Source organism: Urocitellus parryii, chromosome 1, assembly GCF_045843805.1.
Source record: "Urocitellus parryii isolate mUroPar1 chromosome 1, mUroPar1.hap1, whole genome shotgun sequence".
NCBI classification, from domain to species: domain Eukaryota; kingdom Metazoa; phylum Chordata; class Mammalia; order Rodentia; family Sciuridae; genus Urocitellus; species Urocitellus parryii.
In genome coordinates this window covers 113,448,012-113,508,959 of record NC_135531.1, presented here as the reverse complement: position 1 = coordinate 113,508,959, position 60,948 = coordinate 113,448,012, and the positions used below count along the sequence as shown (strand labels likewise).

Here is a 60,948-nt window from a genome sequence, read left to right as displayed (position 1 = left end):
TCTGATCTCATAACTACTTCAGACATGTCTTCTCTGTCCACCATGTTCACTCTACTAGATGGCACTTATTAAAAAAAAAAATCTCACCCTAGTATGTTGGGCCTAGTACTCTGTTGTTCTCTAGTTGCATTAAAAAAAAAAAAAGTGGAGGCGGGGGCTGTAGTTCAGTGGCACAGTACTTGCCTAGTATGTGTGAAACATTGGGTTTGATCCTCAGCACCACATAAAAATAAACAAAATAAGGTATGCTGTGCATCTACAACTACAAATGTTTTTTCTTTAAATGGGTCTGAGCTGGGCTCAGTGGTGCACACCTGTAATCCCAGGTGCTCTGGAGGCTGAGGCAGACGGATCATGAGTTTAAAGCCAGCCTCAGTAAAAGTGAGGCACTAAGCAACTCAGTGAGACCCCGTCTCTAAATAAAATACAAAATAGGGTTAGGGATGTGGCTCAGTGGTTGAGTGCCCCTGAGTTTAATCCCCAGTACCAAAAAAAAAAAAAAATGGGTTTGCTTCTATGAATGGGTCTAAATTACAGAATTATAGAACAGATAATACATTCAGTAGTCTAAGTATGATATCATTTTGCAGAAATTAAGTAACCGTAAGTTAGATACTGGAATGTTGTTTGTACTTTGAACATGTGTTTCTCTTCAAGGGAAACTTGTTTTGAAAGAAAGTCATTCTCCATGTTGTTTTCAGGATAAAATTAAAAGGATGTTTTCAGTAAAGACGGCCAAAATTTGGAGGGTCAACGAAGGGAAGAGGGTTATTTGTGTTTATTTTTAAACTAAACATGGTATGAATACTCAATAGTTAGCTTAGCTCTATCACACACAGGAGTTCACAGCCTTCAAATACACTACCAACAGTCAATTTAGCTCATGTCTGAAATGGGTCTGAGTTTGTTCTGAAATGTTTTAATCACAGGCACCACCTGTGATAAAAGAGAGGTTGTCAGACAGTATTAGACTTTTAGATTTGTAAGTATTATAATTACATTATACCTAGATTTACTTTCTTGAGCACTTTGATAACTACAAGGCTCCCTCCCTTAGTCTTAAGGGACTAATATCAGCTGATTAGTCCTTCCTGCTTGCTTTACTTTTCTTCTATCCTATTCACCTGACATCTATAGATTCATGTTGTTTTCAGACTCCTTCATTTAGAATGTAGGTTTTGTGAGTAGAAGGAATTTGTTTTCTTCTCTGCCATGTCCCAAATTTGAACCATATTTGGTACATAGTAGGTTAAATGTTTTCTTTTAAAAAAAATCCTATAAATACTTGAATAAATAGTCATGACCTTATACAAATGTTTTCAGTTTATCAATGAATCCAAATGGCTGAATAGTTGCAGCTCCATTTAGGAGGCTTTTAGAATAATCCATGACAGAGATGTGACTTGGACTTGGGTAAGTAGCAATGCAAATAAGAGAAAGGTGGTGAGCATGGTTATAGAGGAAAAGGTATGAATCAGTGCTCTACAGAAAGTATGATTGACTATTTGAAATAAGAAAGCAGTATGATTACTGGACAGTACTAAGGTACCATTTGAAGTTTATCATCATTAATTTGAAGTGAAAACAATTCACATAGCCATTTATTTTAATTTCTGTGATCTACTATTTTTACTATATTTATTTTAAGCTCTTGATCTGTTTTGTTACAGCTTTGTAGTTTTTCATTTGTCAATGGGAGAATTACCCATTTGCCTACCATGATTTTCATTGTATTTTTTTTCCAAACATTTTTTTCCATGTTATTAATGGGGTCTGATATTTTATCTTCTAACTGCTTATTGTTGGCATATGTGAGGGTTATAAACTTCTGTACTGATTTTCATACTCACCTTATAAAACTCTCAATGTTTTTAATATTTACTCAGGCTGGGTGCGGTGGCGCAGGCCTGAATTCCAGCAGCTCAAGAGACTGAGATAAGAGGATTGCAGGTTCAAAGCCAGCCTCAGCAACAGAGAGGCTCTAAGCAACTCAATGAGACCCTGACTCTAAATAAAATACAAAATAGGGGGTGGGGATGTGGCTTAGTGGTTGAGTGCCCTGAATTCAATATCCCTAGTACCAAACAAATAAATGAATGAATAAATAAATAAGTGTTAATTTAAAAAGTTTACTCAGTTGTTGCTAATGCTTTTTTAGAAGTTAAAATTATTTTACTAAAAATAGTAATAATTTTACCTGCTCCTTTCTAATTTTACAACTTTCTCTTGCCTGATTTGAATAACTAGTAACTCCAGGAAATAAAATAATAGCATGAAAGTGGACCTCCTTATATGTTTTCAACTTTAATGAGAATGCTTCTAAGTGCTTCCACATACACGGATATTGACTTTTTGATTTAGATATGTATCTTTTAAGATATTAAGCTCTATTTCTCTTTCTGAGGTATATTTTTATAACTCAAAAATGAGTGTCGAGTTTTATTAAATGCCTTATAAGCCTCTCTGAAGTTAACTATATGTTCTTCCTCTTCAATTTTTAAAGATTTAGTGGAACAACAACAACAAAAATCGTGCCTTGTGCATTTTGATGTATCCGCTTTTATTTCTCATTAACTTACCTGTTATATTTTCATCTGAATTCAATTTGTATTTTTCTTAAAAAGTAATTTGTTTCATCTGTTATGTATTTTATTTATAGAACTAAACAATTTAATCTCTTTTGAAGTTATTTCTATAAATTTGAGTTATTTCACTTTTTTCTTATTTATCAAATTTGTATTTTCTTCTAGATTGTTTAACCAGTTGCTTAAGTGAGTGAAACATTTTTCTTCGTGTGTTTTTATACATATCCCATAGATTCCAATACATTGTTATTTGGGGGCCACAATTTTTTTTTTCAATAGCACTTCAAATGATTTTCGAGTTTTCCTTCTCTGCTGTTTTATAATTTTCTTTTGTAATCGCCCCTTAAATTTTAAAATAATATGTTTTTAAAATCTAAATTAATCTCAATAACTCTGCATACATTGGCCTCAGAACTCTTTCATCATTTTTTAAATCTTGCATTTTTAATCATTTTTAATCAATTTTTAACACTTGCATTTGTGTCAAATATTTTAATTTGGCAATTAATTTTATCTTCAAATTAGACATTGTCATTGTGGCTTTATGCAGTCAATTTTATATAGATTTACTCAACATGTTTATTGATTTCTTCATCTAATTTTATCTTTGCTTTCTTTTTCATATTGCTTTCCTACTTTCTAAAGTACATAATTTTTAATGACAGTCTGTTAATGCTAAACCCTTTCAGGTTTTATCTGTCAGAACAAGGTCTCACTCTCAAATGATAGTCTTGTTAATAATTATTTGCTTCCAATACTATGAAAACATCTATTTTCTGACTTCCTTTGTTTCCACGAAGAAGTCTGCTGTTCTTTTTGAGCACTTTTTGAGTAATTCTTTTACAACATAAAATAATATTATTTATTAAGAGGTTATCTTTATAGTTTTAATTTTTATAGTATGCTTAATAGTACTCATTGTTTTAGAACAAGGGTAAGAAAGTTTTTTCCATAAGAAATGAGATGGTCAATATTCTATGTTTTTCAGATCAGAAATTCTCTGTGACAGCTACACAACTTTGGTACTACAACAAAAAACAGTTAAACATAATATGGAACCAAATGAGTGTGACTATATTTCAGTAAACTTTCTCCAGAATCAGGTAGAGGACCTTATTTGACCTGCGGTCTATATTTATCAACCTTTTTTTAGACAATATTTACTTACTGCCTTTTCTGATTAATGAATAAATTAATACATTTATTCTTTCAGCTCCCTTTCCTCCATGATTGAATATTAGTTGGTAGTATTATCTTTCTTAGATTTTTTATCTTTGCTTTCATTAATCTCAATAAATACAGGAAAATGCGTATATTTATGTACTTTTGGCTTCAGGTATAAAAATATGAAGAAATGGTAAACTTAACTTTTCTTTTTTCCTTTTTTCTAAGCACTTGTTTGTTATCCCTCTGTTTTATGAAGGCTTATAACATTTACATTCTGTTCTATCACCCTAATCTTTGTGGGTCAAGTGACTTGTTAAGATAAGTGGTAAAGCTCAGATGTGAATTTAGCCTGTGTTGTTAAAAATTATATTATATTGCCATTGTTTTAGCTCTTAAGGCTGCTATAACAAAATATCAGATTGGGTGGCATATATATATATATATATATTATATATATATATATATATATATATATATATATATATATATATATTTATTTATTTATTTCTCATAGTTCTGCAGGCTGGGTAGCCCAACATCAAGGTACCAGCAGGTTCAAAGTCTGATGAGACCTGTTCCTCAGATTGTGCCTTCTTGTGGAATCTTCACATAATGAAAGGAACAAAGAAGATCCTTTGTTCCTCTTTTATAAGGTAATTATTGTATTCATAGGCATTCCACCCTCATGATTTCATTACCTCTTGAAGTCTCCACTTATTAAGAGGTTAGAATTTCAATACATGAATTTCAGGATTAGTAGATTAAGATTTCAACACATGAATTTGGGGGAAGACATTCAGACAACAGCACCATATTTTTCTGACCTAGGATAATCCTTCTCTTATACCTAATAAAGATTGTTGGAGTAGGATAAGCCAAATCATTTACAAATAAAGATGTGAAAATAGCAAAATAATGATGTAAACCAGCTTCTATACATTATTAAAAGTTGACCATAACTACCATGGTTAAATTTTAGGAAGCAAATTACTTTTTATTTGTTCTTTTTAGTTACACAACAGTAGAATATATTTTGACATATACATATACGGAGTATAACTTCCCATTCTTCATTGTACATGATGTGGAGTTTCACTGGTGCATATTCATATATGAACATAGGAAGGTGATATCTCATTCATTCTACTGTCTTTCTCATTCCCATCTCCCCTCCCTTCCCTACCTCTTCCCCACTGCAAATCCCAAATCTGTGAACTTCCACTCCTCCCTGCCCGCTCCCCACCTTGCTGCCTATTGTGAGTCAGCATCCGAATATCAGAGAGGAAATTCTTGCCCTTTGATATTTTGGGATTGGCTTATTTCACTTAGCATGGTAGTCTCCAGTTCCATCCATTTGCCAGCAAATGCCATTATTTTATTCTTCTTTATGGCTGAGTAATGTTCCATTGTGTATATATACATTTTCTTTATCCATTCATCTGTTGCAGGGCATATAGTTTGGTTCCGTAGCTTAGGTATTGTGAATTGAGATGCTATAAACATTGATGTGGCTGCATCACTGTGGTATGCTGATTTTAAGTCCTTTGGGTATATGCTAAGGAGTGGGAAAACTGGGTCAAATGGTGGTTCCATTCCAAGTTTCCTGAGGAATATCCATACTGCTTGCCAGAGTGGTTCTAGCAATTTGCAGTCCCACCAACAATGTATGAGTGTGCCTTTTCCCCACATTCTTGCCAACATTTATTGTTACTTGTATTCTTGATAATTGGCATTCTGACTGGAGTGAGATGAAATCTCAGTGTAGTTTTAATTGGCATTTCTTTAATTGCTATAGATGTTGAACAGTTTTTCATATATTTGTTGACTATTCATATTTCTTCTGTGAAGTGTCTGTTTAGTTCCTTTGCCCATTTATTGATTGGGTTATTTGTTTGTTTGTTTGTTTGTTTGTTTGTTTCTGGTGTTAAGTTTTTAAAATTCTTTATATATCCTGGACATTAATGCTCTATCTGAGGTCAGGTGGCAAAGATTTTCTCCTATTCTGTAGGCTCTCTCTTCATGTTCTTGATTGTTTCCTTTGCCAAGAAGAAGCTTTTTATTTTGAATCATTCCATTTATTGATTCTTGATTTTACTTTTGGTCCTTTAGGAGTCTTGTTATGGAAGTTGGGGACTAATCCAATGTGATGGAGATTTGGGGCTACTTTTACTTCTAGTAGGCACAGGTTCTCTGGTGTAATGCCTAAGCCCTTGATCCACTTTGAGTTGAATTTTGTGAGTTTTTATTACACATGGATTACCAGTTTTAGGAAGTGAATTTTATTAAATGCATCACTTCAGTAAAACCAATAAAAATCATTGTGAAAGTTTCTTGGATTTTTCACTTGTGGGTAGCCTGTTGTTTGACAGTCCTGGTAACCTATGAGTCAGTGGTAGAGTGCTGTAGCTCAGTGGTAGAGTGGTTGCCTCACATGTCTGAGGTACTAGGTTTGATCCTCAGCACCGCATATAAATAAATAAATAAAATTTAAAAATAAAGGTCAATCAACAACTAAAAAAATTTTTAAAAATAATTTTATCCCAATATAAAAATCAAGAAAGTTTTATTAATATTAAAATTTATCCATTTTTAAGCAAAGCACTTAAAAATCTAGGAAAAGAAAGATGGTTTCTCACATGAAAATGGGTACCTTAGACTAATAATATTTGTTCAATGGATAAATATTGGAAGTTAAAAATATAAAAAGGGATAGCCATTACCATTTCATTTATTCTGAAAGTTAAAATTCATGCAGTTAGAAACAAAAAAAAATGATAGGCTGAGCTAATTGGAAAAGAATAAATAAAATTGAGTCTACCACTGCCTTATTGTAGGAAAATTTCCCACTGATTTTATTTAGTTCTGATTTAATCAAGGGATAAAGGATTTGCTGTATTCTGTTTATGCTCTCGTCTTTATAAAGGTATCCAACTCTCCTTACCCTTTTCTTCAGGTGGACTCATAGGTTACCAGCATTGTCAAACAACAGGCTACTCAAGTGAAAAATCAAAGAAACTTTCATCTTGCTTCTATAACTTCTAAGAGTTCTTGTCCTTCCTTTTTCTATCCATTCAGTTTAACTTCCCTTTCTCTTCATTCTCTGCCTCTCCGTTTTGCACAGGTTTAGTTTTATTTGTCTTTTTGAAAGCAGGTGGGGAAAAAAAGCTCTATAAGACTTGAACAAGAGTTTGTTTTGCAATTTAAGGCTAAGGTTTTTGTTTTCTAAATCTATATTCTTGAATGCCTCTGATCTGGGGTAGAAAAATAACCAAGAGTATTAGTGAGAAAGAAGAAAGGATAGAAGATACCCAGAAAACAACAAAGTAAGTACTAATACCTAACCCTGCCACATTTTGCAACCAGGATCCTATACACGTTACAAAGAGTTCTTTGACAAACAATCAGGAGATATTAATTACTAATTCTTGAGAAACTCATCAAGCTACCAATTAATCATTTTTAACCATTATCAATTTTGTATGCCTTTGGGTATAATTAAACTTTTAGAGAGTTTGTCATTCAGTTTATCTAGCTTGGGCTTAGAGCTACCTAATGCTTGATGTTGGACATTCTGATGATATAACAATTCTCTGCAGGTGACATCTTTTCCCTAAAGGAAATTGGGTTATGAACTTCTTTTTAAAAAATAGGAAGATAAGGTGTTAGTCAAATAACAGAAGCTTTCCATCATATAAGTGTAACAAGAAAAAAATGTATATATATAAAACTATGAAAGAAGCAAGCACCTTTACAGAGAGTGAGGAAAAGTCCCTAAGTGTGCAAGGGACCAATACTTTTCTCCTAGGGAGACAATAGGACCAAAAGAAATGGCTGTCTAGTTTGACTGGAGGAAAGAATTCAAGAAAAGTGACAGGACATGAAAGCAGGGAAGTGGGCATTAGAGCCAGTTAAATGAAGACCTTGAATGTCATTTATGATACTTGAAATTTAGTTTACAGGAAATTGAGAAACCAAATTTAAAAGCAAAAAAATTTGAGGAAGAAGAAAGTTATGCAAAGCATGTATTATAACCACCTCGCCAAGTGTCCTTAGCTTTCTTGTCTTTCCAGTAACTACCCTCTTTGAAAATGTACTAGGTCAGAATTTTCCCATGATATTTCAAATCAACAGATCATTTGTTTAAGGTTAAAATTACACTTGACCATAATGGGAGTGGGGGACTCATGCACATGACAAAAACAGCTCCAAAAACAACATTTCGGCTCTTCTTGTGAAAGAGCACAGCACCTTAAATATCTTTGATGAGGTTCCAAAACTATCTCAAATTCTAAAAGAAAAAAAAAAAGGTTTGTTATCAGGATAAACATTATTTTGTTTAATGAATGAAGTGCATTAATGAAGGAAAGAAATACTCTGTTCAAATGAAATAGCAAATATTACTATTATGCAATTCACTCAGATCTTTAAAAAATCACTTACTTTGAAAATGAATCTAGTAGTAATCATTAATGACGTAAAAGGAGTAGATAAAGTACTTGATTTGGAATTTTGTCATGATGCATTAGACTGACAGCTGATCTTTTTTTTTTATTTTGTTCTTTTTAGATATACATGACAGAAGAGTGTATTTTGACATATTATACATACATGGAGTGTAAATTATTCTAAGTGGGATCCCATTCTTGTGGTTGTATGCAATGTGGAGTTTCACTGGTGGTGTTTTCATATGTGAATATAAAAAGTTATGACTGATTCATTCTACTGTCTTTCCTAATCCTATCTCCCCTCCCTTCCCTAAAAAGATAGACAGCTGGATACATGATGGGCGTCCATGTATGATACAGTTATGAAGAACACAATCCAAGATATGAAGGACACAAAGCAAGTCATCTTAATCCTCAAAATCAAACTAAACTACCTCTGGTTGAACCTGTAGATGACAATTTTTTTAAATAGTAAATGCAAAGAACAGAGAGACGTATTAAACAACACCACAGTATTATATCAGCAAAAGCTTCAATGTAGATATTTATGTAGGACAAAAGACCTATTTATTTTTCACATATTAATAACAAAAATTTATAAGTGTTAAATGTATGCATTTTAGACACTTTAAACACATAATAACCAAATTCAGTGTGCAGACCTTGTTTAATCCTGATTCATACAAAAAAAAACTGAAAAAAATTACTGAGAAAACTGGTGAAATTTAAATACAAGCTAGAAAATATAATCTACTGTCATGTATAACTAAAAAGAATAAATAATAAATAAGTTCAAGCTAGATATTTGGAAATATTAAGGAACTGCTAATGGTTTAAGTGAGATAATATGGTAGTTTGTTGGAGTGATTCCTAACCTTTTAGAGATACCCACTGATGTGTACTAGATTTGCTTTGAAATAATAGAATGAGGAAGAGGCTTGAGAAATAGTGGATAAAGGAATAAAAGAAACAATATTGACCATGTGCTGGTAAATGCCAATGCTGGCTGATGTGTATATGGAGAGTCATCAGACGGTTCTAATTTTCTGTATGTTTGAAAGCTTCTGTTGGAGAATAATGTAGGCTATCACTGGAGAAAATTCAGAGTATGCAGGAAAAAATAGGAAGGAGAAATAAAATCTTTTACTTTCCAAGGCTTCAGAGTTAACCACTACTAAACTTTTGCTGCACTCTCTCAGTCTCATTTTTGAGGCAAATGCATCCAACATAAACATACATAAACACTTAGAATAAATCAGTTTATATTAGAACAGAGCATTTTGTAACATAAAATTTGAAACACAATCTTAAGTGATGCCTCATAATTCTTATAGTAGTATGAAAAATTAACATATGGATATTTCTAACATGCTTAAAGTGCTTAAATAATGCTTCAGAAATCTTTATCTGTGCATTTGATAATTTCAAGATAGGTTCCTCAAAGTTAATTATTGCTCAAATGGAATTATTTAAGCTTCTTTGTTTTATTGTTTTGGGGTACCAGCAATTGAACCAGGGGTGCTTAACCACTGAACTACATCCCCAGATCTTTTTTTATTTTCTCTTTTGAGACACAGTCTCACTAACTTGCTTAGGGCCTCACTAAATTGCTAAGGCTGACCTTGAACTTGCAATCCTCCTGCCTCAGCCTGGGATTACAGGAATATACCACCACACCTAACTTAAACTTCTTCTTTTTTTTTTTTTTTTGAGAGAGAGAGATAATTTTTTTAATATTTATTTTTTAGTTTTCGGTGGACACAACATCTTTATTTTATTTTTATGTGGTGCTGAGGATCGAACCCAGAGCCCGCAAGCTACCGCTTAAGCCACATCCCCACCCAACTTCTTGATATATACTGTCAAATTACTTCATGAAAAAAGGGATGAACTTATATTTAAATATTTTATTAAAATACTAATCTCTCAATTCCTTGATAGCATTGAAAGGTAATGTTAATTTATTAATTATAATACTCAATCTTCCCATAGAAAAATTAGTATGTTTCTCTACTTATTTAACAAATATTTATATTTTCTTCCTATGAGCCCTATATCAAGATTATTCCTAGGTATATTATAATACTTTTGAAAATTATAGCTCCTAATTATTACTAGCATAGGAGTTTTTTTTTTTTTTTTTGTAACAGTGCCCAATTAATTTATTGGATTTAGATCAACTCTAAAGTATTTAATTGATTTTCTTGTTTTTTTATTTGGAAACATTGTAACTTTGACAGTGACTTAGTCCCTCAAAGACTTTCACTTATCTGTAAAATAAAGAAAAAAGATCTTCTCCTTCACAGTGTGAGAAAACAACAAGATGATCCATAATCCTGTCTAGAATATAGTAAGGACTCTTTCTCATAAAAGCTAATGCACTTCCTCTCAGAAACAGCCATTGTTGTCTTCTTTGACACTGCATTTTCGGAAATCAGGCCTCTCATTTGACTTAATATTTTTAGATTAGTCTCAAAATGGTGGTTAAGTGATTCAGTGAACTCACCATGAAACACTTAGGTAGCCAGGTTACCCAGTGAAAAAAGGATTATTGATGCCAACCCTCTGAAAAAAAAAAAAAAAAGTCAGTGAAGCCAAGAGGTCAGTATTGATTTTGAGTGAAGATCCAAAATATTCTTATGGGGAAAATCAGCTCCTAGGTTTTTCTAAAAAATTCAACTGAGAGAAATGTTTGAAGCTAAAACACTCCCTCTGGCCACTCATTACCAGGGCACTGAGAAAGAATAAATCCCTGAGGACTCCCTGTAGCTAAACTGTGAAACTCTAGATGACGAGTGAAAAAAGGAAAATATGATTTTTCCCTTTGTGTCTCTATTACTCAGAAGTACTCCCCTGAGAAAATGGTGAGGGACAGGAGGTCATAAGGCTGTGGGGTCCTAACTCCTGATAAGTCACCTCAAACAACAAAATAACTCCCTGTGGACTAAAAGACATCTCTGGTCAGTCTGGACCCTGGAGAATTTCTAGGTTGATCATTTTCCAGAGAGCAGATTGCCTAACTTAGTGAAGAAGCCACACCATGTGTGTTTTTCTTCCCATCACTCTGACCTCATTCCCTCAGGTCTGTGATCTGCAGGACGAATTTTATCCAGATACTGATATTTTGGGTGCATTGCCATATCTTGTGCCACTCCAACATCACCCTAGTGCCTAGTGAAAATTTTCTATACCCCAAATTAAAAAGAATGGTGAGAGTGCATTGAGAAAATATTGGGACAGGGATAAGTACAGCTGACTACTCGTTATTCTCTGTTGAGGGTCTCATTACCCCTGCAATTCCTCCAGGACATTGTTATTTTGCTGTGCTTTTCTCTAGAGTTTTTCCTTTCCCCTTATCCTAATAACTGGAGTGTGTTCATTCTAAGGATCTGTGAATGTATTAAGACTACATAGTAAATAACTGGGTGAAGTGGTGCATATCTGTGAGGCTGAGGCAGGAGGATCCAAAGTTAGAGGCCAGTCTGGGCAACTTAGCGAAACCCTGTCTCAAAATAAAACATAGTTTGGGGGTGTAGCTCTGTGGTTAGTGTTTGCCAGGCCCTAGGTTCCATCTCTACTCCTTTGGGAAGAAAAAAAAAAAAAGAAATCATATTGTACTAATGTAATTAGAGAGAGCAATGTACCTTAATGAATCCTTTCAGTGGAAGTTTCTCACTGGAAGTCAAATAAGAACAAGAAAGAAGAATGGTAAAGGAAGTCATTGGGAACAGGTAGCAATTGGAGGAGCAAAAGCTTGAAAGAATCTCTCTCTCTCTCTCCCTTTCCTCACCCCTCCACCACCCTTGCTCATTCTTTCTCCTTTTTTCTTTGGATTGATCCTCCTTTCTAGAGCTCCATTGTGACTGGTTGGATAAGAAGGAACTGTGATCTTTCCATTGTAAGGATGGGCTTCCTTTCGGAGATGCCCTACCAGGACTTTATGAAACAGAAGATGGGGTGAGAGGGAGCAGACTGTTAGACCTTCCAACAGGGGAAGGAAATGGGGAAAAGGAGAGGAAGGTGTTCCTGCTTCTTTCTGGAGGAAAATTCAGCACTTAGATACTGAGAACAGTGCAGGGTGGGGGTGGGGGGGTTCTCAACAGAAATTAGGTGATGAGCAAGTTGGAAGAAAACATTTGTTGTTGGATTGCGTAGATATTATTTTATTCATCTCTTTTGCAGAACACAAATTAAATAATTGCTGGCCCCCAATAAACTTTTCATTGATAGTATCCCTAATAAATAACTCCCTTTCTGGGTAATCCCTTTGTCTCCATCCTTCCTTACCCTCATGTGATTTGGGTGGCAGCAGCTCTTCTCTTACTTGACCCCCTCCTCCTTCACTTCAGAGACTACAAAAGGAAGAGCACTTGACTCCAGCCAGACCAGTCGTAGAATTCACAAGAACTGGATCAAAGATTTACACATGGTACAGAATGAGTCTAGGAAATGCCTTCCCCAAACTTTTCAAACTGTAACTATGCACTTATGCCATTTTCTTTCTGGTCAACAAGTTATATAGATGTGTAGCTAGGTGTTTAGGCAATAAGGATTCAATCTTCATGGAGAGATGAAACCAAGAGAATGGAGTAGATTCACAGACACACAAAGAAAGAAATGGCAGAGAGATCATGGTCTTGACATTCCATTTTCTTTTTTCATCGCTCCTCCAAAAAACTTCACCTTTGTCCTTTACTTGTATGAGTTTACAAATTCCTCTTTTAGTGCTAGGTATAGTGGTGCACACCTATAATTCCAGATACCCAGGTGTTGGAGGCAGGAGGATAGTAACTTAGCAAGACACTGGATGTAGCTGTGGTAGAGTTCCCCTGAATTCAATGCCCAGCACCACAATTACTCTTTAACTAAACAAGTTTAACATATATCCCTGTCAACAAAAACCAAAGAGTCCTAAAATGAAAGTCAAATGATCACAACTATTTTTTTACTCATGAATCTTAGCCCCAGGAGTAACCCAACTATAGATTTGTTTTAAAAGACTTTTTTTCTCCCTAATGTCCTCCCTCTAAAAACAATCACTCTAACAGCAACAACAACAACAACAACAAAGACTGATTCTAGTGTTTGGCATATGGCAACAGTGTAACTCACTAGTTTGCAAACACTTACTGATAATATTGGTTCCAATCTGCAAGGGAAACATTCTAAAACCCACAGTGGATGCCTGAAATCCTTGATGATAATAAACCCTATATATAGTATGTTTTCTGTATATGATACATACTTATTATAAAATTTAATTTATAAATTAGACACAGAGATTTAATAATAGCAACTGATAATAAAATAGGACAATTATAACAATATACGATAACAAAAGTGTTGCTTTTACCTTTTTACTTCAAGGAAGCACATTATTGCTTTTCTAGCATATCTTAATCACCAAAATCACTCAAAATTTATGCATTAGCTCATTAAAAATGTACATAGTGAAGACCTGACATTTTTTGGTTCATTTTTTAAAAGGGACTATATCTTTTATAAGGATCTATCATAACACTTGTCTTTGGTTTCTATGATATACAATTATGTCATAAACTCTGGTTTGTCTTTGTATATAAATAAATTAGGAATCAGCAATATAGTATTTCTAACAGAGACAGATGTATATTCCTGGTTATTGTATTCATGGTTCTCTTTTTGGTTTGTGGCTCTATTTTTTTTCTCTCCAAAGTCGATGCCTACTTCCCATAGTTAAACAGCAAACAAATTATTGGCAATAAGTTATAAATACACTAGTCCTCCTTATCTGCTGAGGATATATTCCAAGATACCTAGTGGATGCCTAAAATCTTGGATAACATGCTATAGTACGTTGTGTTTTTCCTGTACATACATACCTATTATAAGGTTTAATTTATAAGTAAGGCACAGTAAGATATTTAGACACAACTAATAATAATAAAATGGGACAATTATAGCAATATGTTATATAGAAGTGTTACTTACACCTTTTCATTTAAAGGAGGCATTTTATGGCTTCTCTTTGGCATATCCAAATTACCAACATCACTATTCTTGTACTTCAAGGTCATTTTTCAAATAAAATAAGGGTTACCTGATCAAAAATTCTGTGATATCATGACAGTTGTGATGGTTCTCAGTGACCAACAAGCAGGTAGCATATATAGTGTGGATATGCAGGACAGATGAATGATGCATGTCCTCACAGGGAGGAATAGAAATACATGAGATTTTATTCTACTATTTTGAGTGGTACACAATTTAAAACATATGAACTGTTTTTCTCTGGAATTTTCCATGTAATATTTTGCAATCATGGCTGACCCATGGGAACTAAAACCACAGAAAGTAAAACTGTGGATATACATGCATACGCCCTTCTAAATTATTCATTCTGATCCTATTTCTCCCTGCTTCCTGTGTATAGCATCAAACTTTATTGAAACTTAAATTATAGAATCATGTATGATGTAAATAATATTGAATATACAAAATAAATGGTCTACAAAGAACATGATGGGTTCAATCTGAGAGTTAAAAGCAAGTAAGATTTGAAAGAGAAAAGATTTTAACAAGGTTTTAATAAAAGCATTCAAGTCATTTGACCAATAGGAAAGATCTTTCTCCTAAGATAGAAAATGCCTTAAAGGTTGGAAGACTTTATACTAAAAGGATCCTATTTAACTATGTAGTTTTTAGGAAGCAAGACAGGTAGCAAATTGGCAGGTTTTAGGTAACTTTGTGTCCAACAGCTCAAATGCTGCCACTATCATTTATTTGTTTTAAGTAATTTGCAAATGATCTCATTTCTATGAAATGGAAATTATTCCATATGACATTCACCAGAGTTTTCCAAACTCCCCCCAAAAGTTTGATTGGATAAATGCTATTAAAACCAAAACAAAACAAAAGGACTTACAACAAAAAAGTTTGAATAACACTGAGTAACAAAGATGAAGTGGTTTCTTTACAGTAGGACTTTGCAGAATGTTTAATATGGCAATATGTATTGGAAATCCCCCCTATAGAGATAACATTTCCTATACTTACTTTGTTATGGGTGTGGTTCATGGCATCAAAGACCATTAATAACAGATATAATAATAATTAAAAATTTTGAAATGTTGTGAAATTTTCCAGAGTATGACTCAGACACATGAAATTAACACGTCATTGGAAAATATAGCAATGATAGATTTGCTTGATGCAGGGTTATCATAAACTTTCAATTTATAAAAAATAAAATAAAATTGCAATTTCTAAAAAGCACAAAGTGAGGCACAATCAAACAAGGTATGTCTGTGTAAGTTACTTAGAGATGATTTAAAAGTATACGAGATAAAGGGAATATATTGTAAGCAAATACTATGCCATTTAACATAAGGGATTCAGGCATCCTTGGATTTTGGTATCCATTGGGGTTCCTGAAACCAATCCCCCAGAGTGACTGAGAGACAACTGTATATGCTTTAGGAAATCAATATTTTCCCAGTCCTAAGCAAGTACTGTTTTACTTATGCAAATTTAAAAAAGTATGATACAAGGGTGTTGTTTAAATTTAAGCTTCAAATTACTATAATGAAAGTAATTTATTTAAACTATCTTAGCTCTCTACTAACATATGTAGCAGGGATTGGAAATTTAGATAAATAAGTAACACAAAGGCAGCAAAGTTTTTCTGGCAAAAAAGAAATATCTGCCATCTCTATCTTTGGTTCATAAGCTAATAATGAACAATGCTTGAAACATTGAATATTGATGAGACCCAGGAAACCATCTTTGGCATTAGTAACTAAACTATATTGAGACGCTCTGCCTTCAGTGGGAGAGAGACACAAGAACTTATTGGTCTCAAATGTCACTTATGTTCTACGAGTGAGATCTGCAAATTGCCAGCCACAAGTTTACATCTGTTTTACTTGCAAGAGCTACTTAAGGGTGAATTGTTTTTGTGGATTCCTTTACAAACTCTTCTCACAGTTTGGGACATGTTTGCCCTCTCAGATTGCCAGCTCCCTGGCTAATCTGGTGCAAATTTAAAGATGACTATGATAGCAATGTTTCTCTTTAAATAATTTGTAGCTAGAATTGTGTGTCCCTTAGGTAAATATTAGTATGTCCATAGGGATTCCTTGTAAATCATAAAAGAAGAGTATGATTGTTTTTGCAATCCCCACTCTGTGTCCTTAAAAGTAGCTGGTAATTGTGACAAAAGTTAGGACACATTCATGCATAGTATGTATGATTCATGTATGATAGAATCTATTTTAAGACATCAGCTAGATTTTTGTTCATCCTAGATTAGCTTCAAGGAAAATAATCTTACTAAATAATTTATTAATTCAAAAAGCAGCTAAGCAAGACCACCAACCACATATATAGCTTTTAACATTCTAACTAAAAATGAAATTCAGATTTTTTAATTTATATGTAACAACAAATCTCCACCCCAAATCAAAGTTTGTTTGTTTAAAAAATAACAACAAATGATCATTATTGACACTTGAAATCATTTATTCAAGGCATTTTATATAATATTGCAATCATAGTATAGGCATATAATAAAAGAATATGAGAATGCAAAGAAGAATATAAAGCCAGTGTCTGGGCATTTAAAATAAAAGCTCTTCAAAAAGGTACAAAAGTTTTACAGATAGAATTCCTGAAAAATTTGGGAGAAATTAAAATTTTATTAACAACATTATAATACCAAATGACACTCACTTAGTTCCCAGCAAACAGTTTTATATTAATTGTTTATAACCTATGAGCTAAGACTTAAAGCATTTTACATTCAAGTTGAAATAAGTCAGCACCATTTTAGCTTGAAGGATAAATGAAATGCTGTTTTCAAAAATGACCCAGTACTTTGGGTGGCTGGGAATGAAATCTAAGTTGTGGGTTGCATGTATTTGATTGTGAATATGAATTTTAAAAATAAAAGATATAGAAAAGGGTACTTTTATCAATATTCTTGTTAGTATCAAAAAAAAAGTTATTTTTAAAAGGAAACATATCCTGACCAGGAAATAAATATTTTCATGTTGTCTCTTAAACATTAATTCTCAAGTTCCAGGAAAATTTTAGTGAACTGCTAATATCAAATATTGGGAATGTTTATAAATGTGATTGTCCTATGAGATTCCAAAGAACAAAATAAATGTTATTACAAATAATGCCTAGTGAATAATTAGATAGAAATTGTAAATAAAATTATAGTATAAAAATATAAAGATTTTCTGGAAATAGGCAAGTTGAATATTCATATATGTTATGGCACTGTTGGGAGACTGACTCTTCACCTCAAAGGCCAAGACATCTTTAAGACAGATGTGGTCTGAATAATTATGAGAGCACTTAATAATATACGTCAGATAGTAGACTCACTAAATTATTTTCCATTTTTCACAGGCTTTATTTCTGTAAAATCTAGTCTCTTCTCAGTATTCAACATTCTTTATATCATTTCTACTTCCTTTCTGTAAAAAATTTAGAGTTTAATAATAGATTGATAATTGTTACCAGCTAGTCATTATCTGTGAGTATTGATGGTTATTCAGAGACAAGACCCCATGAGGTTAAAAAATATTGTGTGTTAAATCAAAACTTATCATTTATATGTAAGTGTTGAGGGATGATGGAAAGGGGAGAAATGTTCACATGAGGAAGAAGCAAGAATCTTTAGTTTCTTAATTGAAATACATTTTTTTTGCAGAATCAACCAAAGAGTACATGCTATATTTAAAAGGTGGACATTTCAGGAATTCAAAACATATTTTAATTATTAGAAATATATACATTCATGTACTCATTAACTGTTAACTTATTTTTTAAAACATGGTCATGAAAAATAATAGTGCCTAAAATTGAAATGTTATAGACATGTACTGTAGGTTGTTAAAAAATGAAATAAAGTGAACCTAATGGATAATGACATTTTTCATATTTATTGAGGTTAGGGACAGTATTATTTTATGTATCAATGTCTTACTTGTGAGTATCTAGCTTATTAGGTCCTCAAAAGGCAATGGTTGGAGAGACAGATAAAGGGTCTCACTGAAATAATTGTAAATGTGATTTCTCTTATACATCCAAAGGTCTTGATATTGGCTAATTTATAATACAGGGGTAATAATCTTAATGAAACAATAGATGTTAAATCTATAGATGCCAGTCTGGCTCAGTATTAATACTGACAGTAGTTTTTTGTTATTTAATAAAGCAAGTATATTAAAATATTTCTATTAGAAAAGATTACAATTGGAAAAGATCATTCTACCATCTTAAGACTAAAAAGCAATTTAAGGAAAAAAGAGGTACATCACAGAACCTATCTCATAGCTCAAATACTACCTCAATGAAAATTCTGTCTGTATTTGCTTTGTGTGCTCTGACAAACAAGGACAATGCTAACCACTGTATCTGTCCCTTGATGACTGTCCACCTCTCATCCCTTTTACCATGCTGTGTACCCAGTGGGCGCAGAATGATTATTCGTAATTGGTGTTGACTTTACAACTCTATGACATATATGACAGGATGCCAACTCACTTTTAAAACTCTACCTAACATATTCTAGTACTGGAAATATCTTACTTGAGATTTTAACACTAGTTAATATAGGAAAAACTTCTGCTAAAGCACCATTAACTTAAAAGTCTAACTTGATTTCTTCCTGCACTTTTTGAATTTAAGAAAAAGACAGATTTTCCAAATTCTGTTGTTGCACACAGTTTCACAGTTTAAAATAAAAATCACAGCTGTCTCATTATGGAGCATTCCTTGGTTTTGCAGAAAGTACTTTCTTTTCCCTTATCCATACCTCAAATATGTAATGCTATGTGCCTTGTTAATCTGAACTATATTTAAGACACACAAAAACATGTATGACCAATTCTGAATAACCTAGCATGATTTTCCCATAGTGCACACATACTATATCATCTGTTCTGGATAATTTAAAGATATTTAGCATTACTCTTTTTAATAGCTAAAAATTTAAGATATGCAGAAAAGCTGAAAATCCTAACATGTTTTTCATCATTCTTTTTTTTAATATTTGAGAGACAGTGTGGCTTTTGAGACTTTTTGTATGATTTTCATATCAGCAAGGAAATTGTAATTTGGCTTACACTTCAATATGCTTAAATGTATATCATGTCTGGATGTATCCTAGCTATCATCAGAATGACTTCCGAGTTACACAGATGTGCTATGTAGATCAGTCCTCAGAATGATAATTTTAAGAATGCCACTTAAAATGTCTCTGCCTATAGAAAAACTAAGAGTGGAGGGAGCATCAACAAATAACAGACAGGAATCGGAATCGGGCAGCTCAATTACCTAATTCATTCCAAAACAAAAGTTGACTCAAATCAGAATGAAATTGTGCCCTTGACAGAAAGAAAGTTACCTACTAATTTAAAAACTGTAAACATAATTTTTATATAGGGATGTAACTATCTGGATACATATATTGCCATTCCTCTGCTATATAATATTTCTTGACACCAACAGTAATGTGTTTGTTCCTTCCTCAGCACCAAATGTGTCCATATCTGTTTAAACAGTAGGATCATCATTTCTAAATTAATCTACACTAAAACACCTACAAGCATATTACCATTATGTTTCACTCAAGTTCCAGCACTTTAGAGGATAATCAGTTCAAAGCAATTTTGGCTCATTCTTCAAAATATTATTTTCCCTTTTGTATCAGAATTTCAAAAGGAACATAAGACATTTGTATTTCTTTGAAAGAGCCAATTGTGCAACTATGGAATTGAAACATTGTGTTAATTCACAAGTATTGTGAAGAAGTATTTTAAAACTTTCTAAATAATTCCGACTTAAATGTTCAAAATCCAGTTATTTGCTTTGTTGTAAAATAGTCCAAACAAAAATTCCTTTTTTGTTTTCTGTTCTCTTTTTTTTCAAAATATGTAGACCCTACTGAAGCTAATCTATTTTTTCCCACTTCAGAACACCAGGCACTGATTTATCCATTGGGAGTTGAGCTTGCTTTCTAATACCTAGATTAAGAAAACAAAATAGGAGAAGTTATGAACTGGGTACAATATCATGAATGAGTACAATAGATACATTTAAAGTCAACTTTAAAAAAATCTATGTAGCCATTTCCCTCCACCTGAGCAAAATTTATTTTGTGAAATTACCATTAATACATTATTTTAACAATTATTTGATAAAAGCATTTATGTCAAGAGCAGAGAATCTATGCTGATGCCTACAGTCTAGACATCTAACATCAAAGATATAACCCCTGAAACAATCAAAAGTGAAGCAGAACTCATGAGACCCATACCCTAACCAGGCAAATTTGTTCCATGGAACGAGAGTGGCACTCCACTAAGAAGCAGTCATGGCCTCTCACCATCTTGCATTCATCCTTATCCACATGGCTTTGGATGTTGAATGATTCGTTAACAGGCAGAGACTGGCTAAGTACAGTCGATCAGCTATTCTTTTATTCAAATGGTTATCATACATCACCATTTAAAGAGGTAAAAATGCACTTAAATCCAAACCATAAACTATCAATTTCCAAACAGTAAGTCTTGTGAGAAGAGAACTTAATCATTAGTTTATTAGAATCAAAAGTTGTCTGGAGTCACCAGGTCCATACATTTTGTTTTTAATGAGAAAATGAGGTGGGGGGTGGCACCTTCTTGGCACATACTTACTGGCTGCTTTTTACGTCAAACAGAATGCCCTCAAGAATGTGCTTGGCACAAATAACAACCAGTGAACTGACAGTGATATGTAATTAAATTTTAAAAAATAGTACAATAATGCCAGCATGGGAATCCCACACACAAAGCCACCAGGCTGACCACATGGCTTTAGGCAAATTCTACCTTTTGCTCAAAAAGTTCAAAAATTCCCCCATGGCCTCCAGAAAATAAAGTTCAAACTTCTTGCTCTCAGTGTTCCCTTTGATCTCGTCCCAAGTGATGTTTTTCTCCTTTTTACCCAACTCTTAACTCCATGACACTTATGCTCAGCCAAACTAGAAGACTTGCTTTTTGTAAATATGCCCTTCATCATCCTCTCGCCATGTAGCTGCCCGTAACAGGGCCTCCTCCCAAATGCTCTTCCCTTTTTTTTTTTATTGGTTGTTCAAAACATTACAAAGCTCTTGATATATCATATTTCATATATTAGATTCAAGTGGGTTATGAACTCCCATTTTTACCCGTATACACATTGCAGAATCACATCGGTTACACATCCACATTTTTACATAATGCCATATTAGTAACTGTTGTATTCTGCTGCCTTTCCTATCCTCTACTATCCCCCCTCCCCTCCCTTCCCATCTTCTCTCTCTACCCCATCTACTGAAATTCATTTCTCTCCTTGTTTATTTTCCCATTCCCCTCACAACCTCTTATATGTAATTTTGTATAACAATGAGGGTCTCCTTCCATTTCCAAGCAATTTCCCTTTTCTTTCCCTTTCCCTCCCACCTCATGTCTCTGTTTAATGTTAATCATTTCCTCATGCTCTTCCTCCCTGCTCTGTCCTTAGTTGCTCTCATTATATCAAAGAAGACATTTGGCATTTGTTTTTTAGGGATTGGCTAGCTTCACTTAGCATAATCTGCTCTAGTGCCATCCATTTCCCTGCAAATTCCATGATTTTGTCATTTTTTAGTGCTGTGTAATACTCCATGGTGTATAAATGCCACATTTTTTTATCCATTCATCTATTGAAGGGCATCTGGGTTGGTTCCACAGTCTAGCTATTGTGAATTGTGCTGCTATGAACATCGATGTGGCAGTATCCCTGTAGTATGCTCTTTTAAGGTCTTTAGGGAATAATCCGAGAAGGGCAATAGCTAGGTCAAATGGTGGTTCCATTCCCAGCTTTCCTAGGAATCTCCATACTGCTTTCCAAATTGGCCGCACCAATTTGCAGTCCCACCAGCAATGTACAAGAGTACCCCTTTCCCCACATCCTTGCCAGCACTTGTTGTTGTTTGACTTCATAATGGCTGCCAATCTTACTAGAGTGAGATGGTATCTTAGGGTGGTTTTGATTTGCATTTCTCTGACTGCTAGAGAGGTTGAGCATTTTTTCATGTACTTGTTGATTGATTGTATGTCATCCTCTGAGAAGTGTCTGTTCAGGTCCTTGGCCCATTTGTTGATTGGGTTATTTGTTATCTTATTGTCTATTTTTTTGAGTTCTTTGTATACTCTGGATATTAGGGCTCTATCTGAAGTGTGAGGAGTAAAAAATTTGTTCCCATGATGTAGGCTCCCTATTTACCTCTCCTATTGTTTCTCTTGCTGAGAGAAAACTTTTTAGTTTAAGTAAGTCCCATTTGTTGATTCTTGTTATCAACTCTTGTGCTATGGGCGTCCTATTAAGGAATTTGGAGCCCGACCCCACAATATGTAGATCAGAGCCAACTTTTTCTTCTATCAGACGCAGAGTCTCTGATTTGATATCAAGCTCCTTGATCCATTTTGAGTTAACTTTTGTGCATGGCGAGAGAAAGGGATTCAGTTTCATTTTGTTGCATATGGATTTCCAGTTTTCCCAACACCATTTGTTGAAGATGCTATCCTTCCTCCATTGCATGCTTTTAGCCCCTTTATCAAATATAAGATAGTTGTAACTTTGTGGATTAGTCTCTGTGTCCTCTATTCTATACCATTGGTCCACCTGCCTCTTTTGGTACCAGTACCATGCTGTTTTTGTTACTATTGCTCTGTAATATAGTTTGAAATCTGGTATCGCTATACCGCCTGATTCACACTTCCTGCTTAGAATTGCTTTTGCTATTCTGGGTCTTTTGTTTTTCCATATGAATTTCATGATTGCTTTATCTATTTCTACAAGAAATGCTGTTGGGATTTTGATTGGCATTGCATTAAACCTATAGAGGACTTTTGGTAATATCACCATTTTGATGATGTTAGTTCTGCCTATCCATGAACAGGGTATATTTTTCCATCTTCTAAGGTCTTCTTCTACTTTTCTCTTTAGGGCTCTGTGGTTTTCATTGTATAAATCTTTCACCTCTTTTGTTAGATTGATTCCCAAGTATTTTATTTTTCCTTATCTCCCCTGAGTGCAGTCTTCAGGCTTCAAGGCCCAATTCGAATACAGACCTAAAGCCACTCTGAATCTCAGCCCAAAGAAATCTCCCCTTCCTCTGAACTCTGATCTCTAGCAAAGGAGGCCTGAGATGAAAGTCAAAATATAGAAGAGGCAACATCATTCTCCTGAAGGGGACAGATTTTTCTCAAGTCAAAAAGGCTATATTTTCCTGATTTCCCACTCATACAGTAAGTATGAGCTTATATTTTACTATGAGTCACTAACCATGGGTTATTTCAATTCTTCATATTTTCCTCTGATCAATATTACTTATTAAAATTCTACCTCAGCTACCTTCTCTTGCATTTTAGTTGTAGTCAGAGATCATTGGTGAATTAAAAATAACTAAGCAGGTGGCCACAGGAGGAATCCCTCTTATAGAGTCACAATATTGCTGGAGCAATATAACAGTTTCCATTTGTTTCAGATATCTGAAAATACTAAATGGATTCTACTGATTTAAAGTAAAGACACATCCTATGTAGCAAGAGTCACCTCTTGGGACAAACACTTACTGGAAGGCCCGTAATATAATGAGTCACCAAACTTACTGTAGTAGAAGTCCTTCCAGTCTCAGTGCATGTTAATTTACCTTCATGGGACTTTTTGTTTTGTCTCTCTATTACATTTTTGGCGGGGGGTGGGGGAGGTGTGTGTGTGTACTGGGGATTGAAGGCAGAGGGAGGCACTCAACCACTAAGCCACATCCCCATTCCTTTTTTTTTTTTTTTGGTATTTAGAGACAGGGTCTCACTGAGTTGCTTAGTGCCTTGCTATTGCTGAGTCTGGCTTTGAACTCATGATCTTCCTGCCTCGGCCTCCCAAGCTGCTGGGATTACAGGCGTACACCACCGCACCTGGCTCTATTACATTTTTGTGTGTATTTCTCTCACTCACTCTATTTAATACTAAAGTCCTTGAGAGAGAGGGTTATTTGATTTGTTTGTTAATTATGTATTGAGTGGGAGGCTGCAAGGTGACAGGCCTGTCCCAGGCAACAGGTAGGTATACAGTGCAAGACAGGCAGTTAGAACCTGGTCTTCATGGACTGGGGCAGGAGACAAACATTAACAAAGAGATTCATAAGTAATATACTGGAATCTCTGTCATATGTCTACAGGGTAACAGTATAGGGGCTTGGAGTTATATTTATTTATCTCTGCATTACTCTCTAATATCTACTTTGGGACCTTAACAAACACACACAGTATAATAGTGAAAGAACAAGTAAATAAGTAAATGGAGAATGAGTAAATAACTTAAGGAATGATAAAAATTAAAGGGAATTAACTAATCCACCAATTTCACCTTAAATCATTTGGGGTTAAATTACACTGATACTATGGGAATTTTGGTTATTCTATAACAAACTGCACACACAGTAGGCCATAGAACCAGCATGTTCAGAAGAATATATTTGATTTTTTTTCAGTACCACTCCTTTGCTGTCATGGGCCTCATCTATCTCTAATGATGTGGTGATACTTGTAAAGCTCATGCTTACTCCTTTATGTGAATAAAGTGGCTCTTCCAGGGTGTATGCAACCCCAAATAATATTGCATTGCTCTGTGGATAGACCAAGGGCTAGCTTAGGCTCCACTTTCCTTCTGGCCAGGAGCCCAGGTGTAGGGCAAAATTGGCACAACCAGACTTACATGGGCCTGGAAAAGCCACCAAACTACAGGTTCACGTGCAGCAAACCCCTGTCCCAGCTTCCATATGAAATCATGCTACACATTTCTGCATGACTCAAAGATACCAGTACCACTCCATCAAAGCAAAGCAGATGCATGTTCAGTACCACCCTATGGGTCTTCCAATTAATGGAAGTATAAGGTAAGGGTGCATATACAGTTATGATCTATTACCCAGCAACAGTGGAACAGGCAGTATAATAGCTCGGGACAGGACAGACTGGCAAGCAGGCACTCCTGTCCAACTGTGTCATTATTTTCATCAAAATACCTCCTAGTTAACATTTGTAGATAGGATTCCTTCTACACCTTCATTCAGAAAAGGGTTTCAGGACCAAGAATTTCCTCTCCTTTTGTGTATATCCCTTTAAAACCTGTGGTTCTAAAAATAAACCTATGAAATCTGGGTTTCCACAGACCAGGGATCTGGTTTCTTCATCTGTTCATCTGGTCTCTTCATCACTGTCTTGTACCCAAAGACAGTGATTTTCAAAATCTACTTTGAAGAACTCTAGGACTTTCTTCAAAGCTCCTTCACTGAGTATGAAGGGCCAGGAAACTCAATTGAGCTCCTATGATCTCACCTGCACTACATTTTGAATACTTTAACATACTGAACCACACAAGCTTTCTGGGTAAACACTTTGTTCTATGTGTATGTCTTATTTTGAAAACTGAGCTTTAGGTTGACTAAAACCATAGTATGTCCTCACTTTTCTATACACACACACACACACACACACACACACACACAAATCAGTTCTAATTATGTGATAGCACTGATTCTATGTAACAATTTTGATCTTTGGTTTCTTTACAGTGAAAGCTATAGTAGTTGAAACAGGCACATGTTGTTGTATAATACCTGGCCAAAAAAAAATAAAACTTTTTCGTAAAGAAAATTACTTAATTAGGCAAGCAGGACTTACGGTGAAATTGTACAGCCTGAGGCATAAGCATGATGTCCTGTGTAGCGAATGTCACAGCGCACAACATTGTTGGTATAGTCTGATTCAGGCACCAGGTAGCTGGGGTTGACACTGACCTAGGCAACACAAACAGCGTCTGTGCTAAAGATTTCATCATCATTATGTACTCCCTTTCCCTTCTGTTTCTGTAGAGCTACTATGTGGGAATCATTAGCAAGTGATTTAGCTAACACAAGCTGGGAAGGGAGTTTAAGATAAGCAAGTGGTTAAACTCTACAGACATTATGGAAGGAAACAGTATAACTTCCTATGATGTTCTTTAAAATAAGAATATTTTCATATGTCTATATTACTTAGAAATTGTCTGTCTCCAAAAACATGATTTATCATCATCTGATTCTACAGAATGGTGCCTATTAATTTCAATTAAAAATTACATATTTGCCAAGGCCTCTACCTTTAGAATGTAGTTTCCAGGTTGTACATCTGTAATGTCAATCCACTGGCAGTCAATGTCTGCAGCATAGGTATCATAACATCCAGGACTCAACCCCTAAAACAAACAAAACAGAACACCTAAAATGATGGTGAATGGTCAGATTGTGCTAAAGTATACGCTGTTATTTGTAAATTAAATTTTCAGTTAGTATTTATAAAGTGCTTGATATAAAACTATAGTATATATTACCCAGCTTCATAGCACCTCTGGTTGAAAAAGACACAGTACTAAAATAAGTAGAAATATACCTGCCTTCTTAAAATTGTCACTACTTACCAGTGATAAATACAATCTTAAGTGATAAAATAGTCCTCCACCAAAATTCTGGAATATTACCAGAGCAGGAATAAAGGTCACTTGACAATTAACTCAAATGTCTTATTAATGAAACCCTCTCCCATTTTCCCCTCTTAGAAATGACCTTCTTATATTCAGAGTACCCTTAATATTTTTGTAATGGATAGTTTTTGCAATGTTATCCATTTCTTCTCTGGATTACGATCATATTACATAAGAATATATCTAATTAGAGGTTGTAAGTTCCCTAAAGGTAGAGTCTATGTTGCATCTTTGATTAGCTAACATTTATTATTATTATGTGCCAGAAACTATTTTAAACATGCTGCATATGTAAATTAAATTCTCATAACTATATGAAGAAGGTGCTAGTATTTTCTCTAAATTATAACTCGTAAATGATTGAGCTTGTTTAAGTAAACACGATCCAGAGTGACTGACATTAACTACCATACTATACCCTATTTCATATAATCACTAAAATATTTTGTTGAATGAATGGACATACACCTAAACTAGCAAATGTCACACATTCTACTTGCTGAGATATTCAGGTCAAAAATAAATAAGTGTCTTGGATGGCCCAGGATAAAAAGAAACAAAAATTGGAATCTGGGGAATATATTATTTCTATTAGCTCTTTACAAGAAATTTTAATTCTTGTATTTTTATTTTAATGTGCTACAATCATATTAACTCAATACTGCCACTTGATTTCAGCATGCAAAATTGCTTTGATGCTTAAAATAACTTTGGTAATCAAACAGATAGCAAAATCACCTTAGTGTGCTTCACTAACTGGTTTGGCTGTAGCTAGATTTGGGAAGAGTGTGGTGAGAACTGTGCTGTCATATAGCACGTGATAGCACAAACAAGTCAAACTCAAAAGTACCTGAACTGCAGCAGGGAAAACCACATTCCACAGTTATTGTCCGGAATCCTACCTTGGTCCATATTTCATCTATGTTGAGTAGTAAATGTCATCTATGTGGAGTAGTAAATACATAATGAAGAATTATTTTTTTGGTGTGATAATGCACATAATTCTGATTCTGGTACATCATACGTGTGTTAGCTCCTGCTATTGTTGTTATTACTACTACTACTACATTCATGACATTATAAAGGATTCATTGGATTAGATAGCTATTGAAGACAAATTTTAATAATTCTCCTTTATTTATTTTTATTTATTTTTCTTAGTTTTAGATGGGCCCGATATCTTTATTATTTAAAGTTTTTCAATGAGAATTGAACCCAGTTCCTCACACTTGTGAAGTAAGTGCTCTACCACTGAGCTACAACCCCAGCCCTTAATATTAGTCATTTAAATGAACAAAACTGCTTGAAAACAATGGAATTAGCCAGGTGTGTGGTAGACATGTAATCTCTGTAGACCTGTAATCTCTGCTACTCAGGAAGCTGAGGTGGGAGGATCTCTTGAGCTCAGGAGTTCCAGAGTAGCCTGAGCAACATAGTGAGATCACATCTCAAAAATAATACAACCAGAGATAGGAAAAATTGTGCTGTATACATGTAACAAAATTTGTAATGCATTCTGCTGTCTTTATTTTTTTTAAAAAAATCAATAAAAATAATAAATGAATAAACAAATATAAATGCTGGAATTGGCACTCTAGGATTAGCTAGCAGAATTTAAGCATGAGCTCTGGTTTTTTGAATTGGCAAACATAAAACTGGAAATGAGACCATTAAGCATATAGGCATTTCATGTATTCAAAGGCAAAATTTTAAAACAGATTAAATATGAATCCTAGCCCTGGCTATCTAAATTAGTTATTTGGTTTTTGCAAAGCACAACTTTTTACTACATTAGGGTAAAGAGATTAGGTGACTATTTTTAGTTTTGTATATATTTACTATATAAACTTGGAGTCTAAGAACATGAATTAGTAAGAGTATAAATATATAGAAGCTATACATAGTTTTACGTTTGAATACATTTCAGAAGGTTTATAATAAAACTAATCTAAGCCAACATTTGAGGTTTGTGAGAATGTTTTTTCCTTTAAATGAAGTTCATGGGCAAGAGACACTGATCTACTGAAAAAAAAACCAAATACATAAATCATTCATAATGCCAGAGCTGGTGCACAATTGTTGAGTAATACATATACAGAGGATGATTGACAAGAAAGCTACCAAATAAAATGAAGTGGGTCACTCCAAAGAATGGAAGCACTAGGAATGCTATAAATACATACAATACCAGATTCAAATACTTCATCTCAGAGTGAGCTGTCCAAACTGTTTATTTTTCTAAAAGGGAGAATAAACTCCAGGTCCACTGCACACCAGATGCTATGGGACTTCATAAATGAATGGAAATGAAATCTATATAAACACATGTAGAGTATGTGGGTAGGTTACATCTCCTTTTGCTTGAAGAATAAGTACTATCCCCCAACCCACACACATATGTCTAATTTAACCTTCTTCCCTTCCAATTGCTATGATGGTCTAAACTCAGAGAAAGAAGTAATGGTAACATTTAGGTCACCAGAAAGCTTCCTGCCACAGACCTGAAATTTGCTTCCCAAGTTGCCAGCTGCTGATCCTTTTGTGTCCTGGATTATATGCATTTAATGCTCCTTGCCAAGATTTGGGCTGCAGTAAAATTATAATGTCCTTTTACAAATTAGGGTTTCATATGGAAATACTGGCATGGCTTTTAACTGACACACATTTTCCAGTTACAAGACATACAAACTGCTTAGTTCAGCACTATTTTTAAAAAATCATCCAAAGAACATCTGACATCAATTATACTGTAGGATTAAATATATGTGTGTGTAGGAAAAAACGTGTCCTTCTGTTCTTACTTGCATTATTAAAAGAGAGAGTGTTTAAAGTGCTTTCTAAGAAACTTATTTCCTTTCCTTTTGCTAGCCTCAATCACTATTCTATTTTAAGCATAAAAGTTGGAAAAAAAAAAAGAATGGCTTTTCAGGGAGCAGAGGTATATTTTTTTAAAGCCGTTTATAATCAATTAAAGACTACAGAATGGGTGCAGATGCTATGAACCATTCAGACATTTGCAGAAAGTAAACTTCGGCTTCTCATTGTGGAACATATTATCGTGGATACATATTGACCTCCTGTGACAATGAGAAGGGGTCACGTGCAAAGTTGGAAACACTTTAAAAGTAACATGCATCACTTACCTTTTCTCATATTATTTTTCATCTTGACAAAATAAATAAATGAAGTCATTTATAAAAGGAGGTGGAAAGAAAGAAAACAGTATGCTACTTTTGTCTCTAAAACCTGTGGGTTCTGATTTCAGGGTGCCAGCTTACCTGTGTGTGTGCTGTACATGCAAAGCGTCTGTGGTAGCCATAGTCACAGGATGTGTCCTCAAGACAGAAACTTGCTTTGTGACCTTCAGCCACTCTCCTCTGTGTGTTGGCATCAAGCAGATCATAGTGGCTGAATTCGTCCATGCTGTGGTAATGTCTAGTGTCCCACAAAACAAAGAGACAGTGGTCAGTTGCATACGGACAAAGCCAAGAGGACAGTAATTTGTTGGCTCACAAATTTGGATTCACATCGTAAATGGGGTCAAGTTTATCTTCTTTAAGAGAGATTCATGCTAGATTCCTCCATTTTCCTTGGACAGACATCTATCAAAATTATTAGCTTTTAACATTGCTACTAGGATAACAGACTTAGTTTGGGTATTTTTTTGCTTTTTATTTACACCCGTTTTATCTTTGAATATTAAATATAAAGAGACAATTATATGTCCTTAAATAAAAATAGCCATTTTTTTGCCATTTTTTTCTCTAATATATTTCTGTTGGCTGCCAATGCCGATGCCTCATTCCAAAAAAGAAGCAGCACATGACTCTGGAAGGTTTTTGGAGATTTTTAAAAATAGAATTCTCACATATTTAAAATCATTATTAAAATGCAATAGGGAAATAATGGCATGTTTTACCCACCACTATTATTTAAACTGCATAAGCTTTTATTTAGGAATGAAATATTTCTATATTATCTGAAAAATTAGAAAGCTCCTATCTATTTTTCTCATTTTGTTAGCTAGAAGATGTTGAGCTATTCATATTTTCACATAAGGAAAAGACACTAAGAAGTGGCTCGAATTTCAGAAAGTTTAAGGCCAAACATCAGGATTTCCTGGCAGTTAAGAACACCTGGGTAAGTCACCAAGGCAGATGATGGCATTACCTTATGTGAAAATCCTTATATTTAGTATGGATCAGGGGCATTCACTCTGGGATTGATATAGCTCTTTTGAAAGATGGAAAAAGTCACTTTCAGCTTATGGAGTATGTAATTTACATCTTCTTTGAGAATGGTCTCTGATCCTTTTGATAACTATGTGTGGTTTTAATAAATGTTATTTAATGCTAACTGTAGATGATCTGGACTGTAATCAACATTTTTAGAAATCCTAACTATATTGGAGTAAATGTTATTGAAGTCAATTGCTATGCCTTCTCAAGTCTTGATAAAGCTGTGCTTGAAGTTTTAGTTCAAAAGATAATGGTTTCACTGGTTGGAGGATCTTAAAAACAGACTTATTTGATTGTGTCAAATTTTAGAAACAATTCTAAATACAAATCTTAACAAATTTCTCTTTTTTGGATAAGACTTAAGACTTGTATTTGTCACATCAATAATCATCTGAAAAATGAAAGAGCAACTCAGAAGTCAGGAAGCCCATGTACTTACTGGTGACAACTGTGCCATTCCCAGGAATATCTTGGACGACTTGGTAAGAAATCAGATGTTCCTTGGTTTTTTACTCTTTGGGGAAATCTTAGCAGCACCCTGTGATCATAATCTCTTACATCTGCTCTGTAGGCTGAACTGTGATTTTGAAAAAAGAAACATTATTATATTCACAGACTTTTAACTTAAAACAAAACTTCTCCATCATATATTATATCCTTTCACCATCAGTTCCAAGAGGTTAGGGTGTTCAGTTTATTTTGTTTATTGCTGAATGCCAAGCTCCCAACAGTTCTGGGGTACTCAGAACTCAATGGATACTTCATGACTGAGTGAATGAAAGACAACAGTGAAAATTCAGAATTTAAAAGTGACAACATAATAAAACTTGCACTAAAAATCTATGTGTGAGAAACCAACTTTGTATCAAGTTTAAACAAAAGAACAACTGAGGTGGAAATTATCCCAAATTAAAAATGATCTATAATTATTAGGAACTTTGAATTTAACAAAATATTTTCTTTTAAACAGATAACTAACAAATAAAGTGAGAAAATGACTCTAAAAGAACACATATAACTTAGTTAAATAATTTTGCAACTTCACATCTTCAAAACAAGGAAACTACTGTAATATCATGAGGAAGACAATGGTGTGAGTGACACAAGACTTAGGAATGAAAATGAGGTTGAATTTCTTCTATTCCCTACCCTGACAATTGCAAAGGTACAATGTGGAAGAAATGTACAAGTGATCAGCACTGTGCTCCGACTAACATATTTCATGTGAGTGTATGTTCTAATACTATCCCTGACCTTATTTTACATGTTAACATATTTATGGGACCCATCAAAACATCTTTTGCTCCCTCTGCTGGTTCCTAGGTGCAAACTCAGAGAACCAATATCCTAATAGCTATTTTATTTTAGGACTAAAGGCAAAACAAAACTGCTCATGGTCTTATTCTGGCTGAAGTAATATAAAACAACTCAGTTAGACCTGAAACAAAAAGGGAAAACTTTGGGTTTACCAATGAGGGTGCCACAATGACAATTTTACCTCCAATCTTCTAAGGGAATAGTAACAAGCCCTTCTTGTTACAATATGTTTTTCTACATTTTTGTACAGTTGGTTTATAAAAAGTCATTAGTTCTAAAGTTTAAGAATCTTAGAAAAAAATATGAGACTACCAGTCTCCAGGATAAGGATTAGGTCCACCACAATTTGTGACAAATCTATAGAAACTTTAAAACTTTTAATTCTTCATGCAGGTCAACATGCCCAGAAGGTCACGTATCACTTTATCTATTCCTAGCCCCTGTCCTATTTCCTAGGTCTGGTCTGCCTGAACAGAAGTAATGAGAAGCAGGCACCAAGGTGGGGGAGCGGGGCTACCGAGATCCCAGCTGGTACCTGGCCAGACAGTTTTCTTCCGCAGCGCATCTCAGGTTGTACATAGCCATCTTCTGCACGTATGTGGATGCTTGGATGTAGTAAGGGTCGGGCACCAGGTCCGGGAGACCTAAATGACAGCAGGCAACAAGCGCCTCGTTACTCCGGGTCCGGGTCCCTTCAGATCCCTTATCTGTCATCCTTAGCCCACCAGGACTGCAGGGTAGAGCTGGGGGAAGCCAGAGAATTTGCTACACCCCCCCCCCGCCCCTGCCCCCGGCTGAGAAGCAAAGCGAAAAATAAGCAGAAGGAGCCAGGCGTGCGGTTTGCACCAGATTCCAGAGCTGGCTCTGCAGGCTTGGGGGGAGGGGTCGAATCAGCAGGGACCGGGGCCCGCCGCGCCCAGACAGCCACGTAGAGGAGCCACATACTTGGGGACCTGGTGCACTCTGGCTGCCCTGGGGATTGGGGGTGCTTACCATACTGAAAATAGCCGGTGCCGTATCCGGGTCGATACCTGCTCCCAGGCCGGGGCCTCTCATACGTATCGTAGTAGTTGTAGTAAGGGTTGTCGTCAGAGTACTTGTAGGGGTTGTACGGGTCGTCCCCCACCATGCGGTCCACATGGCTGGGCGGCCGCAGGTTACTGAGCTCCGGGAGCTGTTCTGGCTCCGTCCGGTTACCTGCGCGCGAGGCGCCAGCGTCGCGGGTCCCAGAAGATGAGTAGCCGGCTTGAAACCAGTGGCGGGCGTCGGGCCTGGGGCGACCTGTGGCGACCCCTGACGAGCTGGCGGTTCGCGCCCGTGCTGCGGCGGTGCGATTGTCCCGGAGCAGCAGGATCGGCGTGCGCGGCTGCGGTGCGGCGGCACCGTCTGTTCCAGCGGCGGCGGCGCTGGGGCCCCGGCGGCGCTGCGGCTGGTACTGTGAGCCCAGACTCAGCAAGCTGAACACCTGCCCGTTGTTCTCCCATTGGATCCTCTGGCGCCAGGCTCCCGGAGCCGCCGGTGGCTCGCGCGGCGGTTGCTGCTGACCAGGGGCCTGCGGGGCGCAGCGCAGGAGCGGGCAGAGCTGCAGCGGCCCCAGGAGGAGCATGGTCCAGGCGAAGCGCATCTTCACCGGATTGTCTCCTCTACAGGAGATCTTGGCTCTCAGAAAAAGTTAAAACGGGACTCAAATCACGCGAAAGAGGCAGAAATCTTTAAACAGGGAGGGGAACAGAGTGCCCGTTATCTCAGTACCCACAAAGCCGTGCCAACGGTGGGCTGCAGACCCTTTAGACAGGCAGAGCAGCTCCTCGGACGTGGCACCCGTCTTTCCCCTTTCCCAGTCCTTCTGGAAAGCGACGGGGAGCGGCGCGGCGGTCCCGGCGAGCGGGCAGTGTCTGGAGTGAAGGAAGGAGGAGAGATTTTAAACTTTCTGGCACGTTTGCAAAGTTACACAAGCCGTTCTGGCCCTGCTGCCCCTCCGCTATTTGTTCACGTAATGCGATTGGAAACGTGCAAGGCGGACAGCTCTTCGTCTCTGCCCCTCCCTCTTCTCCCTGTCCTGTCCTCCCCCCCCCCCCCAGACACGTTGCACTGGGAGCGTTAAGGGGAAAGAACAAAACGGAACACACATCCTGAGACACGGTCGGCTTAATCTGGGGCGAACATGCAGGAATTTCAAAAGACTCAGACAGACGGAGGCAGCCAGGCCATGGGACGAAGCCAAAATATGCATGGAGAAAAATGCTATTAGGTCACCAGCCCTGGAGAGGCGGGAAGTCAGGAGGTGGGGAGGTGCTGGGGGCGAAAGTGTGTGTTGGGGAGGGGGGGCGGTTGTGACTAATGCACATCCATAAAGGAGTTAACCAGACAAATTTCCCAATGTACACTCACTCGATTTATGGGCAGAGCCCTCAGCAAATAAACCCCAGGATATCAAATTTTGTTTTTCTGAGGGTAGGTAATATGAGAAATGGGTTACAAATCTGTTTCCTACAGTGAATATTTTAATAACAAAAAGTCCAATTTTACAGAGAACAAAGCTTGCTAATGCTGAACCGCTGAATAAACCTCTTTTTGAAAATGCCGGCCTGGTACTTGAGAGAAATGAAAAATCATCCTTCATTTCCACCACAGACCAGGGAACTAGAGCAAGTCTGCCTAGGAGGGTACACAGAAGGCATTCTCAAATAAACATTTTTATCTGACTTTTTTCTTTGTCTTTCCTACATCTAATTAGACTTTTGACTTAAGAAGTTTAAATCACCATTGTTAAATATTGAAAGTCAATAAAGTATACCATGGTGTTTGATTTATTTTCCAACCCAAACAAATGGTTTGTGAAAGAAACAACCCTGGAGTTCAGAGTTGGTAAAAAGAAGAGAGTGGGAGTGGCCACAAGGAGAATGGGAGGGCAGATTAAACTATGCTGACTGGAAAGAGATGCTTCATAGACTAGTTATTCACATACCATTCAATGTTGGGCAGTGCTGGAGTCATTTCAAAGAAAAAATGCTACTAAGTAGTTTGATTTAATACTACCAGATTTTTATGACATTTTTATTGATCTCATCTCTGGGCTGTCTGCATATATTTGGATATACACCTGTTTCTATTGGTCTCTGTCTTTCCATAACAAATCACCATATTTTGGTAGTATGGTATACATCTGCTGATTTGACCTCTTCACATCCATTTTCCTTTTCTTTCTGTTAAAAACAACTGTATGTTCTTTGGGAAATTTCCCCTCCCCAGTGGCATGGTGGGACTGTCTGAGCATTCATGATATTTCCCCCAATTCAAGCAAGAGTCTAGAAATCCTAGTTTGGCTAATCAAACCATCTTCCTAGAATTTAAATCTAAGTAGAAAGACACATGGTCAAAATTATTTCCCCAGTCATTATGAAAGAAAGTATATGTTAGGGCTTGAATGTAAATCCCCCCTGAGTGGTACATTCCAAAACCTGATTCTTTAGCTTTTCTTTCAATTTTTCCAATGCATTACTTTGTGGCTTAACATAGTCAGAATCAATTTCTGTTGTTTGCCACCTAAGAACTCTGACTGACACTGAGGGGGTTGTGGTTCTTTCAATTAACCAAATCACATGATTCTGAGTCCAGGATGATGGTTTGGCTCTTTTTGAGTCAAATTAGATTTGCTTTGCTCATGACCACACAGCATCCTTGGTCACAAAGGGATATTAGACGGAAGCTTGCCAATAGATCGGCAAATCTATTGCTTGTATGATGAAGATAAAAATTCAAATACAAATCCTCTCATGTCAACAGTGAATTTTCTAAATAACAGTCAGTGACATCCCTAGCTGTCATTTTAGAGTCTTGCAGCAGTGCTTAAAATTACTCACTTTCTCCAAACCCACTAAGGAAGATGGCATAAAAAAAGAAGAAACAGGTGTATACAATTTAGACAGACAGATTAAATTATAGGAGAAGCAGGAAGGGATAGAGTGTAATTATCTCTCAGCTGAAAAGGCTCAGCTTATTCTTCAAAAAAAAAAAAAGCCTGAAGCTGCTATTACTTGACCACAGACTCCTAGGGGAAGACCTCTGCTATGTAAATCATACCGTTAGAGTGGCAGGCAAAAGCAGTTCCTGGACAGGCACAGTGGCATATACCTGTAATCCCAGTGGCTTGGGAGGCTGAGGCAGGAGGATCACAAGTTCAAAGCCAGCCTTAGCAACTTAGTGATAGCTGTCTCAAAATAAAAAAGAAAAAGGGCTGGTGGTTAAGCACCCCTGGGTTCAATCCTTGGTATAAAAAAAGTTTCCTATTTTGTATGGCTGATTCTCTATTTCTTAGTTATCTGTAATATTCAAAGATTAACTTAAATCTTTTCGAATGAACTTTTACTAGTTTAAAAATCTCTGATTTTTTTTAATATTCCAGTTATTTGCACTATTTTCAACTCAGTCACTACAATGTTTGATTGTAATTTTTAATATTTGATCAAATAATTCCTTTAGTTGGACTTTAAAAACATTAGGTATACTGTTTTTGTGAGTTAAAGCCTTCATGCTACAATTTTAATTTTTTTACATATTGTCCAACAGTAAAATTCTATATACATTTATTTTGGTTACAAGCATTTCTTTGGACACATTTACCCTTAATTGTGGTATACCTTAGTGATGATTTCCACACATAAACACTAAAAATTGATAACTGAATGAGGTTGACCTTTTTTTTTCAAATTAGCTTCAACAGACTTAAAAGAGTTTTATCAGAATATAAATAACTGATTAGAACAGTAGTGGTGAACACTACTCATTTTCTTTTAAAAACAGATACATATATACACATATCTCAGGGGAGATGACACATAACTCATTGTCACATACTCTAATGAAAAGCTTAGTTCATTTTCTCTCTCTTTCATTTCCTCTAAACTCTCTCTGGATTACCACTCAGCCAGCTGAAAAACAAACATGTGGCCACCACATTGGGGACAACAGAAAGTGTCTGCAAGCCCTGAGGGAAATAATCTAGCCACATCATGCTTTTTGTTCAATGGCAAAACTATTATTTACAAAATTAGAGAAACTATAGTTTCTTCACACTCAACACTGAAATACGTAATAATAATAATACTTGTAATATTAGTGATGATGTTAACTTGTAGATATATAAAAGATACCTTTAGCATGTTAGTTTTGGTAAGATACATAGCTGATGCAACTTTTGGCCATGGTACTCGCTCTTTTTCAAAATTTTAAAATTGTTATTATTTATTTTTATTGGTATACTATAGTTATACATAAAATTGGGGTTCATTTTGACATAATTATATAAAAATTAAGTACAATTTGCTCCAATTCAGTCCCCAGTGCTTTCCCTTTCCTTCCCCTCCTCTCTCCCCCTATTACTTTCCCTCTATTTTATGGGTTTTTCTTCTATTATAGTTTTTTTAATTAGTGCAATATAGATATACATAAAGGTTATATTCACTATAGCATATTAATTTTGTGGACAGTTTTGCAGTGCGTATCGGAAAACGAGAGATGGAATAATTCTGACTCCCTTTTTTGAGGTTCTAGCTCATCAATATCCATGCTTAAACTGCAACACCTCTACTAACCAAGAAATAAAAGTTGTCAGAAGGTTGTATTCCTAGAATTTGCAAATTAATTTACGTTTGTGGGATAGTTCATATATATGGAAAATAGAATTATGCAGAAAGCCCAAACTGTAAAGCAGAGCCTCTGAATTACCAAAACCAGAATAGTAATGCCATAGTCAAAAGGACTAGGGTTCAAGCATAACTCTTTTGTTTGAGGCTCAGAAAACTCATACAAATCTTGTTTCTCAGTGAAGACTTGTGTGTGCTTTGGTGCCACCATGTAATTTAAATAAAATAAAGGAAGTGGAAAGTTAGAGATTTTTAAGGTGAAAATGATTGAGAAAGAGATAGGTAAAGCATCTTACACATGAGAATCAATTGAGAATTTATAAGGACACTGTGCACACTCTTAAAAGTACTTAGGAGAGTAATAGGAATAAAGAACCAGCATTTTTTTTCACTTGAGTAGAATGGAGGATAAGCAATATTGAAACTCACTAGCATATTTGTAATCCTTCCATCCTCTCTTCCCCTTCTGCCACACATTGCTTCCAGTTATTCACTCAAATATAAAAAGGAGACAGTTTGCACACATTATTTTGTCTATGTGTGTCAAGCCTGAACTGAAAAGATTATCTGTAAACAAAGTGCATAGAATTATTTCTGAAGAATTTCAGAAATAATCAATTTTAAATATAACAGTTTGGATTACCCAATCCTACTGAAACACCCATAGAATAGAAAAATGGAATTTAACTCCAAAGAATGAAAAAGTATTTCATTCTGATGTCTTTAATGCATATTCATATGTAATTAAATAAAGAATTTTAGTCACTTTAGAAAAATGGAAAAATGAGAAGACATGATACTAAACAGGTGAATGGGTCTTGGAAATGCATTTTTTTGTATCAAAGTAATTTGGTTATATTGACTATAAAAATAAGGGGCTAGCCAGTTGGCAAAACTACCTATAAGTGAAGACCAAGTTATTTGATTGAGCTGATGGAAAGTCCCATGATAAAAAGGCTGCTCTTCTTCATCCTATGTGGTATACTAGAATCATTTCTGTTACCAATCAATAGGAGAACGTGTACTGCTGTTATGATTTAAATATGAGGTGTCCACCAAAAGCTCATGTGTGGGACAATGCAAGAATACTCAGAGGTGAAATGATTAGATTATGAGAGCTATAACCTAACTAGTGGATTAATCCACTGATGTGGGATACTCAGGTGATAACTGTAGGAAGGTAGGGTATGGCCAGAGGAAGTAGATCACTAGGGGTACATCTTTAGAATTTATATTTCATCCCTGGTGAGCAGAGCTCTCTCTCTGTTTCTTGGTTGCCATGTCCTGAGATGCTTCCTTCTGCCACATCCTTCTGCCGCAGTCTGGCTGGGCACAATTCACGAGCCACTTATCAAGCAGGAATGAACTTTATTTTTAGAATGCACACACTGCACCACAGGAGCTCTTCAGGTATTCCCTCAGAGCCCAACTGCCACCACCGGCTTCTGGCGAGCCTCTCAACCTTCCCCTCTTCTTGCTCTTGAGGCTGATTGGCTGGGTCGCGTGGGTGGAGCCAAAAGTGTCCCCCAATGAGCACCTCCGTGGTCTGAAAGGGCGGGGAAACAGCCCAATGAGTGTCCACAGAGGAGCCAATCAGCTGGAAGTTTGCTGGGGCCATGGTGAGCCAATCAGCTGGAAGTTTGCTGGGGCGGCTTCGGCTGTGGCTCTCAACATCTCCCCCTCTCTGTTTAATTAAACAACAAGCATGTGGCTTGGGGACCTTGCGGGATCGTGCTGTCTTAGGTTGTCCAATACTACATATGGTTCTTACCCATCATCGGATGAGCTGACTTCAAGGCGTCAGCCTCCTGTCTTAGGTTGGTACCATTGCAATTGGATCTTACGTGTCATTGACTACTGGTCCAGCATACAGCCACACCTGTGGATAGGCCTTTGTACCAGTGGGGGGTGAGGTTCTTTACCTCACCTTTGTTGACTCCCAAATTTTAGCTGAACGACCATCACAAGCAGAAGGGAAGAGGATACACCAAGCCAATTGACGGCTCCTTTTGGAAAAAATTGTACCACCAATGACAAGTCACTGCACCAACAGATAGTTCACAATGCATACAAGTGATACATAGTCAAGGCAAGTTCTGCAAGCAGTTCAGTGATAGCTATTGCAGAAGCTGTAGTTTGGTTTTATCTTTGTCTTCACCGGCACTGGGATGAATATAGGAATTCTGGCAATAATGGCTAAAGAAAAAATTATGTAACATTCCAGCAGGCACTAAAAGAAAGCAATTTTCTGAACAATTTACATTATCCTGAACAGAATTATTAAATATAATGAAAAGGAAAGGTGAAAGTAAACAAACAGATCTGTTAACCTCCTTTTTTAAAACAATCCTCAACAGCTGTTTACCCAATTTAAATTAAACCATTTAAATCACGTGAATAAGAAAAAAAAATAATTGAATCCATTTTTTCATGAGTGCTCATCATATATGATATATGGACATATGCACATACAAACATACAACACAAAACACAAGTGTGCACACATAATACATACAACACATAACCTAATAGTAAAGGCCTTGTAACTTTTTACAGGTGAAATCTCCATTGCAATGTTTAAAAACTCTATAGTCAAAAAATAGAATTGATCAGCAAAATATTAACCTAGGTCTGTATGAGCTCAAAAAACAAAATAGAACTTCATGGTGTGGGAAAGGGCAATAATAAAATAGATATTGAAAAAAGCATCCTGGTTTCATTAGCCTCCAGGTGTGGGAGAACCACTGTTGAAGATGTAAGGATAGCCAAACTGGAGTTCTGGATATCAGCTGATATGGATTTGAGCCAAATCATCTTCTTTTTGGACTGTAGAAATTGCTTTAGTTAGTCTCTCTGGAATCCAAATCGGCTGCTGTTCTCCCTGTGGAAACACACAAACAGAACTCCGACTCCAGACAATCACTGGGTTAGGACCTTTTCATTGTCCTGTTAGAATATCCTTCCAAAGTACCTTGGGCTTATGTACATTTTTTTAACACATATGCCTTTCTGCAGCACTAAGCCCCGATGAATCCAAATTTTAAAAGTTTAGAGTAAAAAGGGTTATTTTAAGTTTATCTTTAGGGAATATATACCCCTTCCTAATTCCCTCTTTTTGCTTTAATAAGTACATTTTAATAGTTTGATGAGCTCTTTCAACTATGCCTTGTCCCTGTGGATTGTATGGGATTCCTGTTATATGAGTAATGCCAAATGATGAGCAAAATTGTTTAAAAGAGGTAGAAGTACAACCAGGGGCATTATATGTTTATAACTGTTTTGGAATGCCCACAGTGCCAAAATTTTGTAAGCAATGAGCTATAATATCTTTAGTTTTTTCTCCGGCATGAAGGGAGCCCATCAAAAATCTGGAAGAAGTGTCAACTGTAACATGCAAATATTTTAATTTTTCAAATTCTGGCAAGTGTGTGACATCCATCTGCCAAATATGGTTAGGTATCAGTCCTCTAGGATTGACTCCAAGATTAACTTGTGGTAAAAAGGTCACACAATTTTCATCCCTGGTGAGTAGAGCTCTCTCTCTGCTTCCTGGTTGCCATGTCCTGAGATGCTTCCTTCTGCCACACCCTTCCATTATTATGTTCTGCCTCACCTCAGTTCCAGAGCTATGGAATCAGTTGACCAAAAATCAAACGGCTGAAACCATGAGCCAAAATAAACTTTTAAGTTTCTCATGTCAGGTCTTTTGTGATGCAAAGCTGACTAAAACAAATATCAAGTCCACATCTTAGCAAATTTGTTTGGTGCTCTTTGGCTCTTCATGCATTCAACTTCACTGTCCTAGTACCCTAAAAGTTACTTAATTTAACATAAGCAAGGCATGATCCTCTGAGCTTGTAGGAGATATGTTAAGAGAGCATGTAGGCTTAACTTGGGCATCTCTTTCACCTGCCAGTCACATGCACGGATTGCAGTCCCGCCAGTAGAGAGTCATCCCTCTGCTTGAATGTCATCTGATGTGTGTTAGTTGTCTCCAGGCCTAGGAAGAACAAGATGATAAGTGACTACCAAGTAATGGGAATTGAGTGGAGTTTAATATCTCCCCCATTTTCTCCTATAAAATGATAGATCTCAGAATATCAGAACCTGTTCCTAATTATGATTAACATCAACTTTGAAAATCATAATTCTTTCTCTTATGATTATTATGCCACTCATTTGCTATCTTACTTCTTGATTACATAGCACCTAGAACAAAGAATGAAAGATTTTTTTAACAATAGCTCTTAAAGATATGAATCTTTTTTTCTTTTCTTGCTTTCTCTCCCTCTATCTGCCTGCCTTCCTATTTTTCTTCTTCCTTTCATGCTGGGGAATGAACCAGGATCTTGTGCATACTAAACATATGCTCTACCCATAAGCCACAAACCAGTCCTATGAGAGTCATTTAAAGGAGGCCCTGTTGGTTATAGTTAGTACTGTAACTATAGTAAACATGGATTTCTCTGGCTTCTACCTATTCTCTTGCATTCAAATTATTTCACAGATCATAATCATCTTGTCCAAAAGGTACAGAGAAGAAGATGAACTAAGGCTCTGTGTCATAAAATTTGTGTGAACTCTGTCTTCTATAAGTGACATAAAGGCACTGGACATTTGGACCACTATTCTAAGTTATGTGTGGAAACAAGACAGGCCTGTCTGTCAAGGACATGTACTTTATTCTCAAAGGTCTCTAGAATCTTTTACAAATAGTTAATACAAAGGATTATTACATAATGACATATTGGAAAGTATTAAACACATTGATTAAATGAAAATATTAAATGAATATTAATTGAAAAATGACTTCATGCAACTTAGAATGATCTGTAACTAAGAAATCTTTGATGCCTGAATATTGAGTCGAATGCACAGGGCTTTAACAAAACTTTCTAAATGGATCTCTAGTAAAGGAAGGAAATAATAAGAAAATGAGCAATAATTTTAAAAAAATAAGAAATTTAATCACCCTCATTCTGGACAATCCTGTCCTCTCATTAATAGCAATCATTTTTATTTCTTGTCATTTAGTATGCTCCTGGCACTTTGCAAAGTACTTGAGTGCATTACCTCATTTTATCCTCATGACAACTCTGTGAAGCAGTTATTAATACTTCCATTTTATTTGACAAGGAACTGAAGGTTAGAAAGATTAAGCAACATATTCAGTTAAAAGTTGGCGGAAATCTGGGTGTGGTGGTATCATCTATAATCTCAGCTTCTTGGGATGTTGAGGCAGGAGGATCAGAAGTTCAAGGACAGCCTTTGTGACTTAGGGAGAAAGCCGGTTGCAAAATACAATGAAAAGAACTGAAATGTACCTAAGTAGTAGTAGTAGAGCACTCATCATGCCCAAAGTCCTGTGTTCAATCCACAGTACTCCCACCACACACACACACACAAAAAAAAAAAAAAAAATTGGCAGAACTGGATCTTGAATTCTGGTATGCATTGTTATAAACTGCATAATTAAACTCTTGCCATATGAAGTAGAAACAGCATACGTAGTTTTTTTTTTAATTATTTTCTTAATTTTTTAACTGTTGGTGGAAATGAACTGAGTGACTCACTAAAAGTTACAGGTCAAGAAGACAGTGGCTGGGCCAATTAAATGATTAGACTATTAACCTAGTGCCTATGGGCAAATGGCTTTGGGAAATTAGCTCGGAAGGTGATAAATACCTCCATCAGTGATGGAGGTAGTCCTTGCATTACTGTGCCCTCTGTTATTTACAACAGTGAGTTCTTGGACAAATTACTTAACTATTTTGAGTGTTGATTTTCTCCATCCAAAATAAAGATATTAAGACCTATCTTGCAGGGTTGTTATGAGGATGAAATGTTTGTTAGTATATGGCAGAGAATCTATCTTAGGCACTGAATAGATGGTAAATGTTATTACTCCTTGGTACTTGAACATTATAATTTAAAAGCAGATAAGGTTTGGGCTGGAGTTGTGGCTCAGTGGCAGAGCACTTGTCTCATACATGTGAGGCATTGGGTTCGATCTTCAGCACCACATAAAAATAATTAAACAAAATAAAGATAAAAAAGTAGACAAGATTTATTTGCATATACACAATTACAGAGAAAGGCATTTTCTTTAACATGGAAAAAGGGCCATTTGTTACTCTTTGAAGTGTCTGCTTTATTACTTTAAAGCAGGAAAATTTTTAAAAATAAATCAACATTATTGAGATATAATTTATATAACACTCACAACTTTCAAGTGTACAGTTTGATGAATTCTAACAAATATATTTCATTGTAACTAGCACCACAATCAAGATGTAGAATATTTTCATAATTTCACGAAGTCCCTTTGAGCTCAATTCATCCTTAACCCAGGTAACCACAATTATGTTTTTACTTGATTTATCTTTTCTTGAACTGCAGATAAGTAGAAATTATACAGCTTCTCCCCTTGTTTGTCTGTTCTTTTGCTCAGGATAATGCCTGTCAGACTCATCCCAATATTGCTCAATCAGTGGTTCCTTTGTTTTTCTTGAAAATATCACAATTTATTTGGTAATTTTTGGCACTATTATGGAAAAAGGTGCTATGAGTTTTCATCTACAAATTATTCTATACATATATGTATGTTTTCATTTCTTCTTGATAGATACTTAGTGGTAGAATTGCTACATCTTCAAAGTAGGTAGATATTTAATTCTATATGAAATTGTCAACTCTTATTTAATAAGTTGTTGTCTTAATTTACATTCATGCCACCAAATAAAGTTCATTTTCACTCCTTTCCAACCCTGATATTTCAGTCTTTAAAATTTTATCCATTGTATTTCCTTAATGATTAGGGACTTTGAGCATTTTTTCATATGCTACTTTTTATGTGTTATATATCTTTGAATTAATTTTCAAATTTTTGAGCAATTTTATTTTTAAATTCTTATTACATGTTCTATACATTCTGAATAAAAGTCTTATATGAGTCTTATGAATTATAAATATTATTTCCCAGTTTGTGGGCTTGCCATTTCATTTTCTTAATGACATTTTTGAAGAACAGAAGTTTATAATTTTGAGAAAATCCAGTTTATAAATGTATTTTCTTTTATACTTAGTGCTTTTTTTATATTCTAAGAAATTTTACTCTAGCCCAATGTCACAAAGATTGTCTTCCGTGTTTTCTTCTAGGAGCTTTTTAATTTTAGCTTTATGTTTAGGCCTGTAACCCATTTCAAAATACTTTTGTGTATGACAAGAGATAGGAATTGTAGTTTATATTTTCCTGCATGAGTATCCAGTTAATCTAGAACTATTTGTTAAAAATATTATTCCTTCTCTAAGGTGCCTATTAAACTTTGGATGTGAGATGTCTCCCAAAAGCGTGTGTATGAGACAATGCAAGAAGGTTTAGAGGAGAAATGATTGGGTGATGAGAACATAACCCTATCAATGGATTAATCCTGCAATGGAATTAATTGAGTGGGGTGTGGCTAGTGCAGGTGGGTCATTGAGGGGGGCATGTGTTTGGGGTATATTTGTATCTGGTGAGTCGAGTCTTTCTCTCTCTTTGCTGCCTGATCATCATGTGAGCTGCTTTTCTCCACCACAGACTTCTGCCATGATGTTCTGCCTCACATTGAGCCTCAAGGAATGAAGCCTGCTGTCTATGGACTGAGACCTCTGAACTGTGAGCACACAAAGAAACTTTTCCTCATCTAAAATTGTTCTGGCCAGGTCTTTTAGTCACAACAGTGACTAAAACAGTGAAAAAGCTGACTAACAGTGCCCATTTTCAGCTTTGTCAAAAATCAAATTACCTTATAGGTAACAGGTTCGTTTCTGGACTTTCTGTTTTACTGATATGTTTATTTTTCCTTATGTCAATGCCACACTGACTTGATTACTGTAGCTGTACAATAAATCTTAAAATTAAGTAGTGACAGTTCTTCAATTTTATATATTTTTCCCAAAGGTATTCTTACTGTTTTAGGCTCTTTGTATTTCAACATACATTTTTAGAAATAGATGATTAGTTTCTATTTTAAAGAATACCTATTGAAATTTTGACTGAAGCTTAATTAAATCCATAAGTCAATTTGGAATTTTTACATTTTAACAAGATGAATGTTCCAAACCATGAACATGGTATATTACTCCGCTTATTCAGGTCTTCTTTAACTTCTCTCAGTCATGTTTTGTCGTGGTCAGTATAGAAAACTTGCATGTCTTTTGTTGAAATTATTCCTAATCATTTTGTGTGTTTAAAAATTGTTGTTTACTATAATCCCAGTGGCTCAGGAGGCTGAGACAGGAGGATCACGAGTTCAAAGCCAGCCTCAGCAAGGCAACTCAATGAGATCCTGTTTCTAAATAAAATACAAATAGGGCTGGGGATGTGGCTCAGCGATCAAGTGCTCCTGAGTTCAATCCCCAGTATCCCCCCCCCAAAAAAAAAGTTGTTGTAATTGAGAAAAAAACGTTGTTGTAAATGTATTGCTAGGTTATGGGAACATAATTTATATTACATACTGACTTTATATCTCCTTAAAAACTTTCTCTCATCAAGATTTAAGGAAAGAAATAATAAAAGATGGCAAAAGAGAACTAGTGGATATTATTAATAAGAGAAAAAAAGATCAAGAAACATAGGGAATGATGCTATATTTTTTAGAAAGATGGTTAAAAATGCCATACTAGTTAACTTTTGCTGTATAATAAACCATCCCCTAATTTAGTGCCTTAAAATAATACACATACTATTATTTCCAATCTTGTGTATTATCTGAAGAGTTATTTTGCTATTATCACCTGGACTCAATCATGTAACTACATTGAGATGTTTGTCTTAGAAATATATAAAAACATATTTTGTTCTGTGAATAGATCAATTTATTGGGGAAAATAATTTTGGTCACAAAAATGTTATTGAATAGAACATGAATAAGTCCCCTCTCATACTCGTAGTATTAAAAATAATCAGATATTTCTCATCCCACAATATTCACTTACTATATAATATAGAGGATTAATACTTCTTCTTAAACTATAGAGATTCATAAAAAAAACTTCAAAAGATAAAAAGAAAATTTAAAATATTTAATTTATTTTTTAAATAATTTAACCTGTACAGAATCAATAACTGAAGTTCATAGGAGGAGGCAAAAATAGTATTTTAAGAGATAAAAATATTTTTTATTTACTCATAGATAAAAGGGAAATAATTTTTAAATAAAATGATATAATGCATATATATGAGTGTGTGTGTTTATTCCAAAACTGTTAACATGTAACATAAAATGTTATGACCCAACTGATTCTTTTTCTGCATCAAAATTTTCCTTTATTATTCTCTTAGTAGCCATTACTCTCAGATGACTGTACCAAAACCCGAGCTTTATTCCTTAGGTCACTTGGTATGTTATCCCTACCTCTAGTAAATACATCTCTAAATATGGCCCATTATATATCTTATATTTATTTATGGGACATTTCTATTCTTTCCTATTTTTATCTCAAAACCCTTCTCCAAATCACCAACTACCTCCCTCTTAACCAGTTTCTACAGATTCACTTGTGCCCATCACTCAGATATTTAACACTGTAGCCAGGGTGATCTTTTTGTACACACAAATATGACCATATAATTTGTGTCATCATGACAATTTAGGAGGATTCCACTGTTCTTAGTGTCAAATAAGTATCCATACTACAGTCTAATGAGGCCTGCTCTTGCCTGCTTCTGCAAATTCAATATCACTGCCACCTTAACTCCCCAGAATGTCAGCTGCTTTGCACTGCCATACCTCATTACAGTTTCCAGCTCAAACTGTCATGTCTTCTCCTCACTTAGGGCCTTTATTTTGCCATCTCTTTTGCATAAATCACCATTTCCTTTACTCTTTTGCTAGCCAACTTTGTCTGATTCTTCAAGTTACAGTTTAAATGTCATTTCTTCTTGAAGACTTTCCCTTAACCCCAAGGCAGCTCTTTTTCTTTCGCATATATATAGCATACTGTGCTGCTTCAGAGAGCTCGTCTCATCTGGAATTATGTATTCAATACTTTCTACAAGGATATAAACTTCATCAATAGTATATTCACCAAAGCTGTTTATTTCCATTGTAGGAATTAGGACTTCCTTTATGAATTGTGTATGTGTGTGCCAAGTACAATATCTGTACTTAATACATGTTAATAAGTACTAATCATAAAAATCTTTGACCCAGCCCAGCATGGTTTCAACAAACATGCATTACAATCTTGGGATCAGTGTGCCAAATGAAAAGTCACTTTAACTGTCTCAGCATTAAGTATTTAATCACTTAGGAGAGAAATAGGAATAATTTAACCAGAACAGCAGAATGGGTTTCTACTCCAAAGAAGTCTTGAGGTAAAGCTATTGAAACTTAAATCTTATTAAAATGACAGGGTCTTGGCAGAGGTGAATGGGGAATCTTGTCCAGTGCTTGACCACACCATCTGGCTGTAGTCAGGACATCACATTCACATGTACCAAAAATCTACCTGTTTCTTAATTTTAAAGGGGTAAAGGTAACATAATTGTAAAGTTCTGTAGTAAACAGATTAAAGGTACACCATTTTCACTTGTAAATCGAATAATTCATTTAACTTGAATTTTTCACATCTTCTTAGGACTCTATTTTTTGGATGAACTGGTGGGTGGCACAAGAATAGGAAGTTATACGCCACATATGTATAATATGTCAAAATACATTCCACTATCATGTATAACTAAAAATAACAAATAAATATTTTTTTTAAAAAAAAGAATGAATAGTGTGTGAGTATATGGACAATAACTGGATGGTGATCTGTGATGAAATGCTTTGTGACGATCTAATACTACACTCCAATGTTTGGGAGGCATAACTCAATGCAAGAGCATTAAGTTAGGGCTTCTAAAGATTCTGTGACTTGTTCTGGGAGATAACAGAGCCCAGCCAAGCGCAGCACCAGCTGCAAGCCAAATGGTGATATTTTCATATGTAGAGTGCTAAGTGATCACTTAATGATCTTTCAAGCAAACCACAGAGGAAATCCACAAATTACTATAGCAGACTCTGTTTATGTTGACACTTAAGCACACAGATAGACATTTTTTTTCTTAAGTATATGCAGGAAAGCTTTCAAAAAAGAGAACAATTCCCCAACAACTAGGTGTAGGAACAAAGACTCAAAAAAAAAAAAACAGAAAATTACCATTTTTATTTATCAATATATTTTACTATGCTATAATTATGAACTAAAAATTAATTATATAAACAAGTGGTTAGTAAATACAAAATTGATACACTCATTTCCTTATTGGTAATGGATATTATCAAATTGATTAAAGAAGTAAAAAATATATCCTAATGATACTTAGGGACCATTAAATAAAATAATGCTATATATATATATATATATATACACACACTATGAACTATATATAAACATCTTTGTGTGTGTATATATATATAAACATCTCTATATAAACATTATATTACACTATATATGAACATATATGTAGCATTGCATGAGGCTATCTATTAAAGAAGTCTAAAAAAGTTCACTAGGGTTGTTATGAGACTGGTTTTTAAACTATTCTCAAAACTTCCAGTATTCTGAAAACTTTCTCAATTTCTTTCCCAAGAGGAAAGAAAACCATAATAGAAATGTTCTTATAAGTTTAATATATCTATTCTCCTTCCAAAAACTCCACGTCTTCAGAACATTATTTTCACTGAGAGACTTGAAATCAAACCATTTTTGGATTTACTGATTCAAACTGCTTGCTACTAGGAATTTGAGAAATTCATGGGAGGTGCCTGACCAGGAACCGAAGAAGTGGAATTTTAGGTGTGTTAGTGAATGACTTAAAACTCTTTAGTAGACAGAAAAAATGTTCCCTCTAGGTCTAGTGGAATCAAAGCCACAAAATACTTTCCTTCCATAGTGGACTTCCTCGATTTTCTAGGATGAGAGTGTGGCAAGATGGAGAGTTACTGGAATTCCTATGTCAAGTTCCTGTGAGTGGGTAAAAGCTCTGGTTTTGTATTCCTACAGAGAATTAAATGAGTCACCCTCTAGAGGGCAACAGAGTATGATTCAGGCTCAGAATTGCATGGATCAAGTTCCTGAGGGAAGGATTGATCATGAGGAGTTATTAAAGTCTCAAATTTGAGAATTAGAAAAAAAAATAAGCTTCCACTTCATTATAGTGCTTCTTGAATTTCTATTTAACCAGGGCTGAGGTGGACTGACATAGGTAACTACTCTGCAAGAGGACTACAGATGAACGGATCTGGGGCAATCTACAGGCAAAGCCACTCAGACTCTTGAAGGTCATCCTCTGAAGTGAGATTTTTTTTTTTTTTTTTGCCTTGAGGAGACCCTTGTCTTGCCAGAAATGTACATTAGGAACTCTGTCTCCAGATTTATCTTTGATATGAGTTGATATTTTTAGCTGCTTACTCCTCTACATTTTATAGTACTCAAGACTGAAAAAAATTTTTTTTCTGGGCCACTTAAAATCCCCCAAAACTTTAGTGGCTTGTCGTGTCCTAATTCTGCCTCAGGTTGTATTTGTACAAATTTCTCAATAGTCAATTGCCTGTTTAATAGGAAGAACTCTGAAACTACCTTCACCCTCATTATAAAAATAAGGTCCCTGGGTGGGTAGGGATTAAAAAATCTAAGCCAACAGTAGTGCCTTCCTGATTTTCTGGAAGATGCAGGTATAATACACTTTCCAAGTACCCAATGGGAAACCTGCCTAACTCAGGTGGAAAAGAAGTTGGAATGTGATGAATGATAGGAAGGGTTGAATAAACATGGCTTTCTCCTCTCTGAAAAGTGGGAAAGGGTGATGGAGAAAATAGTATTAATCTGCAGACATCCATAGATTCTCTCACCTCTTTTTTTTCCTCTAAGAAAAGTCCTTACTGGCTGGATCTCATTTTCTATGCAAAATTTAGCTAATGAGATAATTTATGAGAAAAACAGTCAAAGCATCAGAGAGTAAATTTGGCAGAAGTTTGCACACAGCAGGGAAAGTCATGAGAGGCAGCTAGCGCTGTTGGTACAGGTCTGGTCTTCGTAAAAGAATATCTCTGGAAGCAGGAAAATAAGAGAGAAAGGATCGCAATGAAAGAACCATTTTAAAGGACAGAGTTGAGTATTATAAAGAGATGAGGAATAAGAAAACTATGCAAAAAAAAAAAAAAACCAAGAACATTAAGTCATATGGCTTATATTAACAATACACTGTCTGTTTTCAAGCCTTTTTCCCCCTCCAAGAAACTTAGTAAAAATTCCAAATGCTTTTATTTACTATTTGAAAATAGGCCATTTGGGGGCAGGGATTTGGTTCTATTTAGATTACAGTTATGTACTATGTTGATTTGGAATATTGTTATCTTAGCTTAAATAGCTTCTTTTAGCTCTTTCTTAACTTTGTGTTTTGGTAATACACTTTCCTAGGTATCTATAAATCTAAAAGTATTTTAAAAATGTATTTTCTAAATCAATAAAAAATAAAGTCCTAGCTGGGTATTGCCAGGCTTTCTGCCAAGTACAGTAATTGTTACTTGTGGAATTTTCTTAGAATGGCCAAGGCATTTGACTCAATAACTATAACTGTGGAATGAGTATCTGGGTGGAGACATCAGTCTGTTGGAAAGTTGGTGGGCTAGTACATGCCCATATGCTAGAAGAGATTTATCAATATATTCACTCAGCATATCCAAGAAGATCAAAGGGTTTGTTTTGTTCAAACTAAGCATTGAATTTCATTAAACTTAATGCCTGTTTTCCTTTCCTTCTAACCAATTGCTTTTCTCTTTTTTTGCCTACTCTTATTGCTTTTGTTGTTTTATAACACAGTAATAAATCATTAATTGAATTATATTCCTTTGAACATAAAAATCTGAAGACCACACTCAAGTCATGTTAAGGGGGACTGTAAGTTAATTAAGAGCACACATATACTGGAAACAACCACAAAGTTGTGAAAAATAGGCAAATTTAGGGACCAGAGGGACTACAGGATCATGGCTCAAACAAGCAACAGAGCAGGCACAGTTCAGAGTCACTATGCCCAGATTTGGACTTTGGCATTCCTCTCTCAATTAATTGAGTTGAAGTTCAATGTCTTTGTTGTTGAATCCAAGATAGGAATGTGTGGAACCAATATGTAGAAATGTCGAATACAAATATATGTAAATAAATTGCAAATGGGATATTCTAAGTACAAAAGTTATTTAAAAAAATACATAGATGAATGGGTTGGTTCATCTTCAAAATGTTAGTTAGGATGTGTCCTAATGCTGAGAAAACTTAAAGAAGAAATTTTAAATAAATTTTACTACTACACATTTATTAGCTTCCAAAAGTGACTGCACTTTAGTTTCTTCCACTCTTTTATTGAATACATGTGTGCTTAATTCATTTTTGCTTTTTAAATTCCAACCATTAATCTAAATAATTTAAAAGTACAGTTTTATTCCTCTTTGATTAGACCATCATTAAACATCAACTGTGGTTGTGAAGATCTCATCTGACATTTGCAGGATCTCAACATACATTTGCAGGTATGTTTCAAATGGGCCAGCAACTGTAGAGGAACTTGCAAGTATGTCAGCACTCTCAACCACTCTATTTTGTCCTTTCATGTATTAAGACACTTTAATATTCATTATTTTGAAAAATAACTTATCTAATTGGGATATAATTTTATTTCTTTGTCATTTAATATAATAAAAAGATAAGCACATTTTTAAAGAAACAAAGAAAACACAACAACATATTGAAGGAGATAATATGTCTCTGATATACCTATAGTAACTAAAATCAACTGAAACTGATTTTAGACTCAGAATTTAGCCTATTAACATTTTTAGAATATGACACATCCAAAATCATATTTATGGTGAATCCAAGAAGAAGTGAGGTTATTTACTTCAAGCTTTTTAGAATTTTGCTTTAAAACTTTAGGGAGGATGTGGCCCAGTTGTGTTCCTTCTGAACTGCAGAGGCAAAGAAGTTAAATCTGTGCCTGTCAGACTCCCCTGAAGCTAGGATTCAAGAATTAGGTTCTGTAATCAAATAGGATGAACAAAATTTGCAACTGAAGTTTTCCTTGAATTCCTCTGGTTTTGCTGACAAACACAACTGTGAAAAAATTACAATTTCAGCTGCAAAAGAGGTCTCAGGGTCCATTCAATAGCTTTGTAAGTCTAGGATGCAGAATAGATCCTATGAGGTGCAGAATGGCCCTGGGCCTCTTGAATGTACCTTCCAGGTCTCTGGATTGCAGTTAAAGTACACATTACAGGATCAATAGTTCCAGACACACCTTAGACTCCCTACTTATCTGTGGTTGAGTGAGCAGCTCTCTTGGTAAACCAACTTTTCAGAATCTTTTGGCAGTTATTTCTGGAAACCAGGCTGCATTCTAATTCTCCATGTCTTTCATTGATTTTGAAAGGACCTATTCCCTTGTTTTCTGCATAAATCTTTTCTGTTATTCACAATTGAATCCAGCTTGATAACAATGTTTGTGGTAGAAGGTTAGTCTTTGACCTACTTAGATTTGAAAAAAGTAAACATCTATTTCCCATTAAATGATGGGATAATAGTAATCTCTTACAGCTGTTGGTGAAACAGTTAAATTATTACCTCTCTTCACTCAGAATGAAGTGCCTATAGAAAATTCAGATTGAGTGACAAGGGCCTTGGCACAGTGTAACATGATGGACAGGGATGAACTGGATGCAGCACACTGCACTGGAGAGATTTTAAAAACAAATTAGTAATCCTGGACTTTAAATTATCTGCTTAATGTGGTTAGGAAACCAAAGAAATTTTAGTCTTAAAAGAATTTTTTTTTTTTTTTTTGGTGGCTGTTGGGCAGACATAGCCAAAAATCAATCACAGAGCCTGACTTATGGCTTATTGAATTACAACATAGGTTGAATTCAGACTTGCCAAGTTTCTTATATGAAAATTCATTGCTTGGGAAAGAATAAGACTCTTAGAATTGGAGAAGTGAATCTTGGGAAGGTTTGGAAAGACTGGCTTGTCTCAAAGCTAAACCTAATCACCTTCCCATGCCAACAGACCAGACTGGTCTTTCTTTGCTTTAAAAACCTGTAGTGACTTTTGCTGATGCAATTACCTTATCTGTGATGCTAATTTGTATTCTGTTCCACCATACCCACATTATTTCCCAAAGTCATAAGTAGAAACTGATCCAAGATATCAGAGAGACTCAATTGCAAAGCCACACCTAGAAAGAAAATGCTTTTTTTTAAGAGAGAGAGAGAGAGAGAGAGAGAGAGAGAGAGAGAGAGAGAAATTTTTAATATTTATATTTTAGTTTTTGGTGGATACAACATCTTTATTCTATCTTTATGTGGTGCTGAGGATCAAACCCAGCACCCTGCACGTGCGCTACCGCTTGAGCCACATCCCCAGCCCCAAGAAAATGCTTTTCACATCAAAACACTAAAAATTTTGCAAAAAGAAGCAAATAAATGTACTGATAATTTGTAGATCTCATCATGTAGCTCATTGCAGGGAAGCAGCTAACCTCCTAGAAAAATAGAGGGGCCCATTGAAGATGGCATATATGATGGTAGTAGAAGACAACTTTCTTTGAGTTCAGGGCTCGGAAAGAGATAAAATCTTTTATCCAGTGACCAACTTTAACTTATCAACAGCATTACTCCCATGTCTGGGCAGGAAGACATGGGAGTAATGCTGTTGATAAGTTAAAGACAATCATACAAAATTCTTACTTTCTACTCTCACTATGACTAGAGGATGAAAAACTGATCAGTTAATTCTTAGTTTCATGTCAATATCCAGTAGGTTTTGAGAATTAGGAAGATAGTAGTTCTCCAAAGGAATATACAAATATGATGCCATTAAAAAGGGAAAGGAATACTGGGTGACAAAAACAACTGTCATATCATTTAGGAAACCATTAGCTTAAGTATCCCATATCCCATCATAATACCTAAAAATCACACAAGCAAACCAGTACTGTTGTTCAAGATTTGCCTTTTTACAGAAGGATCACAAGTTCAAAAGCCAACCATAGCAACTTAATGAGGCCCTAAGCAATTTAGGCAGATCCTGTCTCAAAACAAAAAATAAAATGGGCTGGGGATATGGCTCAGTGGTTAAGTGTCTTTGGGTTTAATCCCTAGTTCCACCAAACAAACAACAATCAAAAAGATTCTCTTTTTAAAAATGTAAGTATGTAAGTACCTTGTAGGTAGGGAATTATTTTCATTATAAATATGAAAGGCTACAAGCATATATAAATTTAAAACAAAAATATGTTTAAAAATAAATGAGAGCCTAAGTATTACATCTAGAGTCATAGAAATGGGTCTTCATACAGAACTGTTTGATTGCAAAACCACTATTTAAAAAAAAGTAAGTAAATTATGCATATAGCATATAATTCAAAAGATAAAGGGATATAGTGAAAAAAAAAAACATCAGCCAGATACCAGTTAACCCTGGGTGTCTTGTTTCCAATTTCCTGTGTCTCCTTCTATATATATACATATATTCAAGTATATATAAAAGTTTATAATAAAAACACAAAAATAGTTATGTAACATTGTATTCCATAGCTTTTTCCCCTATATCTTATCTACTTTCTTGGCAATCATTACATATTAGTACAAGTGGAGTGGTCTTGTTGTTTTTGCTAATTCCTACAGTATTCATTATCTGTATGGAGCTTTGTGGAACTAGCTAAAATTCTTTCCGATATTTAGCTGTTACAAGAAAGCTTCAATGGATATCTGTTTATATATCTTTGAGCTCATACTCATAAAAGCAGGATAAATTCCTAGAAATAGAATTTTTAATAAAAGGATATGTATGTCTTAAATTTGCTAGTCACTGCCAAATTGCCTTCCAAAAGGATTATTTCAGCTTGCACTCACATCAACAGCATATGAAATCACCTATTTTCTAAATCCTCCTGAACTCAGGCTGTTGCCACATGTTTTGATCTTTATGGACTTGATAAATGGCATTTTATTATGGGGAATTTTATCTTTTCTTGAGTATAAAAGTAACTTGTATTACCATTGCTGAGTGTTCATATCCTTTGTCTTTTGTGCTGTTAGTCTATTAAATTTAACTTATGATAATTAATTGTGTATTAATGAAATAAGTTTTTTTATTGTCCTGTGTGTTGAGATATTGCTCTTTGATTCTAGGAATAAATTAAATTTTACTTCACTTTTGTATAAGTGACTTTATTTTTAATTTAAAAAAAAATGATCCTTGACTTTTCTGACAAGCTTAAGAAAGTCTTTCCTATTCTGAAAATGCAAAATATTCTTCCATAATTTCTTCTCAATATGTTTACGTATTCCATTGCTGTATTTAAAAACATGACATTCTTTCTAGTGTAAAGAAATTGTGATCCCACTTTATTTTCTGTTCCAGATGACAAACCCCTCAATTTTAATGACTCTGCAATGTTGTCTTCTTGAGAAGGTTCTCAAAGATGACATCTGACAAATTCTATTTGCCATGTGCCTCACAGGGTCCAGTAATTTGGCAGTGCCTTTCGAGCTGCTCCTTCACAGGCAGAATTTGTTTCACTTTTCATTACAGCTTATAATTAAGAGACAATGATCTCTGCACACCATGCAGAGGCAGAAAGAACACCAGGAAACACATATTTTTACCAAGTCTCACTCTGCTCAATCTGATGGGGTACGGGGGTTACTCAGATCTGCAATAATGCTGCTTCTCCATAAGGTCACGTAGAGTGGCATTTTTGCCCTACTTAATCATATTAACCCTAGTATTTGTTATGATTTGGATGGAGTTTTCCCCTAAGGGTCTAGGTGCTAAGAGTTTGGTCCCCAGTGTCACAGTGCTGAGACAGGGAAAGCTTTAAGAGGTGGGGCTTGGTGGAAGGTATTGGTCATGGGGACACCAAACTCATGAATGGTTGAATGCTGCCTTTCAAGAGCAGGTTGTTGTATCTAGAGGCCACCCCACACATGTGGCCCCTTTAGCATGCAGCCATTTCCCTTTCTTTTTCTCTGCCATTTTGTAACACAGCCAGGGACCCTCACTAGGATGACTAGGATGCCAGTGCCAGTGCCTTTATTTTTTTAACCCAAGGCCTTGCCCATGCTAAACAAATGCTCTAACCCCTGGGCTACCCCACCAGCCCTTATTCTTATTTTACAAAGGAGGAAACTCAGCCTCTGAGAGGTAAAGTGATTTCCAGCATCACACAACCATTAAGTGTAAAAATGGGTGTTGGAATGACTCTATCACATTGCTGAAAGAAGGCTAGAGGTCCCAGAGGTCATAGGTCTCAGAATCGAACAGGTTGTAGCACAGAGGATGAGAGGTCAAGGAAGCTTCTCTCACAGAGGATGTGGGACATCCTGTGGGAAATCTCTCTTGTTCCCACTCCTGAAGCAACCCCCCGTGTAGAGGACAGTGCTGTGGGAGGAGGTGGCGGGACATGATATAGTAGATTCCTTCTCTGAAGGCAATGGCGTAACTCCTCTGAAGAGAACAAGCAGAGGGACTAGTCAGAAAAATAAAAATGCAATATCCCATATTCCCACTAGCAAGGCAGCCCTTGGACAAGTTCCCAGCCAGAAGGCCAGGAGGTCAACCAGATCCATAGAGAGGTGTCAGATTAGCCAGGACACACATGAGTTCAGCATCTGCCTGTGCACTCTTGCACTCTGACCACACAGCAGGCCCTACACAGACTTCTTCAGATACAAGGCGAGGCTGAGGATTCTCTTTTACCAAATGGAGAGAGGGAAGGAGCCAGAGATGGGAAGCTAGTCTTGAGATGGCTTGGAGCCCCTCAAACTCTATCTTCTATCTGTTCATCTTCTGTGTAATTTCCCAAAGGCTCAGCTGATCCTGCACAGGCCTGCTAAGAAATGGCTCAGGCAGCCCATGACCACATGGAAAACCTTGCCTGTTGTTTTGACACAAACAGCTTTCAGGAAGTTGGCAACTGTTCAAAAGAATTGTATGTGTTTCTGAGATTTTAAGTACCTAATCTTTTAAAAATAAGCTTTCAAGTATATTGTGTCACTTTGTTTGGACTTGATAAAGAACATGAAAGCCATTTTAAAAATTTTGTTGGATGTTGACAAAGTTTTAAAGAGTATTTACTTAAATTCCTGAAATTTGTATTTCATTACAGGTAACTAACTGTACGTTGCTGTCTCAAAAACTTGAGTATGAGACTACTGGGTGTTGTATCTAGGGACACAATTTTTTCTTGGGTTTAAAATGATATATTTAAGTAAGCAGAAAACATGCCCTACTGTTTTATTAAATAACAAAATCTTTTAGAAAATATAGGTTCTAGTTTGCAGTCAGCCTAGTAATCCAGTTGTGCTTTTTATAATTCAAATTCATAGTACTTTCTGGATTCTTACTAAAAAAAATAATTTTATTTGTAAACTTTCTCTGTCCAAATTGAAAAATAAAAAAGTAGGAAAGCAGTTATTGTGATTATTAAAATAAAATGGTATTTGTGTTTTAGCTTGGGAATATAACTTATGCAATGACATGGTGTGGTCCAGGAGACAGTGCCAATTCTGCTTTTGCCGCTAATTGCTCTGTACTCAGGAATAGTTTCTTATTTTCTCTGAATTCCCTTTGTCTTGTCTTCTGGGAGATAAAAAAAAACTATTTGGATGACAGTTAAGAGGATAATGGCACAGTCACTTACTAATGGTATTGGGTATTAATGACATCAAAGCTGAATTATCAGCCAAGAGCAAAATGTATTTCTGTTGAATGGGAAATACTTAAGCTTCTGGATTGAAGTTGGTACCAATTGCTATAATGTGAATCAAACCATAAACTGTTTGTATTAGAGGGATTTCATAACAGAAAGATTGGAATTTGTGGGTGACATCACAGTAAAGCAGGGCCTTATTACCTTCAAAGTTGAAACAGCGGGTGTCCTCCAAACAAGTCCCTTAAGAGCCACCCTTGGCCACAGCTTTATTATTTCTAAAATACTGAAGATGGGGAGCCACTTTGAGGCTAAAATTAAAAGGCATGATGATTTTGTTTTGGAAAAATCAATTCATCAATATGTTTTTTTTCCAAGGCTATAAAAAATATTTGAAAATGAAACAAAATGAAGTAGTAAAATCTCTTGGTATGTATTTTTCCCTTGAATAATGAGGCACTCATTCAAGTCCTCTTGGAAAAGATTATTTTGTGCTCTGGTCAAAGTGGCCTACTTTCTTTTTGTGTTGAAGGGCTTTGAAATTAGAAGTTATTTTATTTTCCCAGGGAGTGTCTACTTTAGGAAGAAAGAAAATTATATGCCTGAAGAATATGGTTGGCCAATTTATTGTTGTTTATGTCTGTGCTACTCCTGAAAGGAAATACATAGAATTTGAGTTTCTTTTTTTTTTTCTGGGAAATGCAGTGTTCCATTTTGTTTCATGATACTTAATATTCTTCCCCCTATTTGGGAGTGTTCAAAGACAAATTCTCTAAGCATGGTTTACAATCTGAACCAAACCTCAGACATGTATAAGAAATGAAGGAAAAAGCAAATAAGAAATCTTTCCTTATAAGAAGGAAAAAACTTAATAAATGTATAAAATTGTCTTCAAAAATAAATTCTTCCTCTGTAATTTCAGAGGCAAATTGACATTTGTGTGAACTTGCTCCTATGTCCTATATAGAAAAATTGATATCTAAGTCATCTGCAATATTTTATCACAGGTAATTTTCACAAGAATAATGTAATTTCAGTTATTCTTAGAATAAAATGAATTTTCAGTGGACATATAAAATAGATTGATTTGTAAACTGCACATAGCAGAGTCAAAGAAGATTCTTTAAATAAAACCTGCTGTTTATTGAATTACCTCATTCATTTGTGCTAGGTGCCCTCTTCTGGTCATGGTGAGTAAAGTTTGGTAAACTCACTTTAGTTCTAATTTCTGCTTTTGTGTAACTATTCACAAGCTTACATATACTATGTACTATTCAGATAGGAATGGGGGGAACCGTAAAGTTAAGTGGTGCTTAACTTCTTAAGATTCGGTCTCTTATTTGCCTCCCTTACTCCAGCACCTTTGATCATCAAGGAGTGTTTAATTAACTCTGGGTGGGGGCTAATGAAATAATTAGCCTCCTTGTTAATGAGATCTTCCTTTTTTTCCTTGTGGCTTCACCATTGATTCCTGGAGTCCTTCGTATAGACTATTTATACTTGATAGAAATGACATATGGAAAAGGAAGGCATCCTTAAACTTCAGCAGACTTGGAAATGAATACCTTCCTCCCCACACTCATTCACACCACAACAGCAGTTTGTAAGCCCCAGTCACATCACACCCCTGAAATATCTATGAAGACATTGTATTTAACACATTTTACCTAAAGTTTTTTAGTATCAGATAGAATGGAGAGCCCGGAACCAGAAATTTATTATTCTTTTGTTACTAAAAAATTGTATCTTAATAAACCTGTTTAAAACCTATGATTGAATTAGGGAACCTTAATACTAAATGGCTTCACCAGGAAAATACACTTGCAGATCACAGAGCATGGCACTTCAGAGTTGAGAGTGACTGTAAATGCCCTCTAGTTCAGTATGGATACACTTGAACTTTCAATCTCTCTGAGAGATGAGGTAAGTGTGTTCTCCCAAATAAAAACAGACTTGCTCACTGTTATAAAATCAGTGGCCCAGGTTCTGTAGCTGTGATGCAAATCCATGTGAATATCAAATCCATCTAAATGTATTGCATCATGCTAGTGGGACTGCAGGAAGAAAGTCCAATGTAAATATGTCAGCTGTGCCATGATCAATAAAGACCTGTGTCAATGTCTTTGGGGGGTCTCTCCTCTGCCAGCGAAACATTAACAGGCTAATTTACTAGTTTGTAAGTGGGGAAAAATCAAAACTCAGACTGGCCCACAATAATAATCCACTAAGTTGTGG

The 60,948-nt window shown here is 35.6% G+C and overlaps 1 protein-coding gene across 2 annotated transcripts; it reads right to left on the bottom strand.

Annotated features, from left to right (window-relative positions):
• Window positions 1-19,267: 19,267 nt before the first annotated feature.
• Lox (lysyl oxidase) lies at window positions 19,268-34,295 on the bottom strand. Of its 2 annotated transcripts, XM_026396193.2 has the most exons (7): window positions 33,325-34,295; window positions 32,867-32,975; window positions 31,454-31,591; window positions 30,055-30,211; window positions 26,396-26,491; window positions 25,939-26,054; window positions 19,268-20,214 (listed from the first exon to the last, which is right to left on the bottom strand). In XM_026396193.2, the coding sequence occupies exons 1-7, from the start codon at window positions 33,953-33,955 to the stop codon at window positions 20,208-20,210; spliced, it is 1,254 nt and encodes a 417-aa protein (XP_026251978.1). In that variant the 5' UTR covers window positions 33,956-34,295; the 3' UTR covers window positions 19,268-20,207. The 2 variants fall into 2 exon arrangements, with proteins under 2 accessions (XP_026251978.1, XP_026251979.1); XM_026396194.1 differs by lacking the exon at window positions 19,268-20,214 and having other exon boundaries at window positions 25,935-26,054.
• Window positions 34,296-60,948: the final 26,653 nt, after the last annotated feature.

What these genes read in the sequence shown, in the direction of transcription:
- Lox (XM_026396193.2), bottom strand. Translation starts at nt 33,955, where the DNA reads ATGCGCTTCGCCTGGACCATGCTCCTCCTGGGGCCGCTGCAGCTCTGC. An exon ending in GAATGGCACAGTTGTCACCA is followed by an intron (nt 30,212 to 31,453) that starts GTAAGTACATGG and finishes GTGGGACACTAG; the next exon opens with ACATTACCACAGCATGGACG. An exon ending in CTGGAAACTACATTCTAAAG is followed by an intron (nt 26,055 to 26,395) that starts GTAGAGGCCTTG and finishes TGTGTTGCCTAG; the next exon opens with GTCAGTGTCAACCCCAGCTA.